This window comes from Acinonyx jubatus, chromosome A2 (genome assembly GCF_027475565.1).
Source record: "Acinonyx jubatus isolate Ajub_Pintada_27869175 chromosome A2, VMU_Ajub_asm_v1.0, whole genome shotgun sequence".
NCBI lineage: Eukaryota > Metazoa > Chordata > Mammalia > Carnivora > Felidae > Acinonyx > Acinonyx jubatus.
The window spans coordinates 99,308,481-99,380,569 of NC_069383.1; positions in this window are offsets into that span (position 1 = coordinate 99,308,481).

Below are 72,089 nucleotides of genomic sequence, written 5' to 3' on the forward strand. Positions count from 1 at the left end.
GAAAATTTTCCTGTTTCTTGCCATTTGCTATGTTAGCTGCAGGATTTTTACAAATGTTCTTTTTAAAGTTTGAAATAATTCCTCTCTACTTCTAATTGGCTCCTCATCCATTTTGAGGATGGTGTAAGAAAGTGGTCTTTGTGAATGGTGTAAGAAAGTGGTCTAGTTTCATTGTTCTGCATGTTGCTGTCCAGTTCTCCCAGCATCATTTGTTAAAGAAACTTTTTTTTTTCCATTGGATATTTTTTCCTGCTTTGTCAAAGATTAGTTGGCCATACATTTGCGGGTCCAATTCTAGAGTCTCTATTGTATTCCACTGGTCTATGTGTCGGTTTTTGTGCCAATACCATGCTGTCTTGATGGTTACAGCTTTGTAGTAGAGGCTAAAGTCTGGGATTATGATGCCTCCTGCTTTGATTTTCTTCTTCAATATTACTTTGGCTATTTGGGGTCTTTTGTGGTTCCACACAAATTTTAGGATGGCTTGTTTTAGCTTTGAGAAGAATGCTGGTGCAAGTTTGATTGGGAATGCATTGAATGTGCCGATAGCTTTGGGTAGTATTGACATTTTAACAATATTTATTCTTCCAATCCATGAGCACGAAATGTTTTTCCATTTCTTTGTATCTTCTTCAATTTCGTTCATAAGCTTTCTATAGTTTTCAGCATACAAATCTTTTACATCTTTAGTTAGGTTTATTCCTAGATATTTTATGATTCTTGGTGCAATTGTGAATGGGATAAGTTTCTTTATTTGTCTTTCTGTTGCTTCATTATTAGTGTATAAGAATGCAACTGATTTCTGTAAATTAATTGTGTATCCTGCGGCTTTACTGAATTCATGTATCAGTTCTAGCAGATTTTTGGTGGAGTCTATCGGGTTTTCCATGTATAGTATCATGGCATCTGCAAAAAGCGAAAGCTTGACTTCATCTTTGCTAATTTTGATGCCTTTGATTTCTTTTTGTTGTCTGATTGCTGATGCTAGAACTTCCAACAATATGTTAAACAACAGTGGTGAGAGTGGACATCCCTGTGGTTTTCCTGATCTCAGGGGGAAAGCTCTCAGTTTCTCCCCATTGAGGATGATATTAGCTATGGGCTTTTCATAAATGGCTTTTATGATGTTTAAGTATGTTCCTTTTATCCCGACTTTCTCGAGGGTTTTTACTAAGAAAGGATGCTGAATGTGACACAGGAAACCATCAAAACCCTAGAGGAGAAAGCAGGAAAAAACCTCTCTGACCTCAGCTGCAGCAATTTCTTACTTGACACATTTCCAAAGGCAAGGGAATTAAAAGCAAAAGTGAACTATTGGGACCTCATCAAGATAAAAACTTCTGCACTGCAAAGGAAACAATCAACAAAGCTAAAAGGCAACCAATGGAATGGGAAAAGATATTTGCAAATGACATATCGGACAAAGGGCTAGTATCCAAAATCTATAAAGAACTCACCAAACTCCACACCTGAAAAACAAATAATCCAGTGAAGAAATGGGCAGAAAACATGAATAGACACTTCTCTAAAGAAGACATCCGGATGGCCAACAGGCACATGAAAAGATGCTCAATGTCGCTCCTCATCAGGGAAATACAAATCAAAACCACACTCAGATACCACCTCACGCCAGTCAGAGTGGCCAAAATGAACAAATCAGGAGACTATAGATGCTGGAGAGGATGTGGAGAAACGGGAACCCTCTTGCACTATTGGAGGGAATGCAAACTGGTGCAGCCACTCTGGAAAACAATGTGGAGGTTCCTCAAAAAATTAAAAATAAAGCTACCCTATGACCCAGCAATAGCACTGCTAGGAATTTACCCAAGGGATACAGGAGTGCTGATGCAGAGGGGCACTTGTACCCCAATGTTTATAGCAGCATTTTCAACAATAGACAAATTATGGAAAGAGCCTAAATGTCCATCAACTGATAATGGATAAAGAAATTGTGGTTTATATACACAATGGAATACTATGTGGCAATGAGGAAGAATGGAATATGGCCTTTTGTAGCCCCATGGATGGAACTGGAAAGTATTATGTTAAGTGAAATAAGTCAGGAAGAGAAAGACAAATACCATATGTTTTTACTCATACGTGGATCCTGAGAAACTCAACAGAAGACCAGGAGGTAGGGGAAGGGAAGAATAAAAAAAGTTACAGAGAGGGAAAGTGGCAATAAATTTCATAAAAAAAGAAGGCAATGTGTATAAAACTTGTTTATACATTTGTACTTCTTATAACAAGTTTCATAAAACCTCTTAGTTAAAAAAATAAAAGTAAAAAAAAAGAAGTGTAATTGGTTGATCATGTGGAAATTCTGTTTAACTTTTGGGGAACCGCTAAAACGTTTTCCACATTGGCTGTACTACTTTATGTTTCTATCAGCAGTGTGTGTGGATTCTAATTTCTCCACATCCTTACCAACATATGCCATTTTCCTTCTTCTTCTGTTTCTCATGTATAGTCACACTGGTAGATATAAAGTGGTATCTCCTTGTGGTTGAATCCATTTTCATTTAATGTAATGACAGAGGAGGCTTTATATCTGTTATCTGCAGTTTATTTTTGTTATGTCCTGTCTTTATTTTTATACTTCTGTCTTTCTCCTACTCCCTGCGCTTGTTAAATATTTTTTGGTGTGCGTTTTGATTCCCTTTTTGTTTCTTTTACTCTATTTTCTTTTACATAATATTTTAGCGGCTGCCATAGGGATTATAATTAACATCTTGAACTAAAACAGTAAAATTCAGATTAATACAAGCTTAACTTCAAAATTATATAAAAATCTTTCTCCAATATAATAGCTTTCTCCCCACCTCTTTTATTTGCGACATAATTTTCATGCATGTCATGGCTTTAAATATAATAAGCTCACAAACATAGTGTCTTTATTGCATTATGCAGTTTTTAAAATTTTGATAGAGGAAAACAATCACAAACACACTGTCGTTTGTATTTAGCTATATAGTTATGCTTAACAGTGTTTTTTATTTTTTCTATGTAGATTTAAGTTTTTGTACAGAATAGATTGAATACGGTGTACTTTCATTAAAAAATAAAAGACTCTTGGGGTGCCTGGGTGGCTCAGTTGGTTAAGCATCTGGTTCTTGATTTCAAGTCATGATCTCACAGTTCATGACTTTGAGCCTCACATCAGGTTCAGCACTGATAGTGTGGGGTTCGCTTGGAATTCTCTCTCTCCCTCTCTCTCTGCCCCTCCTCTGCTCTCTCTCTCTCTCTCACACACACAAAATAAATAAATAAACTTTAAAAAAATACATAAACAAATAAAAATGATGGACTCCTGAGGTGTTTTGGTGGCTCAGTCAGTTAAACATCCAACTCTTGATTTTGGCTCAGGTCATAATCTCACGGTGCATGGGTGAGCCCCGTGTCAGGCTCTGCACTGACAACAGGGAATCTTCTGGGGATTCTCTCTCTCCCTCTGTCTCTCTGCCCCTCCCCTTCTCTCTCCTTCTCTCTCAAAATAAGTAAATAAACTTTATGAAAAATGAAGGACTCTTTTCCTAATTTCTCATAAGGCGTATCTTCTAGCAATTGATTTTCTCACTTAATGTCTTAATTTACCTTAATTTTTTGAAGGATAGTTCTACTGGATATACAATTCCTTGATAGTCTTTAATTTTACAGTTTGACTATGTCTCCCCACTAATTTCTGTCCTTTATATTTATGGATTAGATAACTATTATTACAGAGTACCCCTTGTATTTAACTGGGTAATATGCTCTTTTTGATTAAAAGTTCTTTGTCTTTGTGTTCAGTTTTAATTATGATGTTTCTAAGCATGGATCTCTGAGCTTTCACTATTTGGAGTATGTTGAGTTTCAGGGATAGGTAGTTCACTGGTTTTCATTAATTTGGAAAAATTACTTAATTAAATATTCTTTCTGTCCTCTTTCTTTATCCTGTTTGGGACACCCATTTGTAAGTTATTATGACTTAAAGCTTCTCATGAGCCTCTGAGTCTCTGTTAATGTTTCTTGATTTCTTTTCTCATTTTCATGTTAGATAATCTCAATTCATTAATCTTCAAGTTTGCTAATTCTTTCTTCTCCCATCTCAAATATCTTTCTGATCTCATAGTGTTTTGTGTTTTTTGTTTTTTGTTTTTTGTTTTTTTGTTTTTTTTTTTTTTTTGTTCCATTTAGATATTGTACTTTTCAACTCAGGAATTTTCTTTTATTATTTTTATAATTTTTATATCATTATCCATACTCTATTTAGATATTTCATTTTCAAATTTTCCTTTAGATCTTCACACTTGGTTTCCTTTAGTTCTGAACATATTTATTATAATATATGACTATATATATGATTAAAAGCCTTTGTTTAGAATTGTGATCTCTGGGCTTCCTCAGGAACTGTTTTCATTAACTGTTTTCCCCCTCCTTATGGGTCATAATTTTCCTGTTTCTTCACATGTTCTCACAATTTTGTTGTTCATATGTTGAAAACTGGGTATTAAAACAGTACAATATGGCAATTCTGGGAATAGACGCCCCCACACACTCTCCCAATCCTTGCAATGTTCATCGTTGTTGTTCTTCTTTCTCTTGATGCTGCTGCTTTGGGGTTTTGTGTTGTTGTTGTTTTTATTTTCTAATGAGTTTCTTGATCTAACTGTAAATTTTGTATTCTTTTTTTTTTTTCTATATTTCCACTGCAATCTCTTCTTGCTTAGCATACTGGTCAGCTAATGATTGGATAGAGTTTTCCTAAATGCCTGAAACCACTAAGTCTCCCAGTCTGTACCAAGGGGGCGGTGCATATTTGGGGCAAACCTTTAATGCTTCTGCAGGCATTTCTAAGTCTACGTGAGCTTCTACTTCCATTTATGCTGAACCCTAAGATGAGTCAGATGTGAGCCCTTAAGTCTTCCCCAGGTCTTTCTTGCTTACGCACACAGCTCTGCACATGTTAGAGGTCTTCTACAGTCAAAGCAATATTTCAGAGCTTTTCAAAACTTCCTATGGGCCTTTAATTAAACGTCCTAGTTTTAGCTTTTATTTTATTTTATTTTTTAATCAGTCTCTTGTTTACCTCAAGTCCTATCACCTCCTGGGGCCGCTCTCATGTTGGACGATTGTACCTGAGTTATTGAACAAACACCCCAAGCAAATGATTCACTTTGAAGGAGCTCTGGGTCAAGTTGAATAAAAGCAATCTCTGAAGCAGGAGTTTCTAGGCAGCTGGCAGTCAGGTGAAATGTTAAAAATTATCTGCAGATGGACTTTTCAGGGTCTCCAAGCCCAGTTCATCCCTCCAATGGTTGCTAAGTGGTTTGTTTTCTTTGCTACTATGACTGATTCTCCTGGTTACCACACAACTGGGAAAGATGAGAGGAAATAAGGCAAATTAACATCACAAAACTCACTTTTCTTGCCAAGAGTGCCATTTTTTCTTGAATTATGCTTATAAGATTGGGAAACACTTTTGGCAAATTTTGAGAGTTTTAAAATTTTGATTTTGACAGTGTTTGTGTTTTCATTGCTTTTATGGAGGAGTGAATTTCTAAAGTCTTTATTCTGTCTCTCTAGAAATAGCATCTGCTAGGATAGTTTTTTGCAGTCCCCTTGCTTATGTTAACTGCACTTTATTTTCTTAAATATATTGAAATATATTTTGTCTGATATCAAATTGGTAGAGTATGATTTCACTCATTCCATTACTTTATTTTTTGTTATATACAGTACATATTATTTTTTACTTTGTTGACATTCCCTTTATTTAAATTGTTTCCAGGTATGATATATATTTTATTTTTACTGCCTTTGAGAAGTAATTTTTTTTTCATTTAAGGGCATATGTTCTGCTTAAGGTCACTTTGTTTTTCTTTTCAAATAGCATATTGTATGTAAATACTATATCATGCATTGTTTTGTTCTAATATCTACTCAGATCTAATAATGAAATAGTATATATAGATTCTCTTACTTTAGGTTAACCACTTTAATATTTTCTTTTACTATCGTCTAATAAGTTAGTATTGTTGCTTCTGCATCTATATATACCTCAATTTTTTTGTACTCACTCACAGAAAAAGCCACTGAGATGAGACTAAGATTATTGGCTGACAATTTAATTCATTTTTATAAACTCAGCTGACAACTTGTAGTCTAACATATAACTGATTTTGTTTTTAGTATAGTCAGTTTGAAATGTTATGAGATGTAATAGAAATAATAACTGCCATCATTTGCTGAGTCCTGACTATACATACACTAAATAGTATGCCGTTATTTATTTATATACCTCAGTCCTTAACATGTTCAGTAGAGGTAAGACTCATCCCAAAGGAGATGAGAAAATGAAGGCTGGCAAGAGCTTACAAACTTTTGTGACTTAGCGTAGGTAGAAAGTGTGGAAGTTAGGGTTTACCCTTCATCTTTTCTGACATCTTTTCTATGTGTTAATAGGTTCCCCTTCCTGCTCTTTCAGGGATTAATGACTTGTACCTTCCAAAAAGAAAAGCTTGTAGCATGAAAGAATATTGATTTTTGCTCTTTGGATTTAGTTTACTTAAATCTATACTTATGTGATAGCATGACACAGTCTAAAGAAATTTCAAGAAGAATAGGGAAACTTCGAGTTCAATTTCACAACAACATTGAACCATAGGAGTGAGATGGTGAACAATGGAATAACTAAAATAAACTGCAATTTTAGTTAGGTCAGAAAAATCATTTCCTCCTGAACATGTATCAGGGAAGGCCAGTGTTCAAATTATCCTGCATTACCACATTTTTAAGAAGCTTGCAAGTTCATTTTTTTCTTTTCTTTTTATCCAAAGGGCCATATTACTGGATGAAATTTATAAAGAAATCAGCACGCATCAGTGGGGATTTTGCTGATTAATTTTAGATAAGCTGCAGTAACTTTACTGACTAATTAAGGGTTAGACTCCACATGAAGCATTTTAAAGATTTCTTAACCCTGTTGGTGTCTTATAAATCCCAGGAGTGATAATATGCATCTATCTTTGTCTCTTTCTCTATCTGTATATAACTGTATTATGAAATTCAGTTTTTACAATCTCCAAAATTTTTTTTACTAAACCCAAATATAAATATGTCATTTTGTATTTCAAATTAATAAACATATTTCAGTGACCATCTTGGTATTATATTTAAAGCATGGTATGAAATATGTTTTCTCTGTAAGTTTTTGAAAATGGTTGATCTTATCTGTTTATAACATGTATGTTTATACATGTATAAACAGTTTATAACATGTATGATTTAAATCACAAACATTTAGATCATATTTCCATGGTTCCTGTGCATATCTGTGGGGAAAGGGAAGAGAAAATCTACTAAACTATGAACTAGCTGTGTAATTTACAGCATCCCCTTCAATCTCATCATTATCATCTACGGTATTCAAATAATAACATTCCAATATTTTATTATGCTACTTGCATTTAAATCATAATTTATACTTTGTAAACACATTTTGAACAGTAACCTCATAAGCATAGAAAAAGTGTAAGACAGATGCAACTATGCCCATCTCAAAGACTAAGAAACCAAATCACAGAAATTAATATATGCAAATGGGTGTCAATTTTAGTACTAGCACCTAGGTCATAAGTTTTCCTTCATATAATCTTTATATAAAAAGATAACATATATGCACACATACGCATTCAAACATATGATTATTATATACTTAATATAATAAAAATGTATACTCACCTATATGATTAATATACACTACCATTTGTATTTTACTATTATTATTATTTAATAGATAACATAATATTTAAATTAAGAATGCTACTTAGGATAGATAGGATTAGGACATGAGAGCCAAGGATGAAAGAAGTGAATGTCAGAATAGATGTAGGTATGTTTGCAACAATGTCTATATTATGTTTTAGAAGCTGTAAGTTTATACATTGAATTTTTAAATCTATATTGGGAAGAAGGACATTTGATATATTCAGAGATTTCAAAGAATCAAATCAGAATCTTCAAATAGGTTCTGCTACTTTAAAACAGGTAATTGTCATAAGAACTACTGAGTCTATATAGGCCTTTGATTTGGGGAAACTTTCACGACCCTATAAATATGGCTATGTAACACCTACAGGCAAACTATTGTATCACGTATGTCCTAGTAATGAAGAAGTTTTTGTTTATTTGTTTGATTAACTGGAACACCTGTCTGATGGAAAAATCACTAAAGGAATAACATCCACTAGGCTGAACACTGTGTAGTCAACTAAAAATGGTGTAATTTTGAATTGTGTTCATAATATACTATAATTTATTATTTTTGGCTGTTATTCAAACAAAACTAAATCACATTAGAATAGATTCTAAAACTAGCAATCTTTCTGAAACTATGTAATGAAGGATAAGTTAACGTATAATACACACACACACACACACACACACACACAAGACTTACAATTCCAGTCTCGATGCAAAATATTCCTGTAGAGAGAGGGTGAATGGACTACTATCCAGGCCATCTGTTCCATGAAAGGGACACAATGAACACCATTCAATATTTGGGGCTATCTTGGTTTCAACTATCTTGGTTTTGAAACTGTTTTCAAACCACATTTTCCTGGTGGTGAATGATTTTATAACCAGCTCTCCTTACAGAAAATAACACAAACATAACACCGACTTCACATATATAGATTCTTAAGACACTTTTTGATTGTGGCAAATCAACATGTCGGTCATTACTGATGTGAACTCCAGCCTCAGAGGCACTTTAATGATTCAAGATAACAGCTTTGAGGACTCTAATAATCTAGCAGAAGCAAGAGCATATGTTTGGATCTTCAAAGCTGCTATCCACAGTCTGTACTCCCATTGAGGACGCCACCATCATTTCCATATTTCTCCCTGTACAATTCCAAAGTATTGCTTTTATCCTTTTTTATTAAAGAAGCAACAACAACAAAATTCTTACATGTGATATAATACATTACTTATTACTTACAGGAGATAGAATAGGATGATGGTAAACGTTCACATTCTAAAACTTAGCATAAAACTTGTTTGGTTTCACTGAAATACACAACCTGGGCCTTATTTTGTTATATATGACTGGTGACAAACTTATCACTGAATTATATCCTATAAAAGTTTGCCATGAGTATTTCTTTTGGAGCATGGCTACAGAAAAAGCAAAATAAGTAATTATAGAAATAAGCCAGGCCATGCAGCCAATAAAGTAGCAAAATGGGAAAGGCAAAGATTTTATAATATCAGAGTATGTAAAATAAAGATAAAACTCTGGCATAGGCTTTGAAACTAAAGTCAGAGGTCTTGTCACTGTTCTTAACAGCATTAAGGACCGCTAGCACTTTTTTTTTTTTTAGAAGCCAAATTCGAAGATAATGGGCTTACATTTGTATATGTAATAATTTAATCTCTGGCTCTGGCTCATTGTATATTTTTTAATGGAAAAAATAAAATTCATGGATAGAAAAAAATCATCAGTAGCAAAAACCAATAATAGTCTCTCTAGAAAATAGAGAAAATAAAATTCATGGATAGAAAAAAATCATCAGTAGCAAAAACCAATAATAGTCTATCTAGAAAATAGAGGCAAGCCCAGGAGATAACCAGATGGAAGTTCTAGAAGGCCCCCGCTGAAACTCAGTAACTGAGGTATATAATGAAGACTTAGGATCTGGGAGGAGGCCCATCAAGTGGGTCTGTCTTGGAACCATAAATCTGTAGCTTCTGGAGCTTTCCATGGTAAGAAGAGTCTTTGGGGTGTCTCCATGATATAGATTCTAATTTCGGAAGCAAATGATTGTTCATGGAGAGGCCTCCAAGATGAATCCCAGACAATCAACTCAGAGAATCCCATTACCAATGGGAGAATATTCTTTTAAATATGAATTTGTTAATTTACATTACCAAAAATACATGAACAGGGACATTTCCCCTAATGTGATCACTATGAGATTATTCAGTGACCATGAATCCTGTAAGACTGCTCAGTCTCAGAATTTCCCTGAGGATATGGGAGAAACAACAAATAAGGGAATTATTATTTAAGAGGTAATGTAATATGTATCTCTAAGAGAACATGTAATTATTCTGTAAGTTTGCTACTGGTTACTGAATGACTTAAATAGCAGAGGTTTGTTTTCCCAGGGAGGCTACAGTCTCGAGATAATTCTCTGCTAGGTCTTCCATCGTCAACTTGCAGATAACCAACTTCATGCTGTGTCCTCACATGGCCTTTGCTCTGTGTGGTAACATCGCTGGGGTCTCTCTTCTTATAAGGACACTGGTTAGATTGAATTTGGGTCTCATCCTAACCACCTCATTTTAACGTAATGACCTCTTTAAAGGCCTTATCTCTAAATAGAGTCACATTCTAAGGTACCAAGGTTGCAGATTTCAACATCGGAGTTTCATGGGGATATAATTCAGCTCATATCAATGATGTTAGGAAAATAAGAATGACCAATAGCCCTAAGAGACATTTTTAAAGTTTCTACAAATTCATCTCACAATTTCATTAGAATTTGAAGATACATATAATTTAATAATTAATAATTTAATAACTTCATAAAAATTAATTTAAATTAAATAATTAAAAATATTGAAGCTGAAAAATTCAAAAGTACTGAAATAAATTTAGTAAAATAAGCTTGCTCTGATTCTTAAACTAGACAGTAATACATTAAAACCGAAACAACAGATCCAGCCATCCTTTTTCAAAACTTCTCATTTAAAAACAAACAACAACTTAATTGAGTCAGGGTTCTTATCAAAATAATAACACATTTTTATTTTGTGAATTTGTCTACTACTATCTTCTGATAACCCTTAAGGAAATTAATTTTAAAGGCAATAAAAGATATAAAAGGCTTTTATGATTTAGGACTAAGTGAAAAATTAATATATGAAAGAAAATAGCTTTCCTATAACTAGAAAGATTAGGTAGAAAATATAAGAGAAAAAATACCTTTTTTTCACAGAGAGGAAAAAATTGTCAGAGAAATTTGACAAGAAATATGAAAGCCTTCTAAATATAAACCTTTTTTGAGAGACATAAAGAGCATCGATATCATAATTTTGCTTGTCAATTCTATCTCAAAGCTAAAATTTAAAAAAAAAAGTAAAATAAAATGTGAAAAAAGATCAAGTTTCCAACATTAACTTATTAATGGTTAATAATTTACTTCCCAAACCCATACATATTTTGGGGGCATATGATTATAAACTTTCTTCAGAACAAACCACCAACCTGCGATGACAACTAGAAAGTTGTATAAGAGAGAAATAGTTTGAGAGAGAAACAGAGAAGGAGAAATTGAGATTTAGAACCATGACAAGGCTTTCATGTTAACTACACCTACCAACTGTGTGTGTGTTTGAGTGTCTATAAAATTATACTGAGGAATTTTATTTATAGTAAGAATCTCTTTTGACTCAGCTATTGTTACTATTATCTTGAATATCCAAAAAGTCTTTAATTTTAACTGGGTGTTTTGCTTGATAATGCTATTCTGATAATACACCTCTTTATCTGTGTGTGTGTGTGTGTGTGTGTGTGTGTGTGTATATATACACGTATATATATATATATACGTATATATATATATATACGTGTATATATATATATATACGTATATATATATATATATATATATATATATGCTTTTTCATTTTTTTTTTCTTGCTCTCCCTGTGTACATGGAGGTATAAAAACCATCTCTTTGTTGGGGTCTGAATTCAAACAAAAAAATTGAAGGTCTTTGTTTTACTAAATTCTCAACCTTTTTCTCTTTCTTTACACTGACAGTTACATGTCCTTTCTCTTTTTGATAATGCTGTTCCCTTACAGGGAATAAGAAGGAACAACAGTGTTCTGCAGAGGAGACTATCACTCCCTTCCCTTAATAATGATAATGTTAACCACTTTAATCTTTATGACAACAATATAATTTTTTTTCTTTTTTAATGTTTATTTGTTTTTGAGAGAGAGCATGTGAGCAGGAGAGGGGCAGAGAGAGAGGGACACGGTATCTGAAGGAGGCTCCAGGCTCTGAGCTGTCAGCACAGAGCCTGAAGCGGGGCTTGAGCTCTTCAGATCATGACCTGAGCTGAAGTCGGACGCATAACCAACTGAGCCACTCAGGCACCCCTATGACAACAATATAAAGCAGACACTGTTAAGTGCCCTAAGTTTAAACATGATGTTGCTAGATGTTCTGCTTTTACCCAATTGTCCACTCTAGAGAAGCAAATATGAACGTTACTTGTGAATGTTCCCAATGTGACATTTTATGTCATTCTACATTTATTGAATAAGTATTGTATACCATTATGGCATTAACATTCAATACAATACGCTCTGCATTAATTTCATCCCAAAGAATAATACCTTCTCTCCATTGGTGCAAGGAAAGTCAGGATATTTCTTCTCCTTCCTCCTCCTCCTCCTCCTCCTTCTTCTTCTTCTTCTTCTTCTTCTTCTTCTTCTTCTTCTTTTTCTTCTTCTTCTTCTCCCTGTGATTCCAATTAGTAACAGCCCTTTGTTTTGGATTCTGACTGGCGGCACAGAAGGGCAAAGGCTGGTAGAGCTCAAATGATATAATTAGGGGAATAAAAAGGACAAAAGAGATTTCTAAATAAATAGTATATGGGATATGAAATGTTCTTTACGCATGCCGCTAATGTTCCGAGGCTGCAGCAAAGCTAATCTCATTGTTTTCCCCCTCTCTCTATCTAACAGACCTGAATTTATAAAAATATACTTTTCGCTCTGACCAATTGAGTACCATGGTAAGCGTGAGCTATGAGTTTGGTGGCAAAAGAGGGATAGAAATGTTGCCCTCATTTCACTTAATAAGATATACAATTTATGTCAACTTCTTATATACAAAGAGGGTTTTGTTCAAGTTTCCAAGGAGACCACTTTATTTTCCGTCAAAGTCTCAAAATACAAAGAGTATCTATTTTGTGGCCTTGTCATCTACGTTCACTATATCTTAGGGAAGATTCAGGGAATAACAGCAGAGAGGTGGCTGATGATTAAAACAAACATTCAGGATCCATAGACACAGCAAAATATTTTTCTGTATATATTTACACAAGCATTTATACAATTCTGTATCTTTATAAGTCATCTTTAAGACTCATCTCTATGGCTGTCCTTTGTTATATTTACTTAAGTATTTTATATTCTACAAATAATTTTAATCATTGAAGTTTTCTTTTTTCTTTCTTTGTTTCTTTCTTTGTTTCTTTCTTTCTTTCTTTCTTCTTTCTTTTTTATTTTAGAGAGATAGTGTGAGTGGGAGAGGATAGCAGAGGGAGAGAGAGAGAATCTTAAGCAGGTTCCTCACTCAGTGTGGAGCCTGATACGGGGTTCGATCCCATGACTTGGGATCATGACCTGAGCCAAAATCAACAGTTGGACGCTCAACTGACTGAGCCACCCAGGCGCCCCTCAAGTTTTCTTTGTAATTAAAATTTATATTTGGTCAACTTGTTATTTGTTGGTTCATTTACATAAACTGCCAATATGCAGAAATCTATAATTAATACTATAATATAAATAAATCTATAATTAACATAGATACATAAATATAAAATTATAAATCATATGTGTTGTACATTATATTTACATATATAAATATACAATTAATATGTGTTCACAGTTCTTTTGTATTTTTCAATAAGAATTTTAACATGAGAAAATAATAATAATGTTGCAATATCTGATTTTATATCTTACCATTTTTTTCAACTTACTGTATTGTAAGAGTAGCAGAATAAAGTTAATCAGTGTAGTAATAGCTGGCAGACATACCTGGATTTTAATGAAAATATATCAAATTTCTATCAATTAATATATTGTTTATCCAAATGTTTGTGAATTTATCAAATACCCATTATGTGCCAAACATTATATTATACACTGAGGATCCTTAATTTCGATCTTTGTTAGAAATTGGTATCCTTAGAGGCGCCTGGGTGGCTCGGTGGGTTAAGCGTCTGACTTCAGCTCAGGTCATGATCTCATGGTCTGTGCGTTTGAGCCCCACATCAGGCTCTGTGCTGACAGCTCAGAGCCTGGAGCCTGCTTCCAATTCTGTGTCTCCCTCTCTCCCTGCTCCTCCACTGCTCACACTCTGTCTCTCTCAAAATAAATTAAAAAGAAAGAAGAGAGAAAGAAAGAAAGAAAGAAAGAAAGAAAGAAAGAAAGAGAAAGAGAAAGAAACTCGTATTCTTTATGGAACTGATGAAGGGTGTTTCTATTTCAGGGCTACCATGGATTTTTTTTTTTTATTAGAAATAGATGAATCAATCAAGATGATTCCTGATAAATAACGTTCCTTTAACCTGATTATGTAATTTATTTATATTAAGTGTTGAAATATCCTTGTGCTATTATAACAAAAATTGATCATAAGATTATTTATCCTATTACTGGAATTTCTCTGTTAGATTTAGAATTTAAATGACATATAGATATGTGAGGCTGCTTAGTTGTCACATATTTGCATATAAAATTATATTAAATATAGTGTGATATAAATATTGTATAAATAACAATTGTAATAACAAATAATTATTAAATAAATAATAAATAATACATAATGCATAAATAATTCATAAATAAGTGATAATGAATAAATAAATAATAAATTTATTATTAAAGATAATTAACATTAAATAAATGCTATATATCTACATATACATATTTAATGCAATTCCAATCAAAGTTCATTACTGGGTGGATATAGACAAACTTATTTTAAAATTTACATGGCAGGACAAAACACCCAGAAGAGCCAACATAATGTTGGATAAAAATAGTTGAAAAACTGATACTACATGATTATAAGACTTATTTGAGACAGTAATCCAAACAGTGTGGTATTGGTGAAAGAATGACAAATAGATCAATGGAACATGATAAAGTGTCTAAAACTAGACCCACACAAATAGTCAAGTGATCACTGGTTAAGAAACAAAGATGATTCCATGGACAAAGGGTAGTATTTTCAACAAATGGTGCTGGAACATCTGGGTATCCACATGTAAATAAATGAATTTCCATAAAGACCTTATGACCTTCACCAAAATTAACTCAAATGTAATTCAAAACACAGTCATAAATGTAAAAGTAAAACAATGAAAATTCAAAATGATAACATAAGAGAAAATCTAAATGACCTTAGGTTTTCTGCTAACTTTTTAGAAAAAACACCAAAAGCATAATTTATAAAATAAATAATCGTTGTTTCACTCCATTTAAATTAACAACCTCTGTTCTGAAAAAGATACTTTCAAAAGCACTGATAATCTTAGAGAAATGAAACTATTTTGAATATTATAATGAAGGAAACATGTCATTATACATTTGTCATAACCCATAAACTATACAACACCAAGATTAAATCCTAGCGTACATTATGAATTTTGGGTGAAAATTACGTGTTAATTATGGTTCATCAATTTCAAAAAAAAATGCCATGATAGCGGGGACAGCGTACAGGCATGGAGGCATTAATGTACTCTGTAACTCTAGTTTCTGGCTGAATTTTACTGTGAACCTAAAACTGTTCTTAAAATTAAAGTCTATATTAAAATAATTATTAAAAACTCTACAGTATCCTGATTATATAAAAATTTTCAGAAACATTCATATTATTTGAACATGACAATTTGATTCCAGTGAATGAAATTGTGAAGGGTTATCATCACAGCTTTATTTATGATAAGGAAAACTAAAAAGTATGTGAGGACATAAACTAGGAGATTGGTGATTTCAATTACAATTATACACATATGACAAAACAATGTTAATGTTACAATTTAAAAATAGTTATCGGAGCGCCTGGGTGGCTCAGTCGGTTAAGCGTCCGACTTCCTCTCAGGTCATGATCACAGGGTTCATGAGTTCGAGCCCTGCGTGGGGCTTTGTACGGACAGCTCAGAGCCTGCTTGGGATTCTGTGTCTCCCTCTCTCTCTGCCCCTCCCCCACACACGCTCTGTCTCTCTCTCTGTCTCTCAAAAATAAGTAAATTAAAAAAAAAATTAAAAATAATAAAAATAGTTACATTAGAAAATATTTGTTAATTAATTTTAATTTGAAAAAGTAATATACATTATTATGATTTATAAATTTGTGGTTCTTATATATGCAACTTATTACTTTTTCATTAATGGCAGGTGTAAGAATTTTTCTTTTACCTTTCTATATTTCTTGAGTTACTTATAATTAATACATGCAATTTTTCTAATTAAAGCAGTGGTTTGTATAATTTCATTCTTCTGAGTTTTAGCTCAATCCAGAATTACCAGTCTTCTTTTTCCTTTTCTGCTCGTCTTATGCACACTTTGAAGTCCTCATGGGTTTGCTATCTGTCTTCCCACTTTATACGTGATCAAATAAGATGGTGAGAGAATATGTGGGAGCAGGCTGTAAACTAAGGGCTGTCATCATCTTAGCAGACTGACCTTTCAGTTCTGAGTCATCCAAACGCTCTTTATGAAGTGAAATTGATTGTGTTCAATGTCGTGCTTTCCTTCTGCTCTGGAATGATTCTCGTTTGATGTCATAACTCTATTCTTACAATTATCATTATTACTATTAAGAATGAAATAATTCTGTGCAGACATACTTGGTAACACAGTGTGTAGTCACGGAATCGTATCCAGAAATCATAGAATTCTGGAGCTGAATGGATCCTACGTATCCTAATGACTAAACTGCTGATCTAAAGAAAAATACCATTTTTTCAGGCTGGTACAGTATAAGAATTGTAATCTGGCATTCATAGTTCTCTTATTTTTTTTTTAGCTTTTTAATATCACATGATTCAAAAGCATAAAAAGTAGAAAGACAACACATTTGTCATTCATCATTTCCTTTTGCACAACCACTGTTACAATTTATTTACATTTCCAGATATATATCATGCATGTAAGAGCAAATTCAAAAAGGTAGCATTTTTTTTCTCTTTCCTACAAGTGATGGTATATGTGTCACACAATATTGTGTACTTTGCTTTTTTCCTCATTGATTAATATTTTGATTATTATACCAGTATGTAATAAGATTCCTTATTTTGACCTACACATAAAATACCATATACCCTAATATTATTGATCACCTGCTTAAGAACATTTAAGTTGACACTATACTTTCGTTGTTATAAACAATACTATAGGGAATTACAATTAACATAGTTCATTTTACAAATATGTATATGTATTCCTGAAATAGATTCTAGAAATTTAATTACTGGATTTTATTTTTTGGTACATTTTAACAAACAACTCTCAACAGAAGTTGTACCAAAGTATATTCCTAGCAAGAGAAAACATCCCACAGCTTTTTACCTACACATCTCAATATAGTTTTTTGCCAAGCTTTAGGGTCTCTGTCAACCTAACTAAAGAAAAATATTGTATCACGATAACTTATTTTCCTATTCATATCTTTATCCATTTTCAGATGGCCATTTTTCAAAATAATTTGCAGAAAAAACCAAAATAATTTGCAGAAGCACATTGTGTGTTGGAGAAGTTATTTCCCTTTGTCTATATTAAGCATTTTCTCTTTTTTTCTGAATTAATTGTTTTTGTTTTTCTGCTTGCCTTATGATACTTTTCTTCATGCAGATTTATTATTATAATGGATATCAATAAATATTATATTCACAGGTTATTGATTTGGGCCATAACTCTCAACTATTACTGAATCTGAAGTTAAAAAATGATTATTGTTTTTTGGGTTTATTTTTATTTTAAAATAATCACTTTTTAAAATTATTTTTTCAATCAAGATAGGAGATTTGCATCAATTTCCTGTCTTTCAAGTGAAATGATCCTCAATTATTCAGATATATTTGTATTAAAGTAAGGGTAGTAATAACTTTGTTATACTCTAAGCACTCGTAGTTACTTTTGCTTACTTGTGATCTTTTTATTTGTTGTGCATCTGTGTCTGTGTACAACAATGGACTTCTTTAGAATCCTCCTGAACATGTTAAACTTTGCATAGCTCATTAAGTTTATATGTTGACATTTTATAATTCTTTTTAGTAATTATAAAAGGATATTTATTTTATTAAATATTTCAATTATGTGTTTGTTGTAAATATGAATGGTATTAATTTCTGTCTACTAATTTTTTGAACTGTTACCTCATTGATTTATTGTTCGAAATAGTTTTTCAGGTTTTTTCTCTTAGGTTTCCCAGTAAACCATTATGTCATGTATAAATAATCACACATTAACTTCTTCTTTTCCTCTGTATAAATTAATATTACTGTTAACTTGTTTGGGTAATACCTCTAGGACAGTGCTTGATAATAAAGAGGATGAAAGTGATTTAGTACTTTTGACTATTGTGTAAAAACTTCAAATATTATCTCGTTGCACTTAATAGTGGAGTTTTGGCTGAGTATTAAATTTTATCATGTTAAGATAACAAATAATTAGAATTAATTTGTTTGATGTAGGGAAAGATTTCTTGTGCGTACAAACACAGTCATGTTAAAGTAAAATATAGACCAAAAAGAACTACATAGAAATTAAGATCTTCTGTACATTAAGAACAGCATGCAGAAAAACAAAACAAAACAAAACAAAACAACAACAGCAAAAACAACAACAACAAAAAGAAGTCACAGAATGTAAGGAAGACAAAAGAATCCCCTCTAGAATATATTATAACTTTTACATGTCAGTAAGAAAGAGACATCTCAATAGAAAAAAAAAAAAAATGAGCCCGACACTTGATTTAGCACTACAGGAAAGAGCACACCCAAATGACCAGAAAACCAAATGAAAGGGTGACTAATCTCAGTCATCAGGAAAATACAAGATTATTAAGAATGGTTGAAATTTGAGAATACCAAGTATTGGCACAGTTCTGGAATAAATGGAACTCTCATATTATGCTGGAGGGAGTGTGATTTCAAATACTTTGGAAAAACAGGTGAATATAAAATGCTGGGTCTATCATTGAATATACACATATCACATACTCAGCAACTGCAGTTTTGGTTAAAACTTGAGAGAAATGGTGTGTATTTGTGTAACAAGGGATAAGGCACAGAAATGTTCAGATCTGCTACATTTATAATAGCATGTACGTCATGAGCACTAACCAAATAGTGTCAACAATAAAGAATGGATAAATAAATTATTGCATAGCTCTTGATAGGGATAATGTACAGCAATTAAAATTAATTTAAACACCTTATAATAACCAGTAAGAAAATCACTGACATTTTATTGACATGAGGATGCCAGACTCACCATGATACATACATGCTCCAGGAGTCCATTTATACAATCTTTAAAAGTAGGCAGAGCTACTGCCGCTGTAGGTATTACAGTTAAGGAAGTGTTACATTGGAGAGACAGAAAGGAGTTCAGGATTGGGAAGGGATTGTAGATGCCGGCTGTGTCTTGTTTCTTAATCAGGTGATTATTCTGGAAGCGCCCACTCTGATAATTCATGAATCTGCACATTCATGTCTTAGAAAATTTTCTGTATATGTTGTTATATACTTCAATTTTAAGTAAGGATCTCAATGTTGGCTAATCTGGGACATTTTTTTCGAACATATGATGTATATTTCAATATGTAAATTTCTGTCGTCAGCAAACGGTGCTGGGAGAACTAGACAGTGATATACAGAAGAATAAAACTAGACCACTTTCTCAACCGTACAAAAAAATACATTCAAAATGGATGGAAGACCTAAATGTAAGACAGAAAACCATCAAAATCCAACAGGAGAACACAGGCAGCAACCTCTTTGGCCTGGGCCACAGAAACTTCTTACTTGACATGTCTCCAGAGTCAAAAGAAACAAAAGCAAAAATGAACTATTGGGACCTCATCAAGATAAAAACTTCTGCAAAGTAAAGGAAGCGATCAGCAAAACTAAAAGGCAACTTATGGAATGGGAGAAGATAGTTACAAATGACATATCAGATAAAGGGTACTAATCCTAAAGGATTATATCTATATCTATATTATATTATATTATATTATATTATATTATATTATATCTAGATATATTATTATCTAGATATATTATATTATATCTAATATCTATAAAGAATTTACCAAATTCAACACCCCCAAAACAAATAATCCAGTGAAGAAGTGGGCAGAAGACATGAATAGACACTTTTCCAAAGAAGACCTCCAGATGGCTAACAGACACATAAAAAGATGCTCACCATCACTTATCAGGGAAATGCAAATCAAAACTACAATGAGATACCACCTCACACCTGTGAAAATGGTTAAAATGAACAACTTAGGCAAGAACAGATGTTGGCAAGCATGTGGAGATAGGAGAACCCTTTTGCAGGGCCGATGGCAATGCAAACTGGGCCAACCACTCTGGAGAACAGTATGGAGGTTCTTCAGAAAACTAAAAACAAAACTACCCTATGATGCAACAATTGCATGACTAGGTACTTATCCAAAGGATTCAAAAAAGCTGATTCCAAGGAGCACATGCACCCCAGTGTTTATAGCAGCACTATCAACAATAGCCAAACTATGGAAAGAGCCCAAATATCCATCAAGAAGATGTAATCCATATAAATAAATATATGTATGTATGTGTGTGTGTGTGTGTGTGTGTGTGTGTGTGATGGAATAGTACTCAGCTATTAAAAATAATGAAATCTTGTCATTTGCAACAATGTGCATGGAAAGAGAGTGTATTATGTTAAGGGAACTAAGTCAGTCCAAGACAGATATCATATGATTTCACTTATATGTGAAATTTGGGAAACAGAACAGATGGACATAGGGGAAGGGAAGGAAAATTAAGACAAAAAGAGAGAGTGAGGCAAACCATAAGAGACTCTAAAATACAGAGAACAAACTGAGGGTTCCTATAGGGGAGTTTGGTGTGGGGGGGACGGGTTAAATGGGTAATGGGCACTTTTTCACATGACCACTGGGTGTCATATGTAAAAGATGAATCACAGGGTTCTATTCCTGAAGCCACTGTATGTTAACTAACTTGAATTTGAATAAATTAAAAAAAATAATATAGGGGCACCTGGGTGGCTCGGTTGGTTGAGTCTGACTTCGGCTCAAACCATGATCCCATGGTTACTGGGTTCCAGCCCTGCATCCAGCTCTACACTGACAATGAGGAGCTTGCTTAGAATTCTCTCTCTCTGTCCCTCTTTCCCTCTGCCTCTCTCCCTCTCTCTCTTTCTAAAAATAAATAAATAAAAAATCATATATTATCCAAAAATTTGGTCCATTTTTAATTTTTATTAGAAATTACAAACTCTTATGTTGTTTCTAATTTACTTGTCTATCCTTTTTTTTTAAACCACCATTTTACATTCCTAGTTTAAAAAAAAAAATCTTTTTGAAAACCAGAGTGGGAGGCATTACAATCCTGGACTTTAGCCTCTACTAAAAAGCTGTAATCATCAAGGCAGTATGGTACTGGCACAAAAACAGACACATAGACCAATGGGATTGAACAAAGAACCCAGAATTGGACCCAAAAATGTATGGCCAACTAATCTTTGACAAAGAGGGAAAGAATATCCAATGGAAAAAAAGTCTCTTTAGCAAATGGTGCTGGGAGAAGTGGACAGCAACATGCAGAAGAATCAAACTGGACCACTTTCTTACACCATAAACAAAAATAAACTCAAAATGGATAAAAGACTTAAATGTGAGAAACGAAACCATCAAAACCCTAGAGGAGAAAGCAGGCAACAACCTCTTTGACCTCAACCACAGCCAATTTCATACTCAACACATCTCTGAAGGCAAGGGAAATAAAAGCAAAATGAATGATTGGGACCTCATCAATATAAAAAGCTTTAGCACTGCAAAGGAAACAGTCAACAAAACTAAAAGGCAACCGACAGAATGGGAGAAGATATTTGCAAATGACATATCAGATAAAGGGTTAGTATCCAAAACCTACAAAGAACTCACCAAACTCCACACCCAAAAAAACAAATAATCCAGTGAAGAAATGGGCCGAAGACAAGAATAGACACTTTTTCAAAGAAGACATCCAGATGGCTAGTGCACACATGAAAAGATGTTCAACATCACTCATCATTAGGGAAGGATGTGGAGAAACAGGAACCCTCTTGCACTGTTGGTGGGAATGCAAACTAGTGCAGCCACTTTGGAAAACAGTGCAGAGGTTCCTCAAAAAATTAAAAATAGAATTACTCTATGACCCAGCAATAGCACTACAAGAAATTTATCCAAAGGATACAGGAGTGCTGATGCATAGGGGCACTTGTACCCCAATGTTTATAGCAGCACTTTTAACAATAGCCAAATTATGGAAAGAACCTAAATGGCCATCAGCTGACAAATGGACAAAGAAGATGTGGTTTATATATACAATGGAATACTACTTGGCAATGAGAAATAATGGAATCCTGGCATTTGCAGCAACGTGGTTGGAACTGGAAGGTATTATGCTAAGTGAAATAAGTCAGTCAGAGAAAGACAGATATCACATGTTTTCACTCATATGTGGAACTTGAAAAACTTAACAGAAGATCATGGAGAAAAGGAAAGGGATAAAATAGTTTCAAACAGAGAGGGAAGCAAACCATAAGAGACTCTTAAATATAGAGAAAAAACTGAGGGTTGATAGGGGGACCAAGGAAGAGGGGGAAATGGGTGATATGGGCATTGAGGAGGGCACTTGATGAGATGAGCACTGGGTGTTGTATGTAAGCAATGAATCACAGGAATCTACCCCCAAAGTCAAGACCACACTGTATGCACTGTATGTTAGCTAACTTGACAATAAATTATATTTTAAAAAAACGTCTCTAAAAATATCTTTTTCACATTCATTCCTTACAATCTTTATTAAGTATTTTAAAATGGTTATTTTCTTGAATATTTTAATGTTTGTTTGTTTATTTATGTGTTTAGAGAGAACGAGTTGGGAAAGGACATAGAGAGAGAATGAAGGAGAATCCCAAGCTATCAGCACACAGCCCGACACAGGGCTCAAACCCACAAACCCTGAGATCATGACCTGAGCCAGAGCCAAGCCTCGGACGCTTAACCAACTGAGTCGCCCAGGCACCCCCCACATGTTCTCTGATTTTCTTTAAGTGATCAGTTTCCCCATTCTTTTCTCAGTTCTATAAGCTTCTACTGATATATATATATATATATATATATATATATATATATATATATATATATATACATACACACACATATACATACAGGTAAATTTTGCAATTGTTTTTCTCATGGCTTGTGTATCTTCTTTGTTTCTTATTGTTACAAAAACCATTGTTATAGTTGAGACTATTTTAAACTTTTATTCATTGCAACTGTTTTTCTTGAATATATTATGTTGGTATGTTGACTATATTATGTTTCTCTGCCATCACTTTTTTTTTGTGGTATTGCTATATGGATGCCCTCTTAGCAATTTCTTAAAATAATACATTCTTTTCAAAGCACACGGATTTTTTCTGGGGCAACTTTTTGGAAGATGTCTATAGAGGATGAAGACAAGTTCAGTCTGGTCCTGTAGCTGTCCATTTTCACAGAGCAGAGTCTCTCATTCCTTATTTTTTCTTTCTGAAAATGTCACTTGGCTCTCCTCAACTGGGAAAAATAAATAAATAAATACTGGTGCTAGCCTGCTACCAGGCTGTGGACTTTTAGTATTTATTTATATATTTGTCTATGCATTTCTGAGCATCCTATTACAAGCAGGTGCTTCATTTCATCTGGTCTTTTGCCATTGGAGGCTATGTTTCTGCTACCTCTGTCTCCTCTTGATATTCTCACCATCTATTTCTCTCTTTGACATGTATGTTCTCGCATCCTCAGGCACAAGGTCCTCACCTGTACCCAGCTATGCCTTTCTCTGATGTGTAAGGAGTTCCAATTGTTCTAATTGTCTAAAAATAGGGCTGTGTTTCTTTTCTGCTGTGTTCTCGAACGAATATCAGGAGTTGAAAGGGTGCCATGTCTCACACATAGGTCTTCCATCCGTTTGGAGTTTATTTTTGTATCTGGTGTTAGAAAGTGGTCCAGGTTCATTCTTCTGCAGGTCCGCTACCCAGTTCTCCCAGCACCATTTGCTGAAGGAAGTGTCTTTTTTCATTGGATATTCTTTCCTGCTTTGCCAAAGATGAGTTGACCATATAGTTTTGGGTCCCTTTCTAGGTTATCTATCGTGTTCCATCGATCTATGTGTCTGTTTTTGTGCCAGTACCATACTGTCTTGACAACTGCAGCTTTGTAATATAACTTGAACTCTGGAATCATGATACCTCCAATTTTGCTTCACTTGTTTTCAGGATTGTTTTGGCTATTCAGGGCCTTTGGTGGTTCCATACACATTTTAGGATTGTTTGTTCTAGCTCTGGGAAAAATGCTGGTGGTATTTTGACAGGGATTGCATTAAATGTATAGATTGCTTTGGGTAGTATAGACATTTTGACAATGTTTGTTCTTCCAATCTATGAGCATTGGATGTCTTTCCATTTCTTTGTGCTTTCTTCAATTTCTTTCATAAGTGTTCTATAGTTTTCAGAGTACAGATATTTTACTTCTTTGGTTAAGTTTATTCCTAGGTATTTTGTTGTTTTTGGTGCAATTGTAAATGGGATTGATTCCTTGATTTTTTTTTCTGCTGCTTCATTATTGCATTATAGAAATGCAACAGATTTCTGTATATTGATTTTATATCCTGCAACTTTGCTGAATTCAGGTATCAGTGCTAGTAATTTTTGGTCGACTCCTTTGGATTTCCTACATAGAATATCATATTGTCTGCAAAATCCTAGACAAAAACACAGGCAGCAACCTCTCTGGCCCTGGCTGTCACAACTTTACAGGACACGTCTTTGGAGGCAAGGAAAACAAAAGAAAAATGAATTATTAGGACCTCCTCAAGATAAAAAGCTTCTGCACAGCAAAAGAAACAATCAATAAAACTAAAAGGCAACCTACTAAATGAGGGAATATATTTGCAAATGACATATTCAATAAAAGGCTAGTGTGCAAAATATATAAAGAACTTATCAAACTCAATACCTAAAAAACAAATAATCCAGTGAAGAAATGGGAAGAAGACATAGAGACATTTTTCCAAAGAAGACATCCAGATGGCCAACAGACACACGAAAAGATGAGATATCACTTGTGCGATGGCTACAATTAACAACATAGAAAATAACAGACGTGAGGGGGAGTGGAAAAAGGAGAACCCTCTTACAGTGTTGGTGGGACTGCAAACTGGTGTACCCACTCTAGAAAATAGTATGGAGTTTTCTCAAAAAGTTAGAAATAGAACTACCCAATGACCTGGCAATTGCACTATTAGGCAGTTACTCAAAGGATACAAAAATACCGCTTCAAAGGGGCACATGCACCCCAGTATGCATAGGAGTAGTATCAACAATAACCAAACTATGGAAAGAATCCAAATTGCCGTGAACTCATGAGTGGATAAAGAAGATGTATCTTTACCATATATATATGCAGTGGAATATTACTCAACCATCAAAAAGAATGAAACCGTGCCATTTGCAACAATGTGGATGGAGCTAGAGTGTATTACACTTAGTGAAGTCAGTCAGTCAGACAAAGACAAATACCATGTGATTCACTCACAGGTGGGATTTAAGAAACAAAACAGATGAACATAGTAATAAATCACTAAATTCTATACTTGAAAAATACAAAAAAAAAAAAAACAAACGAAAGGAGTTGAAAGGGTAAATGCTAAATTTAAGACACTATGTTCAAACCATAAATCTAAAGTATATTAGATAGAAGTTGCTTGTGATTTATTAGAAGAAAATAATAACTATCATAAAGGCTTACTTCAATTGTTTATCTCATATAAATGACATTACAATCATTAGATATATGAGTACAGATATGTTGATGTCTACTTCTATATCTGTATCTGTGCCTGTATCTATCTGTATGTACATCTACATCTATGTTTACATGCTATGACATGTGTAAAAGATATCTCAGTGTAAACCAGTGTAAACCATTCATATACTCATGTGTTTGATGGAAAATTCTATTTCTCTCAAGAGGAGGACTAAAGAAGGGAGTGTATATCTTTAATTGATATTATTACATAGCATTTATATTACATAATTGTTATGGGACTGTCCAGCTGATATAATGTGCCTTGAACCAATGCAATAGAAGACTGGGATTATCCAATTCTTTAAAGCATCACCCAGAGGACTCAGGCATCTTTGAATATTAGTGATATGCATTAATCTTATGAAAAAAAAAAGAAGTAGATATAGTATGTGATTCTATCTATAATGAGTTTTCTCTATTGTTTCAGACTATTTGTGGATAGTCTGAAATCCACAAATTGATTTTCTTTAAAAATCAAGGATTGAAATATGAAAATACATTGGATTAAGGTTATTAAGATAATGCCTTAGAGAAAAGAAGAAAAGCTTCTTTAGTCTCCAGTGTGCACATGCTAACTTTTGCAGATGCCTTTGTCTGCACTATTTTGTGCAAAGATCCGATTTAATTAAGAGTGGTGTGTGTGTGTATGAGTGTGTGTGTGTGTGTGTGTGTGTGTGTGTGTGTGTGTGTGTGAATGTTGTAAACAGCATTTTTGACTATAGCCCTTAGGTCTTCTTACTTCTAATATTGCTCCTATTGGATGTAAAGATCATGTTAGATGCTATTTATCGTTTTCTTGCTTATCTCAAATACTCTGTTGATCTTGAGATTTTCTTAAGACAAAACATCATTTTCCTTTTGGTTACTTCATGCTTATTAATTATGATTATTAAAAGACTGTTTTGTGCTATGGGTTGAACTGCACCCCTGCCTCATTCTTATTTTGAAGTTCTAACCTTAGGATCTCAGAATGAGGCTGTATTTCAAGGTAAGGTCTTGAAAGAAGGATCTAAAATGAGGCCTCTAGGGTGGTCCCTAATCTGACTGGCGGCCTTAGAGGAAGAAAAATTGGAACACAGATGGAAGACCACATGAAGACCCTGCGGGAGAGAAGATGGCCAGAAAGGGGCCTCAGAAGAGTTGAACCTTGTCTACACCTTACCTGCAACCTTCCGGTCTGGAACTATGAGAAAATAAATTCTGTGGTTTCGTCATTCAGACTGCTAATCTGTCCTGGCAGTCTTAGCAAATCAGTACAGTTTGTGGGGCATTAGGGATATTAGTACAGATCAAGAAAACCAAAGAATATATAAGCAGGTAGAGGACAACAAACAAATAAATAAGTCTCTCCAGGAATCTTAGTAGAAAGAGATAATGTACCATCTTTCTTAGATGTGACAGCGAATCTGACATAATCTTTCACCTACTGTGACCCACATTCAACGTCCCAGGCCAGCCTCTGGGTGTCTCCAGATCTGTTTATGCCATCTGGAAGAGACATCTGAAGTATCAGTTTTATCCAAAGGGTCTCACTATGAAGGTATCTATCAATGAGGGTGTGTGCATTTAAATGTGTTGTTTTGTTTTGTTTTTTTACATTTATTTATTTTTGAGAGAGAGAGACAGAACACAAGTGGGGGACAGGCAGACAGAGAGGAGACACAGAATCTGAAGCAGGCTCCAGGCTCCAAGCTGTCAGCACAGAGCCCGAAGCGGGGCTCGAACCCACAAACTGTGAGATCAGGACCTGAGCTGAAGTCAGAAGCTTAACCGACGGAGCCACCCAGGCGCCCCCATTTAAACGTGGTTTTAGTTGGCTTGATCCAGCTGTGGCCTTGGAGGAGTGGTTGTAAGCCTACCAACTACCCAAATCTCACCAACTCTGAGAAAGTTTATAACCATTTATTTAAAAAAATAAATAAATAAAATAATAATAATAATGAAAGGAATGGCTATGGACTCACTCTCCCTAATGTATTTAAGGGATTACTACTCCTTCTATATCTTCCTATTTTTAGTTTTAATGATGTTTATACAACTTTACTTCTTCACTTCATTTAATAAAACATATGTTTTCTGCATTTTTTTAATTTTTTTTCAACTTTTTTTTTATTTTTTTTATTTTTGGGACAGAGAGAGACAAAGCATGAACGGGGGAGGGGCAGAGAGAGAGGGACACACAGAATCGGAAACAGGCTCCAGGCTCCGAGCCATCATCCCAGAGCCTGACACGGGGCTCGAACTCAGGGACCGCGAGATCGTGACCTGGCTGAAGTCGGACGCTTAACCGACTGCGCCACCCAGGCGCCCCGGTTTTCTGCATTTTTAAGTTATTTCTTGTCGACTCTGTTTGAAATTAGAATATCATCTCACCTAATACACAGGCTACGACATTAAACCACTCCTGTATATTTGGACAGTTTTAAAGAATTTTCTATTCCAGTTATTGTTGCAATGAACAATGAACAGATGGAGGGTCCTTTTATTGTTTTCAGGATGTGCCTGTTAATAATCCATAAGACTCGCCACCCTGTGAGGCTGAATGCATTTCTCCTGCCTGTTTAACCATGATGCTATCAGCATGGTCACGCAACAGGAAATAGGTCTTGATAAACCCTTCACCATATGTCCACTGGAGAGTGATCTCTAATCTTGTAGAATTAATTTCAAATGTTATGTGATATAACATCTTTCTGTGCTTATCAGAAGAATATGCATAAAAAAGTAATTTCTACTCTTTAAAACAATAGCAAATACTTGTTATGTAAAATCTGTTAGGCAACATATGACATATACTTCTACCTCTATCAGGAGACTAAGAACAGAGAAGTGATTTTTGCTTGCAAAAGTAAAATAAATATAAATTAGTATTTTGAGTGGCTTCTTAGATCCTATAAGAAAATACATAATAGATGTAAGAAAGACAAACAAAATATTATTTTTAAAATAAGAACAAAAGATGTCTTGAGTGGATATAAACTCAGACTTACTTTCTTGCTTCCAGTTCTGAATAAACTCTCCATCACTACACTTGCATTTTAATAAATCTAAATCTCATCTTTACCTTTCTTGTTAGATACCATATATCAGGTCTTCTTGCTTATTTGGGCAAAATATGTCCATTACAATTAATAAGTTAAATACTCCTTATTAAACATTTCTCAATATATGCATAAAGCATCTTTTAAAAAACTTGATTCAAAAATGTAAGTATAGAAAGAACTTACCTTCATATAATGAACGCCTTGTCTGAAAAGCCTACAGAGAACATCATAATCAGTGGAGAAAAGTTAAGAGGTTTTCCTTTAACATCCAGGACAAGGCAAGGACCCCTACTCTCACCAATTCTATTCACATAATACTAAGGATACTAGCAAAAGTAATCAGTCAACTAAAAGAAATAAAAGTGCTTTCTCCAAATAGGAAAGGATGAAGTAAAATCTCTGTTTGCAGACGGCATGATTCTACGTGTAGAAAAACTTAAATAGTCCACAAAAAAATTTTAGAATTAATAAATCAGTAACACTGTAGGATACAAAGTCAAAATTCAACATACAAAAATCAGTAGCATTTCTTTACACAAGCAATAATTTATCTGAAAAGGAAATCAAGAAAATGATACCATTTCAAATAGTATTCAGTAAAATAAAATAGTTAGAATAAAGTTAGCCAAGGAGTCGAAACATCTGCGCTGAAATGCATTGCACTGAAAACTATAAAACATTGATGGAAGAAACTGAATAAGACAAAAAATTTTTTTAAAAAAGGAAGGGGGGGCGCCTGGGTGGCGCAGTCGGTTAAGCGTCCGACTTCAGCCAGGTCACGATCTCGCGGTCTGTGAGTTCGAGCCCCACGTCAGGCTCTGGGCTGATGGCTCGGAGCCTGGAGCCTGTTTCCGATTCTGTGTCTCCCTCTCTCTCTGCCCCTCCCCCGTTCATGCTCTGTCTCTCTCTGTCCCAAAAATAAATAAAAAACGTTGAAAAAAAATTAAAAAAAAAAAAGGAAGGGAAAGAAGTAAGTACACATATACTAAAAATGTTGCAGATTTTCTTGAACAAATGATGAACATTAACCCCAATTATGCATCTAATTTCTATAGTAAATGATTATAGTCTACCCATTTCTTGAGTTCTGATTTTATGATAACTACTGGTTAGGTTTTGAAATATAGAAATATCATAATCAATATTCTCTAAGTGAAATACAGTAGAAGCCAAAAGTTTTAGATAAACTAATAGTATATAATTTTAATAATTGAATTATGTCCCAGATGATTCATTTTTCAGCATTCACATTTATAGATGGAATGATTCATATAACTTATTTAGTTCCAGAAACATATCCAGTCTCTGGAAAAGTGATCTTCTCCAAGATGCATTTTTGTCTTAAGAATGTTTACTTTATGGGGCGCCTGGGTGGCTCAGTCTGTTGGGCATCCAACTTCAGCTCAGGTCATGATCTCAAGGTTTGTGGGTTCGAGCGCCGCATCGGGCTCTGTGCTGACAGCTCAGAGCCTGTAGCCTGCTTCAGATTCTGTGTCTCCTTCCCTCTCTGCCCCTCCCTCCCTTGTGCTCTGTCTCTCTCTGTCTCTCAAAAATAAATAAATGTAAAAATTTTTTTAAAGAATGTTTACTTTACCATCTTAAATGGGCAAGTAAAAAATTTTTTTCAATAGTTAACAAACTTCTCTTGACCATTTTATTCTATTCTCTTGTGACTAAAATTTAAGTCCTTTTTTTCTTTCAGGAAATGTTTTAAATTATTATGTTTTGAATTATATTTAATTATATTTGAAGGTTATATATATATATATATATAGACTCAATTATGAACTATAAGTTAAAGAAGAAGTATAGAAAATAAAAAGTTACGAAAGCTCCATTTAATCCAATTAAAATGTGAAGTGGGAACAGTTTCCTTCACCCCTATAGTAGGCAGTATGTATTATAGTTTTAGTTGCAGACAGAAAAGTAGAGAAAATGCAGATAATAAAATATGCTTAATTTTTTCCAAAAGACTTCTTGTGTTTTATCTGGAGTACTGTATTATTGCTTCCCCTTTCATTGTCCAAATGGTGTTATTTGCACTTCCTAAATAATCTTTTTGCAATTCATCTTTACTTCACAGTCTACTGGTAGGAGATTCCAGAATGATAGAGATTACATTTTAAGGTAAGAGTGCAATCCTTAACCCAGGAAACTGTATCTCAGGATCTGTGTGATGAATAAACACAGAAGTATCCTTAGGAAAGAGGTCTCTGAATAAGAATTGGATGATTCATGGGCCAGACCCTTAATTGTATAAACTACCATATTACCATTCTTTTTGTAGTAATAGAAGCAAATTTTGAAATATGCGTTCTTTTGAAATTATCATGGCACTAATGTTTCCATACAAGTGTGTTTGAGTTCATTATGTTATAGAAACACGAATATTTTTCATAATTGTAAAAATGTGTTCATTTCCCAAAATTTCCATTAGAAGACTACTGTTTTTCTTTCTTTCTTTTTTTTTCCCTAATGTTTTTATTTATTCTTGAGACAGACAGAGACAGAGCATGAGCAGGGGAGGGGCAGAGAGACGGGGAGACACGGAATCTGAAACAGGCTCCGGGCTCTGAGCTGTCAGCACAGAGCCCAACGCAGGGCTCGAACTCACGGAGTGTGAGATCATGACCTGAGCTGAAGTCGGACGCTTAACCGACTGAGCCACCCAGGTGCCCCAAGATTACTGTTTTTCATTGCTAGTGTCATTTAATGATTCTGTATTCCATTTTCTAAAAGTAAGTTAAAAAAATATTCTTATCTGTGTTACACAGCTATTTTAAAACAAACAAAAGAGGAAACAGCATCAGCTTCCATTCTGGTATCTTGCTTTGATGATCAGCTAATGCTTTTTGTTTATTTCACCACATTTTAAAATCACAATCATTACAAAGTATACATGAAATTCACAGGTGAACATTACTTATTTGAACAATTGCTCAAGGGAAGAGAGTTTCCCTATAATGTCTCTTACAATTGGTACAGCCATGTTGCCTCTGTTCAAATGCCTTTGGAGATGGACAGTTTACCAATTTTTCTTTATTGTTTGGCGTTGGTAATTCTTAGATGAAGTTTCTTTAAATAAAACTAAGTCTGACTAAGCTAAGGTAAATACTTGCTTATATGGTGTGAAACATGTTCCAGAACGTTTCAATTCCTACCTCTGTCAATGCTTCATATTGGCTGACGTTATCTGTAGACGCTTTCCAGATGTTGGCTATAAGCTGTTAAACAGTTTCAAATACTATGAAAATAAAGTGATAAAATTAGAGCATTGTGCCTTGATAGCCAAAACAGTGTCAAAGGAAAAGCTTTTGGCAAACACAAGCCAATGGAACCCTCAAGATGTTTTCCATGTAGACAGGGAGCTTATGAGATATTAAGTTACTGAGTATCTCTGATCAGATCAATGCCAAAACCAAGAGTCATGAGAATTGTCCAGAGATGTTATCTCTGCAGTATGTTCCTTAACCTGTCCCATTCCTTTCTATCAGTCATATAAACTTAACCTATAAACCTTAAACATATAAACCTGTCCCATTCCTTTCTATCAGTCATATAAAGTTTGGATTTTTGAGATAGATTGAATATATAATTTTATGCATACTATGGAAAAATGCCAGTGACACTATCTTATCGTTGCATCCCTCAGCAGAACCACTCTGACAGTTTTAGGACATCAGAGCTATAAATTCTATCCCATGGAGATAAGAGAACGTCCTCATCTTCCCAGCTGCCTTTAAGATAATCAGCACTGTGTTGAATCATTTATAAAGGGCATGTAGACATATTAGATCAATGACATTTTTTAGGCAGAATAATTTATGTGTGTATATACAGAGGTTTATGTTTTTAATTAATACATTTTAAAGCAAGGATATTGAGCAAAAAAAAAAAAAAGATCTCCATATATACAGTATTTGTTATTATTGCTTTCCCCAAATTAGGAAGCCAATCGCCATTCTGGTGACATGTTATGACACATTTAACTTCAGTTCCTGGTCGATTATCATTTGTCATTTCTGCTTTTTCATTAAAATAAATGGGAAGCAATAAGAATGAGTTGCCAGACAGATTACCATGATACCCGGCAACGTTTGTGATTGAGGTTAATATATATTCTGAAGAAAGTTCACATAGCCAAATCACTTTGACATGACAAGTTTATAATATGAGAACAGAATGCCTAAACAATATATTTTTATAAATTCTCAAGAAATAAAACATAGCAAGAAAAAGAGTATGAGCTTGTGGCATTCAGTGTAGGTGTATGCATCCCACTTACTGATTTTCTTCCAGTGGTAATAGTCACACTGGAACATTCGCTGTCCCATAAAAGCAAAGTACTTTCTCCTTAAGGCAAACTAAACATGAATGGAGCTTACAGATAATAAGTTGTGGTATCCTTTCAAGACAATATATCATCTCCAATTCACTTTCTTTCAGCTAAAACAAGAGTAGGTAATCTAGTTATTATGAATTATTAATCATGTGCACAGTCATTTAAATGTTAAAGGAGGTTATGTAGCAATGGCATGCCAATATTTGAGCAAAGACAGGCATTAAAATCCAAGCATTCTTCATTTTGAGAAGTTACTAGGCCTCTAAAGCATTCGATATATTGTTTAGATGGAGAGGAAGTATATAGAGAAAAGAAGTCTAAGAAAAGTCCTTCCAACTCCTCCAATGAAAGCTTTTATTCCTTACTGAGAGTTCTGTGGAGAATAGCGACCCATTTTCTGTACTACAAGTATACACTCATTTTTTTCTTAGAGGTAGTTAGATATGTTAAAAGAAACCATTCATTTTAGGACCATATCCCCAAGTATCTACCTCTTGCCTTGTGGAATCATCTCTTCTGTACAATAAGTGGGGATGGTCTTTTGAGACTCTTCACTCTTACCTCTTAGATTCTTCCTTCTGAATCTCATTGCTTATGTGTTACAACTCACTTCTTATAAATATACTCGTGTATGTATTGCATTATAGCTAACCAGAATCCATTTTATTTTGTGCTAAAACATGAATGCAAATAGAGCTGAGAACAATGCGGTAGATACATATAATTGAGAATTAAATTATTTTCTCACCAGCCAATACTGACAATTTATTTCAGTCTTAGCCCCTCCTATTTATTCTGTCTGTGAAAATCATTTTCCTTTTGCTTTATTGAGATAATAGATCTATACAGCTTTTTGGATGCATCTATAAATCTTTAGTTCAAAGATCTTTACATTGCTTATCAGAATTTGGAAATGATGAAGGAAGGAGTCTCAAATGATTTACTGTGGGCATCATGTAGCTATATAGTCAAGTAGCAGAAGCTTTGTTGGGGGTAAAATGCCTCCTTTCATATTTCTTATTCTTTCCCCAAATAATGTCTTGATGGCTTTTTAAAAAATGCTCACTAATAAATAACAAAAAAAGAAATGGATAAATGATTCCTATCCTTCTTTCTTGTTACCAATTTCTCTACCCCAAGGCAAGAAAAATAATGTTCAATTCCACCTTTCAATAAAGAATCCACCAGTCAAACAAATCAATCTCATAAAGTCATTTCATCTGATGTAAAGATTTGGGTTAAGCATTCTTGATTTTCATAACACCACACTCTCTGATTCTCTCCCTACCTCTCTGGATATTGTCTCCTGCTTCTATTCTGTCCTTAACTTTTAGCATGTCTTAGGACCCAATTCTAGATCCACTTCACTCATTCTTTCTTCATGATTTGTCAACTTCAGAGATTTTCATTGTCATGTATATGCTGATGAGTCTCCCATATCTCCCTGGTGCTGGCTTATCTCCTGAGATTTACCAAGGTGTATGCAACTGCCTTCTGAGGTAGTTACATGGGTGCTCAGCAGGTGATCCAAACTCTGCCTTTCCAACTTGAATTCATATTCTGTTTTCCCAGATTTCTTCTGCAGGAGGAGAAATCCCTTTAGTACTTTAGTACTTAGTACTCATTCCCTTTAGTACTTAGGTTGGAAAAGTGAGACTTGTTTCTCCCCTTTCCTTCTGTATCTTTAATTGGATTCAACATGGCAAGTTACTAATTTTATTGTTACCTACCTTTCTGATACAATCTCCTCTTTTGGAATCAGAGACAGCACATCAACATCACCTCTCACCAGAAGTGCAACAGACTAATGAGCCTCAAAGTCTTTCTCCTTTCCACTCCAGTTTCCCTTTGAGAACTAGAAGAGTTTCCAGAAATCAGATTGATGATCAGGGGCAGATTGACACTGAAAATCCTTCAGTGATATCCTATTTTCTGAGTTACATTCCCCAGTTCCTCTAATGTCTCTGTAAGGTTCTCCATGGTGTTTTGCTTTCTTAACTATCCGAGCTACATCTAACAACTCTGACCTCCAAAGTGTATTTTTAATTAGGTATTGGTTTTCATTTCCTCTTTGGCCCCATGCTTTATTTTGCATGGAAACTTTATATATGGTGATTCATTTACTGGAACACTCCTATTTTACCTTATTCTTTCTCAGTCTCCATTACACCTTAACCTTGGCTTACTTACCACTTCTCATGGAAGGCTTTCGCTGCCCTCTTGATGAGCTCAACTTCCCCTAGTGCATCTTTTCATAGTTTTCCTCTTTATTCCATCTACTTTCATTGCTTCTCTTCTCAAGGACCTGATTAATTTTTGTTATTTTCTCATTAGATGTTAGCCTCATGATGTTAGCGAAAGCTCTGTCCATCATGCTCACCATAGATGTCAGAGCCCAGAGCAGTTAATAGCAAACGGCTATTGTATGATAATACATTATACAATATATATATAGTATATATATTATATATATATACTATATATAATATATATAGATATATTTATATATATAGATATATATTATATATATATCTATATTATATATAGATATATCTATAGATATAGATATAGATATAGATATAGATATAGATAGATATATATATGTCCTGAGTTTTTTGGAGGGAGCTTCTACACCCTTTCATTTCCCAAGTTGTAGGAGTGTCTTTGTTATTTATGGTAGATCCTTGGAAAACACCTGAATTTATGCTCAGGAGATGACACAGGATGGGGGCTGGTCATGCCACAAAGACTAATTATATGAATAGACGAGTGAGGCTCTGGGCCACATGATATGGCCCCAACTGCCTGGGAAGGAAGGAGCTTACCAATTGAGTTCATTTATGGGGCTAGCGGTTCAATCTATCATGCCTGCAAAATGAAATCTGAATTTATTTACATATTTTTAAAATATATTTATTTTGAGAGAGAGTGAGAGCGAGGGGAGCAGACAGCGAGGGAGAGAGAGAATCCCAAGCAGGTTCTGCACCATCAGCAGTGTGGAACCTGGCACAGGGCTCAAATTCATGAACGGCAAGACCACGACCTGAGCCAAATCAAGAGTTGGACATGTAACAGACTGAGCCACCCAGACACCCCTGAGACCTGAATTTAAAACATTGAGCTTTGGGGCACCTGGGTGGCTCACTTGAGCATCCGACTTCAGCTCAGGTCGTGATATCACAGTTCATGAGGTCAAGCCCTGCATTGGGCTCTCTGCTCTCAGCGCAGAGCCGCCTTCAAATCCTTTGTTCCCCCTCTCTCTGCCCTTCCTGCACTTGCTCTCTCTCTCACAAAAGCAAAACCAAACACATTGAGCCTTGTGTGAGCTTTCTGGTTGATGAACACATCCACGTGCTGGGAGGATGACATGCCTTGACCCCCTGGGGGCAGGCCTCAAAAGCGCTGAGGCGACACCCTCCCAGACCTTGCCCTATGTGTCACATTTATTTGGTCCCGATTATGTATCTTTTACAATGATACCGTAATAATAAATTTAGTGCTTTCTTGAGTTCTGTCCGTCATTCTAACAGATTTTCAAACTTAGTGTCGTCAGGCAACTTCCAGAATTTGTAACCAGCTGGCCACGAGCGTGGCCTAAAGATCCCCCAAAATGTGGCTAGTATCTATGGTGGGTGCAACCTTGTTGACTACTGTGCCTTTAACCTGTGGCATCTGTGCTAACTCCGGGTAGTTAGTGCCAGATGGCACTGTAGTATTGCAGAGGTATTTTTAAGTTTTTACTGAAGGAATGGATAAATGTATTCATGAATTAAAAAATGAAGTCTCTTTCTGAGGCAATGAAAATCTTTTTTTTTTTTTATTTTTTTTCAACGTTTTTTATTTATTTTTGGGACAGAGAGAGACAGAGCATGAACGGGGGAGGGGCAGAGAGAGAGGGAGACACAGAATCGGAAACAGGCTCCAGGCTCCGAGCCATCAGCCCAGAGCCTGACGCGGGGCTCGAACTCACGGACCGCGAGATCGTGACCTGGCTGAAGTCGGACGCTCAACCGACTGCGCCACCCAGGCGCCCGGAAAAATCTTTAAGCAATCTCCCTCCGTCTTTAAACTTGCAGATTATTTTATTTTATTTTTGTTTTGTATATATATTTAGTTTTATTTATTAAAAAAATTTAATGTATAGTTTTGAGAGAGAGAGACAGAGTGTGAGCGGGGGAGGGGCAGAGAGAGAGGGAGACACAGAATCGGAAACAGGCTCCAGGCTCCGAGCCATCAGCCCAGAGCCTGACGCGGGGCTCGAACTCACGGACCGCGAGATCGTGACCTGGCTGAAGTCGGACGCTCAACCGACTGCGCCACCCAGGCGCCCGGAAAAATCTTTAAGCAATCTCCCTCCGTCTTTAAACTTGCAGATTATTTTATTTTATTTTTGTTTTGTATATATATTTAGTTTTATTTATTAAAAAAATTTAATGTATAGTTTTGAGAGAGAGAGACAGAGTGTGAGCGGGGGAGGGGCAGAGAGAGAGGGAGACACAGAATCTGAAGCAGGTTCTAGGCTCCGAGCCGTCAGCACAGAGCCCAACACGGGGCTTGAACTCACGAGCGGTGAGATCATGACTAGAGCTGAAGTTGGATGCTTAACCAACTCAGCCACCCAGCTGCCCCTAATTTTAATATACATTTGTATTTTTAACTATTTTTATTTGTTTTCTTTTTATTTATTTTTAATATTAATATCATATCTATATTATATTATATTATATTATATTATCAATTTATTATATTATATTATATATATTTTTTTCTTGTGGTGGATATATTTCCAAGGTGACCACCAAGATTTCAGTCTACTAGTGTATGAGTCATCTGCTTTGTGTGTGGCAAGACTGAATGTATGACAGGATAGCTCCCTTGATGAGGCTACACTATAAGAAAAAAGGGATGGGATAGCGACTCCCATCACACGGCATAAGATTCCATTTAGCAGACTAGAGTAAGACTCTCCCGCTGACTTTCTGGAAGTAAGCTGCCACATGAGAGAAAGCCATTTGCCTAGAACCTGAGGGAATTGCCTAACAGGTAAGAGAGCCAGCAAGAAACCAAGGCTCTCGTTTCTACAACTGCAAGGAACTGAATTCTTCCCACAACCTGACAGAACCAAGGAGAGGACATTGTGCCCCCGATGAGAACATGTCCCAAGGACCTTTTGGTTTCAAACTTTTCAAATCTGGAGGACAGACCAAGCACACTGTGCCTGGCTTCTGACCCACAGAAGCTAGCAGATAATGAGTGGGTGTTGTACTTCCCTGGCTTTGCAGTTATTTGTTATACCACAATAGAAAACTAGCGTACCTCTCCTTCTACATTTACCCTGAAAGAAAAAAAAAAGGTGTTAGAAACTTTGATGTTCCCCTTTCTAGTAAAGACTTAGAAAGCAGTTAATTGCATCACCAATTAAAGGGAATTCTGTATTTTGATATCTAGCCAGGCACTGGAAAAGGTAGGTAAATTCATAGAAAAATAAAATAAACATTTAATTTTCATTGTGGCTTCTTCAAATAGGCTGATCAAATTCGAACATTTGTATATAGAGTACTTTCCACACCAAGAGGAATGTGTAATAAAATAAGGACACTATAGGCAGCCTTTATATCAAGTGTCACATGTTTCTAGTTAGAAGAATGAAATGGCCATTTGGAGCCACGTGGATGGAACTGGAGAGTGTTATGCTAAGTGAAATAAGTCCTACAGAGAAAGACAGATACCATATGTTTTCACTCTTAGGTGGATCCTGAGAAACTTAACAGAAGACCATGGGGGAGGGGAAGAAGGGGAAAAAAAAAAAAAAGAGAGGGAGAGAGCCAAAACATAAGAGACTCTTGAAAACTGAAAATAAACTGAGGGGAGGGTGGGTGATGGGTATGGAGGAGGGCGCCTGCTGGGATGAGCACTGGGTGTTGTATGGAAACCAATTTGACAATAAATTATATTAAAAAAAAAAAAAGAAATGCTTGTTTATCAAACAACCAAAGCTAACAAAAGTACAATTGCCACGTTTTTAAAAATCATCCTCTCAGGGCCCCAAATTAGAAGATTCATCATGTCAATAACATAAACAATGCAAACATAGAAACAAACATTTCCTGCCAATAAGGAGTTGGAGGTGTAGCAATAAGAACGAACGAGAAAATTTTAATAATGATGAAACTCACATGTGTTTGTGTGACTATGGCATTAAATATATGCCTTCAATGGCATAAATTGTCATCTACCTTTTTCACCTAGAATCCTTGTAAATAAATAATCACTTTTTTTCTTAAGGCTGCAGTGCAATTAATGTAATGTAAAACCAAGGAGTTATCGGAGTGAACAAGTGCCCACGTGGTTTTTGTCGCACTAGATCTTATCACACAGCTCTATTTTCTGCCTGTAAAACTTGGAGGATATTTAGAGTTGCATAGTGCTGTTTGAGAGAGGAAGGAGTTTTCTACTAAAAATTAAGAGCTTATGCATTTAAATAATACCATCGCGAGGCACCTGGGTGGCTCAGTCGTTAAGTGTCCGACTTTGGCTCAGGTCACGATCTCACGGTTCCTGAGTTTCAGACCCGCAGCGGGCTCCCTGACGATAGCTCAGAGCCTGGGGCCTGCTTCAGATTCTGTGTCTCCCTCTCTCTCTGACCCTCCCATGCTCCCACTCTGTCTCTCTCTCTCTCTTTCTCTCAAAAATAAATAAACGTCTAAAAAAAATGTAAATAATATCATTGCACACTGCTTACGTATGTTAAGCTGTACATCTCCAGATGGGGCTCCTATATAATTGGATAAACACGTCATCTATGCCGTCTATGATTTGATAAAAATGGTGAACAGAATAAAGCTAAACATGTTAACATAAATCATTCCACAGAGAATCCCATTAGTTGGATGTTGTACTTTGTGACTGATCACTGTGATTGCTCAACCGGTTCTTTATTACCATCGCTACCAGTATGACCACAAATAAATCCCAGGGGATCTTGAAAATGTATCTTGTTAAAATTCACATAAACTACAAATCACAATGGTTTGTGGATGAAATTGTACATTTATGCAAATTTCTTGGACTAGACATACGAGAACCTCACCACATAGTTACGGCTGCAGCTTTCTCTTGTAAGATTTAGATCAGGACTGTGCAGTCAGCCAATTCCATGGTCCAGCTATGTGAACTTTTCCCAGTTTTCTTACTCTGCAGCTGTATGTATTTTTCCCTTCTCCTCTGGTCCCTGGACACCAAGAACAAAAAAAAAAAATTATCATACCAACATCTCATTTAAAAAGTTTGCCTATTTAGCGCCGCCTGGGTGGCTCAGTCTGTTTGGGCAGCTAACTTTGGCTCAGGTCATGATCTCACAGCTTGTGAGTTCGAGCCCCACATCGGGCCCTGTGCTGACGGCTCGGAACCTGGAGCCTGCTTCGGATTCTGTGTCTCCCTCTCTCTCTGCCCCTCCCCCACTCGCTCTATCTCTCTCTCTCTCTCTCTCTCAAAAATAAACATTAATTTTTTTAAAGTTTGCCTATTTTCCGTCCAGTTTCATTTTGTCACATTAATTAGTTACTGTGTGTATTCTATATTTCGCGAACACTTTAAATATAACTTTTGCAGCTGATGTTATAACAAAATCTGGACTGACTTAGTTTCCCCTGCTAAAATTGGGTAAGCTTCTATTTCTATATAGCTTCAGAGTTTCACGTATTTTAAAGTGGTGAAAGGAAGCCTCTAGGACAGTGGTGTTATTTATTACGGTACGTTATCCCATTGCACTGCACCTGTCCGGATCATAGGTTTGCAATAATGCAATGAAAATGATTTGAATGGGTCAGAGGTCTAATGTGTTAAGCACATAAACAAAGACTGCCCAGGGAGAGTGTTAATCCATGCTCATTAATTTTTGAATTCACATTCTGCAAGTTCATCCAAAAATTTATGAACCACATCAGAGTTTGGCTTCAACAGCAATAGAGACATACTGAAACATATGGCTGGGGGGCAAGTGGAGTCCTTGGATGTGCTCCTGCAGAGATCCAGGTGAAGTGAAACACATCAGGGTCTCCAGCATGGCCATGAGAGTTACGGCCCGCAGAAGAGGAACGCTTCGCCACGTCTCCAATGCTGTGAAAGGCAAAGCAGGTTCATTTTCAATTACTCCCAAAGAGAAGATCACTGCTCTAGTTTAGTGGGTTCTGTTCCTTAGATTATATCTGTGTGCATGATAAGTTATGTAAACTCTAGTGACCTTTTCTTTCTATGTTCCGTGTCCCATTTACACATCTGCATAAATAGATATATGTGTGTATGGGCATGTATATATGAACCACTGCTCCAAAACAGGATGTAAGTTGTTTCGAAACGTGCAGCATCTATTTCCAGAAACAAAAAGTATTTTCTCAACTGATTTTATTTTTAAATTTAGTAATGGTGTCAACACTTTGGCACCTAGGTATTATTTTAATTATCTTATTTTTAATGGAAAAAGAAAAGGATTGAATAGGGCAATTTTTAAAAAGCTTGTTTTGAGGATGCCTGGGTGGTTCCGGTTAAGCAACTGACTCTTGATTTAGGGTCAGGTCAGGATCTCAAGGTCATGAGATTAAGCCCTTCATGGGGCTCCGTGCTGGCCATGGAGACTGCTCAAGAGCCTCTCTCTCTCTCTCCCTCTGCCTCTCCCTCACTTGTGCTCTCTCTTTGTCTCTCACTCTCAAAAAAAAAAAAAAAACTTGGTTTAACATGTAGTGATATATATGAGTCTGATTATTTTAATGCGATTTTTTTTTCTCAAGGACTATCTTACCTGCAATGATAATTCGCAAAGGTATGAGAATCCAAACGGAACACTGTATTATGGTACTTAGTTTTCTCTCACCTACATGATTATAAAATATTCCACTGAAATTTAGAAGTAAATATCCATGGTCCATAGTGCATTTTTTTTTAAATATTGGAGCTACTTTAACAGATTAGAAATGTAGAAAAGTTTGTCTCCTCTATTTAAATGTTAAGATACAAATCTTTTCATAGACAACCCATTATATAACCGTCCACTAACATCCTGTGACTCACCTCTGTGGTGGACACCAGCTGTGTGTCTACACTATGCAACCACAATTCTCTTTTCTCCTGTCACACTAGACAGGTTTCAGGTCTTAAGTATGCCATGCTCCCATGCTACTTCTTCCCTTAACTACCTGCACAGTTAAAGATAAAATATTTAAGTGTAATTTACACACAATGTTATATTCATTTCGAGTGTACAAGAAATCCATCTGACAAGTTTATACATGATGATCCCCATGCTTTATTCATTCCATAGCTAGAAGCCTGTATCTCCCACCCTCCTTCACCCATTTTGCCCATCCCCCTACTCCCCACTCCTCTGACAACCATCAGCTTGTTCTCTCGGTTTACAGGTCTGATTTTGGTTTTGTTTGTTTATTCATTTGTTTCTTAGATTCTTCAGATGAGTGAAAACATGGTATTTGTCAGTCTGACTTATTTCACTTAGTGCCATACATTCTAGATCCATCCATGATGTTGCAAAAGGCAGGGTCTCATCCTTTCTTATGGCTGAGTAATATTCCCGTGTAATCCCTTCTTTCTTATCCACGCATCTATCTAATGGATATTTAGGTCGCTTCCATATCTTGGCTATTGTAAATAATGCTGCAATAAACATGGACGCATATACCTTTTCAAATTAATATTTTCATTTTCCTTAGGTAAATAGCCAGCAGTGAAATTATTAAATCACAGGGCATTTCCATATTTAATTTTTTGAAGAACGCCCATACTGTTTTCCACAGGGGCCATACCAATTTACGTTCCTACCAACAGTTGTAGGAGGGTTCTTTTTTCTCCACATTTTTGCCAACACTTGTTACTTCTTGTCTTTTTGATTCTATACATTCTCACTGTGGTATTGATTTTGCATTTCCCAGATGATGAGTGATGTTGAGCATTTTTTCATGTGTCTATTGGCCTTCTGTATGTCTTCTTTGGAATACATCTATTTCGATCCTCTGTCCATTTTCATTGGATTTTTTTTTTTGGTGTTCAGTTGTGTATATTTTGGATATTAACCCCTTATCAGATATATCACTTATAAATATCTTCTCCCATTCAATAGGTAACCCCCCCTTTTTTTGCTAGTGATTGCCTTCACTGTGCAAAAGGTTTTTATTTTGTTGTAGTCCCAATAGTTTATTTTTGCCTTTGTTTTCTTTGCCATAAGTTGTATACCTTGAAAAATATTGCTATAGCCAATATCAGACAAATTACTGCCTGTGTACCTTTCTAGAATTTTTGTGGTTTCAGGCCTCACATTTAGGTGTTTCATCCATTTTTGGTTTATATTTATTTATGGTGTTAGAATGTGGTCCAATGTCATTCTTTTACATGTAGCTGTTCAGTTTTTTCAGCACCATTTATTGGAGAGACTGTCTTTTCCCCATTGTATATGCTTGCCTCTTGTCATAAAATAAGGAACCATCTAACTGTGGATTTATTTATCAGCTCTCTATTTTGTCCCATTGATCTATATGTCTGTTTTTGTGCCCCTACCATACTGTTTTGATTACTACATCTTAGTAGTATATCTTGAAATCTTGAATTATGATACCTCCAACTTTGTTATCTTTCTCAAGATTGCTTTGACTATTTGGGATCTTTTATGGTTCCATACAAATTTTAATGTTATTTGTTCTAGTTTTATAACAAATACTGCTGGTATTTTGATATGAATTGCATTGAATCTGTAGATTTGTTTGGGTACATTTTAATGATAATATTAATTCTTAATAATCCACAGGCATGAGATATCTTTCTATTTGTGTCATCTCTAATTTACTTCATTAATGTTTTATAGTTTTCAGAGTACTGGCCTTTCACTTCTTTTACCTCTTTTGTTAAGTTTATTCCTAGGTATTATTATTATTATTATTATTATTATTATCATTATTATTATTTACTATTATTAGTGCAGTTATAAATGGAATTGTTTTATTTTTTAAGTTTATTTATTTATTCTGAGAGAGAAAGAGAGAGAAAGAGAGAGAGAGAACATGAAAGCAGAGGGAGAAAGGGAGAATCCTAAGCAGGCTCCACACTGTCATTGCAGAGACTGATGCAGGGCTTGAACTCACAAACCATGCGATCATGATCTGAGCTGAAATCAAGAGTTGAATGCTTAACCGACTGAGCCACCCAAGCACCCTGGAATTGTTTTCTTAATTTCTATTTATGCTACTTTGCTATTAGTGAGAAACACTATCAATTTCTGGGTATTGTTTTTTATCCTGCAACCTTACTGAATTCATTTATTACTTCTAGTAGTTTTTTGTTAGAGTCTTTAGGATTCTTTATATACAATATCATGTTATTGAAAGTAGTGACAGATTAACTTTTTCTTTACCAATTTGGATCCATCGAATTATTTTTCTTGGCTGATGGCTATTTCTGGGACATTTAGTACTATGTTGAATAAAAGTGGTGAGAGTGGATATTCTTGTCTTGTTTCTGATCTCAGAGGAAAAATTCTGTTTTTCACCATTGAGTAAGATGTTTGTTGTGTATTGTTTATATATGGCCTTTATTATGTTGTGGTATATTCTCTCTGAACTCATTTTGTTGAGTGTTGAGGATTTTTTTATTATGAATCGATGTTGAATTGTATCAGTTTTTTCTGCATCAATAGATGACCATGTAACTTTCATTCTTGTTTTCTTGATGTCATGTATCACGCTGATTGGTTTGCAAATATTGTACCATCCTTGCATTCCCAGCATAAACCTGACTTGATCAGAGTGAATGATCCTTTTTAATATGTTGTTGAATGCAGTTCGCAAATATTTTGTTGAGGATTTTTACATCTATGTTCATCTGAGACACTGGCCTGTGGTTTCCTTTTTTTGTAGCGTTTTTGTCTGGTTTGGGTGTCATGGTAATGCTGGCTTTGTAGAATAAATTTAAAGCTTTCTTTTATCTTCTATATTTTTGGAATAGTTTAAGAAGAATAGGTATTCGGTCTTCTTTAAATGTTTGGTAGAATTCACCTGTGAGGACATCCAGTCCTGGGCTATTGTCTGCTGATAGTTTTTTGATAACTGATTCCATTAATTCAATTTTATTACTAGTAATCAAGCTGTTCAGATTACCTATTTCTTCCTGATTTAATTTTAGAAGAATGTATGTTTTAAGAAATTTACCCATTATTTTCTAGGTTGTCCAATTTCTTGACATATAATTTTTTTTTGGTAGTCTCTCATAATCTTTCGTATTTCTCTGGTGTCAATTGTTACGTCTCTTTCATTTCTGATATTATTTATTTGGGTCCTGTATTTTGTTCTTTTCTTCTTGAGGAGTGTGACTAAAGGTTTAGCAAAATTTTTTTTCTTTTTGAACGAAAAAAAAACAGCAATTAATAGCATTGCTCTTTTATATATATTTTAGTCTCCATTTCATTTATTTCAGATATCATATTTATTATATCCTTTCTTCCGTTCACCTTGGACTTTGGTCTTCTTTTCCAGCTCCGTTAGGTGTAAGGTTAGATTATTTGAGCTTTTTCTTGCTTCTTGAGGTAGACCTGTATCAGTATATATTCCCTCTTAGAACTGTTTTTCCTCCATCTCAAAGATTTTGAACCATTGTCTTTTTCATATTCATTTTCTCCATATGTTTTGATTTCTTCTTTGATTGCTTCATTTGCTTGTTGGGATTTGTGTTTTTTCCAGTTCTTTTTTTTCCTTGTGATTTATTTCTAGTTTGATACCATTTGGGGCAGGAAAGATACATAGTATAATTTCGATCTTAAATTTATTGAAGCTTGTTTCCTAACCTAACCTGTGATCTACTCTGGAGAATGTTCCATGGCATTTAAAAATAATGTGTATTCTGTTGTTTTTGGATGCAATATTTTGTATATATCTGTTATGTCCATCTGGCTTAATGTGTCATTCAAAGACTGTTTCCTTGTTGATTTTCTGCCTGAATGATCTACACATTGATGTAAGTGAGGTCTTAAAGCCCCCTACTATTATTGTATTACCATCAGTTTCTCAGTTTATGTTCATTGATATTTGCTTTATGTATATAGGTACTCCACTATTGGTCATGTAGATGTTTACAATTTATATCCTTTTGTTGGGTTGATCATGTTACATTATGTAATTCTCTTCCTGGTCTCTTGTTGTAGTCTCTGTTTTATTGTCTATTTTTCTCAAACCAAGAATCAGACTCTTAACTGTAGAGAACAAACTGGTGGTACCAGAAGAGGTGTGTGTGCAGGGATGTGTGAAATATGTGAAGGGTCATCATGATGACCATTGGGTAACGTATGAAATTGTTGAATCACTATACTGTATATTTGAAACAATATAATACCATATGCTAACTATACAATTAAAATAAAATTTAATAAAAACATAAAGACTGGGGCACCCGGGTGGCTCAGTCTGTTAAGCGTCAAACTTTGGCTCAGGTCATGATCTCACAGTTCTTGAGTTCAAGCCCCGTGTTGGGCTTTGTGCTGACAGTTCAGAGCCTGGAGCCTGCCTCAGATTCTGTGTCTCCCTCTCTTTCTGCCCTTTACCCTGCTTGCACTCTGTCTTTCTTTCTTTTTTTTTTTAATTTTTTTTTAACGTTTATTTATTTTTGAGACAGAAAGAGACAGAGCATGAACGGGGGAGGGTCAGAGAGAGAGAGGGAGACACAGAATTGGAAGCAGGCTCCAGGCTCTGAGCCATCAGCCCAGAGCCCGACGCGGGGCTCGAACTCACGGACCGTGAGATCGTGACCTGAGCTGTAGTCGGAGGCTTAACCGACTGAGCCACCCAGGCGCCCCAACACTCTGTCTTTCTCCCTCTCTCTCTCTCAAAAATAAATAAGCATTAAAATTTTTTTTAAAAATAAAATAAATAAATAAATAAATAAATAAATAATTAAAAACATAAAAAATATTTTATCTGATGAAAGTATTGCTACCTGTTTTTATTTTCTTTTTTCCTTTTTTTGTTTTCACTTTCATTTGCATGGTAAATGTTTTTTCCATCTGTTCACTTTTAGTCTGTATGTTTCTTCCGGTCTATGATGAGTCATTTGTATGCAGCATGTAGATAGGTTTTGTTTTGTTTTGTTTTCAATCCATTCCAGTATGGAGCATTTAGGCCATTTACATTTAAAGTAATTATTGATAGGTAATTAGATATAGATATAGATATAGATATAGATATAGATATAGATTATAGATATAGATATAGATTATATACATATAGATAGACATAGATATATACATACTTATCGCCATTTTGTTATTTGTTTTCTGTTTGCTTTTGTAGTTCTTTTCTGTTCCTTTCTTGCTCTCTTTCTCTCTCTCTCTTTTTCTTATTATTGATGAGTCTGTATTGTTATGCTGGCTTTTTTTTTTCTTTATTTTGTGTATCTATTGTAGGTTTTGGATTTATGCCTACCATGAAGTTCTTGTATAATATCCTAAGTATATGTAGCAGCCTATATTAATTTGATGGCCATTTAAGTTCAAACACATTCTAAAAAACAAAACAAAACAAAGAAACCTTTTTTTTACTCCCTCCTCCATGTTTTATGTATATGCTCTCATATTTTACAGCATTTTATTCATAATTTTCTTACATCTAATTATGACCATTTTTTTTCTACATAAGTAAATATTTTAACATTTTTTGTAACAAAGGTTTAGTGATGATAAACTCCTTTATCTTTTGTTTGTCTGGGAAAATCTTTATCTCTCTTTCAAATCTGAATTGCAACCTTGCCAACCTTGGATGTAGTGTTTTTGTTTTTGTTTTTAATTTTTTTTCAGTACTTTGAATAGATTACACCAGTTCCTTTTGTTTTACAAAGTTTCTGCTGAAATATCAGCTGATAGCCTTAGAGGTCTCCCCTTGTAGACAATTCTTTGCTTCTCACTTGCTGCTTTTAAAATTCCCTCATTATCTTTAATTGTTGATATTTTCTTTCCTTTTCTTTTTTTTATTTTTTTTAACATTTATTTATTTTTGAGACAGAGAGAGACAGAGCATGAACGGGGAAGGGGCAGAGAGAGAGGGAGACACAGAATCGGAAGCAGGCTCCAGGCTCTGAGCCATCAGCCCAGAGCCCGACAAGGGGCTCGAACTCACGGACCGCGAGATTGTGACCTGAGCTGAAGTCGGACGCTTAACCCACTGAGCCACCCAGGCGCCCCAATTGTTGATATTTTAATTGTACCCTCCTGGGGCTGGAAATCTGTGTTCTTGAACCTATATGTCTATTTCCTTCCTTAGGTTAGGCAAGGTTTTAGCTATTCTCTCTTCACATAAGTTTTTGAACTTCCCTCTTTTTTTTCTTCTTCTGAGACTCCTATGATGCAAATGTTTTTTCACCTGACATTGTTCAAGAGATCCTTTAACCTATCCTCAGTTTTAAAATTCTTTTCTCTTTTTGCTATTACTTCGTCTTCCAGATTGTTGATATATTCTGCATCCACTAGTCTACTGTCGATTTCCTCTAGTATGTGTTTTATTTCAGTTACTGTAATTTTCAGCTCTGATTGGTTCTTTTTAACATTTTCTATCTCTTTATTGAAAGTCTCACTGACCTATTCGACTCTTCTCTCCAGCTTGCTGAGCATCTTTATAATCGTTCCTTTAAATTCTTTTTCAGACATATTGCTGATTTCCATTTTGTTTAGTCATTTTTTCTGAGGTTTTTGTCTTATTCGTTCTTTTGAAGCATGTTTCTCTGTCTCTTCATTTTGCTTGACTTCCTATGTTTGTTTCTGTGAATTTGACAGAACAGCTACATCTAAATTTGAAGGAATGATCGACCTGCACAAATTTTATTTGATTTCTTTATTATTATTTTCATTTTGCCACTTTACCTGCCCTCCCTTCAGAGAAGCCCTCCCTGAACACATAGTCCTGGGAAGATCTCTCTGACTCCCTCCAAGCTCCACCATAATCTATGTTGTGGTGATTGTGCATTTGTGCCCTTACACTGTAAGTGGAACGAGGCCGCTGTCTGCCTTATTTACCAATTCCCCCCACCCCCACCTCCTAGCCAATGATTTTTATTTAGTAGTTATGGGGTTGAATAAATTGATAATGAGACAATCTAAAGCCAAGAAAATCTTTTTAAGGAGAAATAAGTTTTATATTTGTGCAACTGTACCCTAGAAGACTTTAAGCCTGAGGGTGGGTGATGGTCTGGTGAGGCCAAAGAAAAGACTCAAAGGCAATGATCAAGATCTAGGTTTATTAGGGGAACTTATATACAGAAAGTGCAGGAGTAGTCGACCAAACAAAGCATCCACTGCTGGAATCTATGTGCAGCAAGTTTTTATATATCATAGCAAGTATCAGTGGCCCTTCCCCTCCATGCATGGCCAGCCTTTCCAAGGAGATCAAGGTCAGCCATTTGGACTCTCTTTCTTACAAAGGAGGTGATGCGCTGGGTTTGTTACCTTCAGAGCCCCTGACCTTGAACAAGGAACAACACATTTTGCTTCAAATCCTGCTTGATGGGAATATAGAAGGAGGACAGGATCTCTTCATTTTTAAGATAATGGCTAAAAGGGACATTTGGGACATCCTTGAACAAACTAGCTATCCAGTGTGTACCATGGGACGTTAAGGAAGGAAACTGAAGCATTCATTCACAAGATGGTCAAGTGAGAAAGAATTGTGCAAATACAATAATGTCTAAAAAACAGTCCTCAGCCAGAGTGAAATGGAAATAATTGTTTATATTCTTGACTGAACTCCTTGTATTCAATGAATTAAGGAAATAAGACTCTGATTTTTAGGTTTCCTTCAGTCAATCCAGCACTCAAGGATGATTGAGATGCTTCCAGTGATAAAAGCTTACTTCACATAGATTCTTAAATGTATGATTGAGCTGACAATAAATTAAAAAGAAACAACTGTTTGGAAATCAGAAGCACATTCAGAGCATACATTCCTAAAGAGAAATTTGTAACAAAGCCATTGTTTGTCTTAGTAGCCCTCTTCTGATGCCTGAGTTGTAAGGTATAGAATTTATCTGGACTGGGTCTTGACGGGAGACAGAGTTTGCATCTGGAGGAAGGAGAGGGTTTTATCTAAGACCCACATAAAACCAAGAACTATGTATAATGTCACTGGGAAAAATAACTAAAAAGCTTCTGACATATCACAGTTCTCAAAACCCTCCAGTGCCTTATCATTTTATCACCTTATTATCCAGATGAAAATTCGAGCCCAAAGAAATCTATTCTTCTCATCTGGGCAATAGCAGAGTCCTACTTCATGGTCTCCACACTTCCCCTCACCCTCCTGTCTCTGCACACAGAGGTTTTGCTTCCACTAAATATTTCCGGTTTATTCTCACCTCAGGGCTCATGCAATTCTGTGTTTTCTGCAGGAATAATCTTTCTCAGAACCATTCCAACATTTTTTTCCACCATTTTATCCTAGTATCTCTTCAGTGATCTGCCCCGATGGAGAATATTCATGAACACCAGTCCAAAGTAAAATACCTAACCAAGCCCTTGCATCTAAACGTCCTTCATTTTTGTTCATGATACACAGCATTATCTCTTTGTCATAGCTTACCATTGTATTGTCATACAATCTCTTTGTCATAGTTTACCATTGTATTGTCATACAATCTCTTTGTCATTGCTTACCATTGTATTGTATATATTGCATGTCTTTGTTTCAATGTTTATTTAAAAGTTTCTTAATGTTAACTAAAGTTTTCTTAATTTCACGTGATTGGGTCGTCTTAATACTTTTACCTTCAGTCTTTTTCTGAGCCTGCCTGGCTTCGAAAGTACAGTGTTCAAGGTCCTTTCTGAATTCTGCTGCAGTTAAATTACAATCTTTAGGACAAGAGATGCTTACATTCCTTTCGTAAGTTCCCTTGAGTTGCCAGAACAAAGTCCTGGGTGGATTAAAACAGCAGCAAATAATTGACTCATGGCTCTGGAGACTATAAATAAGTCCAAGTGTGAACAGGCCCAGGCTGTCTTGTCTCTGGGCAAGAATTGCATTCAGGACTTCCTCTTAGCTTCTGGTGTTAATTCTTAGTATTTTTTCACTTGCGGCTGCATAACTCCTCTCCCTGACTCTGTCAGCACACAGCATTCCCCTTTCTTCCTGTGTCATCACAGAACGTCTTCTTAGAAGGCCCCCAGTCATGGGGGATCAGGGGCCCACACTACTCTAGTTATTAATTACACCCACGATGGTCTTCATTCCCAATAAAAGCCCATGTTGAGATACAGGAAGTAGTATTTAAACATATCTTTTTTAGAGGACACAATCCAAGCCGTAACAGTCAACTCTTTGCCCCCTCCCCCAAATGCCCCCTTCACGTGCACAGTGGAGTCACCTCACCTCTACGTCCCAGATCCGAAACCCTCTTACCCTCAACTCGACATCCAAGACCTCATGTCAATATAATCACTTCAAAAAGTCCCACATTTTGCTTTCTGAATCATTTAAATCAGATATGGACGAGACCGCGTATGGTTCGCCCCGAGGAACAACTCCTTTCCATTTCTAAGTGTGTGAGACTTAGAAAACAAGTTATCTGTTTCCAAGAGAAAATGGTAGGGCGTGTGTGAGGTAGACATTCCCATTCGAAACAGGACGATTCGAAATGACAGAACATGGTCACTTGTCTAACGCAAGTTCATGACTCAGCAGAGCAAATCCTGTATGTTCCAAGGCCTGAAAATAATTCTCTGTAGCTTGATGCTCTGTCTCTGTCCTGAAGGGGCAGCCCTGCCCGCTCAGCCCTGGGCAGTGGTCAGGCCCTGTGGAATCAAGCAGACGACCACAAGGTCTGAAGCCAAAAATGTCCTGTCAGTTCAGATCTTGGCATCTGTGGCTCTCTGCCCAGAGAATCTTCCTTCTTCATTAAGACTCATCTCAGTTCTTCATGCCCAGGCTGGCAAAATTTCTGCTGGTATAAATTGCTTAAATACCTAGTTGGTTTTCTGTGGATGTCAAGGGAATCTATATCATTAGATAAAGGGTTTTCCATGGATCTTTCCTGGAAAACCACATGTCTATTTTTGGATTATTTCTGCTGAGATGGCTGCATGGATCCCTAAATTGCATAACTAATCTCTTTAACAAGTGAAATGTTTCTCCAGCCACACCTTGACCCTGTTTCCAGAGGAAGCATTCTGGATGGCTGAGAACTTTCCAAATCATTAAGTGCTACTTTCTTTTTACTCAGTGGCTTCTTCTTCAATCGACCTTTATCTTCTCACAGTTTACTACAAGCAGAAAGAAGAAACCAGGCCACATATTCCACAATTTTCATGAGAATTTCCTCAGCTAAATATCCCTATTGATCACTTAAAAGTTCCCCTTTCCACCACTAAGGAGCAGAACATAATTTAGCCACGTTATTCATCACTTTATAATAAGCATCATCTTTAATTCAGGTTCCAAGAACATATTCCTTGTTTCTGTCTGAGGCCTCACCAGAAGCAGCTTTAACATTCTAGCAACATTCTGTTTGTGATGCTATATGTATTTTCTGTGAAAAGGTAAGTTTTCTGTTCAGCTCTCCTCTCTTCCTCTTGACTCTTCTCCAGGATTGCCTCCAATATCCATATTTCTACCAACATTCTTTTCAGTGCAGTGTAGCCTTTTTTCCTATCAAGCACCTCAAAATTCTCCTAACCTCTATCCATTGTGCAACTCTAAAAGCCACCTCCACATTTGCAGCTATTTGTTACAGGGAAGGTGGCCTTCCCTGTACCCCAATTTCTATGTGTTTCTTGGGGCTGTGTAACAAAGGCCCACAAACTAGGTGGCTGAAAACAATAACAGTTAGAGTTTCATATTTCTGGAGGCTTAGAAGTTCAAAATCAAGGTGGTGGCAGGTCTGTGATTTCTTCAAAGCTTCAAGGGGGAATCCGTTCCATGCTTTTCCTTCAGCTTCTGACGTCACCAATGGTACTTGATGTTCCTTGGCTAACAGCTGCTTAACCTCTCCTCTCTGCTTCCTCTTCACATGGCATCCCCCCCAGTGTCTGTGTCCTCACACGGCCTCCCTATGACTTCATCTTAATTTAACTAATTACCTTTGCCACAACCTTATTTATAAATAAGCTCACATTCTGAGATAAGTGGGTGAGGATTTCAACTTCTCTTTTTAGGGGGACACAGTACAACCCATATTACATCTCTAGCAGGAGAGTGAAGGAGCAATTTTGGGTCTTAACAGAAAAAAAAATCCCTATGAGGCCTCCATACATTGTACAATTTATAAGACTGTCTTAAGCAGGTTGAAGGTTAGAAATTCCATGTCTCATCTACTTTATGGACTGGCCAATATGACTAGGAAAAGACAAAAAATATTAAATAAATCACCCCTAATCACTCCTACGCAATATCCTTCTATGATTTTTCCTAATTCTCCTGGAATCTAACAGTGTTTCATTTTGTTGTGTGATGGAGTAGTGGAGTCCTATAGTTTTTTGCCACGTGGCATAGACATTTTAAAAAAATTTTTTTTAACGTTTGTTTATTTTTGAGACAGAGAGAGACAGAGCATGAACAGGGGAGGGGCAGAGAGAGAGGGAGACACAGAATCTGAAACGGGCTACAGGCTCTGAGCTGTCAGCACAGAGCCGGATGCGGGGCTCGAACTCACGGACCGCGAGATCATGACCTGAGCCGAAGTAGGACGCTTAACAGACTGAGCCACCCAGGCGCCCCAGCATAGCCATTTTTTAAGCGTTTGACAAAATGTGTCTCTACTCGTCCAAATAGCATGACCATCCTGGGCATTTGCTGCACACAGACTGTTGCAATGGTATTTAAGTATGTTTTCTTATTAGCTATTAAAATAACATTCTCTTTTCCTAAATAGGTTGTTAATATGGAGGGACAATATCAAGAAATAACTTTAATGTAGAGCTGGAAGGCTGCTGTGACCTGGCTAGTAGATAAGTGCCTGGAAATCCTTTGTTCTAACTTCCCTCATCCTGTCTTTATAGCTTTCCGTGATGAGAGCTTTTCTTCTTATACTCAATTGGGAGCCACGTTCTATGCGTCCTACTCATAAAAACATAATCTCTTGGGGCATGTGTTCATTAAGTTTTCTTGCTGCCATTTCAACCTGATCGTCTTCCCTCTTTTATCTTTCAGTCATGTCTCTGCGTACAATCATGTTTTTCAATCACATTTAATTTTACACTGAAGCCAGAACACAGATTCCTCAATGAAGTTCAATTTCTCCCCCCGTCATTTGTGAGTTATCTACGGGAGTCTTTTTTTTTTTTTTTTTTTTTTTTTGCTGAAGTTTCTCATCCATCATGCCATACATATTTGGACAGTATGTCATTCTTAAAGGAAGTTTAAATATGTCTGTCCAAGGACCTAAAGGAAAAAAGGAACAGAGTCTGGACTCTCTGCTGTCTTAGCAGAGAGTGGCTCTAATTCCCAAGGCAAAAAGTTACCTCTAAATGCGTCCCAGTTCTCTCATGCAACAACCTCTGTTGGAATTTACTGTCATGGTAAAAGCTCATCCTACTTTTCTAACTTCCTCACTTCAAAGATGCATATAGTGCTCATGTTGTACTTTACATATTCAACTCTCTCTTTTTTTTTTTTCAACTCTCTTTTTATGCGACTTAAACATGACTGCGTCAGCAATGACAAGACAATTAGACATTTCTTCATGGCTGCGTTTTGAAAATCTTCCAAGTACCACATGAGTGTTGTCAAAGTTGTTCCGTGTAGTTCAGCTTTCTTGGAACCAGTGTGATTTTGCATGTGTGGGATGTTTTGATCCCAATCTCAAACCCAGCATGTGGAATATTGGGCTTTTTATTTACATTTCTAAAAATTCTGAGTATGACTCCATAGTTGACTCCATAGTTGACTACTTGAAAGTAAGAGCATTGTATTTAAATATTACTCCTTGAAATTTTCTTCTGAGGGAAAATCGAAAAATTGCTTTCAATTTTTGGAATACTTCTCCAGAACACACTATGTTTTAAAAATAAGACTACAGGGTTACCCGGGTGGTTCAGAGGTTGGGCGTCCAACTCTTGGTTTTGGCTCAGGTCACTATCTCATGGTTCATGGGTTTGAGCCCCACATCGGACTCTGTTCTGACAGTGCAGAGCCTGCTTGGGATTCTCTCCCTCTCTCTCTGACCCTCCCACATGCTTGCTCCTTCTCTCTCTCTCTCTCAAAACAAAGAAATAAACTTAAAAAAATAAAACAACACACACAGAAAAGGAAAAAGCAAGAACTAAATTATTATCAGTTACATTTGAAAGAAACATTTTTTATTCACAAGAAGGCAAGTTTCACATTTACTCAATAGCCTGTTAGGATTCTGGATTCTCTCACAACCGTATTGTATTAATTGTCTCTTGCTACAGAACAAATTTCCGCAATCTTGGTGACTTAAAACAACACACAGTTTTCATCTCACAGCACTGCGCTGGGCATCCCATCATAGCTTGGCTGGATCTTCCCTGTAGGGTTACAAAGCAGCCACCAAGGCGTCAGGCTGTACCTCATCTGGAGGCTCCACTGGGGAAAACACCTTTCCACACTCTCTAAGGTTGTGGCTGGACTTCCTTTCCTGGCAGTGATAGGACACTGAAAGCATCAGTTTCCTGCTGGTTGTTGTCACTAGCTGGACCCCAAGGCCTGAGCTTTACTAATAATAGTCTTATTATTTTACCTCTCATATTTCAGCTTTTGATAAATGACAAGTTAATTTTTGTGTATGGTATGACAAAGGGGTCCACATTTTTCTTCTGCATGTGTCAATCCACTTGGCCCAGTACAATATGTTGAAAAGACTACCGTTGGCCCATTCAAAGATCCTGGCAACCTTGTCAAACATAAGTTAACTGTAGCTGCCCCATTTTATCGCTGGACCTTCCGTTCAATTACCTTAATATATAGGTCTAGCCCAGAACCTGCACCACTCTGCCTTGATTACCATTGCTTGTTTTCAAATCAAGAAGTTCGAGTCTTCCTTTTTGTCTTTCTTTTCCAGGGTTGTTGTGGCTCTTCTGGGTGCCCTGCAATTCCATATGAACTTTTATATTGTTTGGCAATTTCTGCAAAAATCAGCTGGCGTTCTAACAGAGATTGAGTTAAATTTGTAGGTCAGTTGGAGGAGTATTGCTGTCTTAATATTAATTCTTCTGATGCATAGTATTTTTTTTCCATTTATTTAGACCATCTTGACTTTCAACAGCATTTCATAGTTTCTAAAATACATGCTTTGAACTTTTTTGCTACATTTTTCTAAGTACTTTATTCTTAACGAAGTTATTGTGAATATAATTGTTTTTTAATTCCATTTCGTATTGTTCATTGCGGGTATGTATAAACACCATTGATTTTTTTGATATTGACCTTGTATCCTGCAATGTTGATGGACATGTTTATTAGTTGTAACAGCTTTTTAGTTGATTCCTTAAGGTTTTCTACATACAACACCATGCCATCTATAAACTGAGATTCTTTTACTTTCTTTTCCTAAACTGAAGGATTTTTATTTCTTTTTCTTGCCTAAAACTTTGTCTAGAACTTCCAGTCCAAAGGGGAATAAAAGTGACATGAGCAATATTTTTGTCTTGTTCTTGATTGTAGGGGGGAAAGCATTCAATCTTTTACCATTACACGTGATGTTATTTTCTTCATATAATCCCTTTATTAGGTTAAATTTCCTCCTATTTCTAGTGTGTAGTATATATTATGCTTTTATCATGAATGGACGTTGCATATTTCTAAAGCTCTTTCTATGTTTCTGCTCCTTCTGTGTTAGATGATAGATTTTGTTGTTGTTGTTGTTTTTATTCTAACAATATGGTATGTTACATTAATTTATTTTTGAGCATTAAGCCAACCTTCTACCCTGAGATAAATCCCACTTAGCCAAGGTACATAGTTATTTTTACATGTTGCCTAACTGGGTTTGCCAAGTATTTTGTCGAACATCTTTGCATCCAAATTTGTAAGACATGGGTCCGCAGTATGATTTTCTTATGATGCATTTGGGGTTGGTATATGGTTAATACTGATCTCTTAGAATGAGTCTCATAATTACTTTTGGTTGTTTTGAGGCAAGAACATTTTTAATTTTTTTTTAACATTTATTTATTTTTGAGACAGAGAGAGACAGAGCATGAACTGGGGAGGGTCAGAGAGAGGGAGACACAGAATCTGAAACAGGCTCCAGGCTCTGAGCAGTCAGCACAGAGCCCGACGTGGGGCTTGAACTCACAGACCGCGAGATCATGACCTGAGCCGAAGTCGGACGCTCAACCGACTGAGCCACCCAGGCGCCCCAGAGGCAAGAACATTTTTGAGAAAAATCTAAAGATTAAATCCATTACATTGTCAGTTTTTTTTTCCTATCAAGTAATTTTCAAGCTTAGTACCTAACCTCCATGCCTGAGCTTTTGTCCATCTCTGAATCTTAATTTAACGCATGGTGATGGCGATAGTCAGGGTTCTCGAGAGAAATAAGTATAAGAGATATTGATATATACATCCATGTCTCTGAGTCTACCTTTACCTATTTGTATATCGACATCTATCCACCCAGCCATATCTATCTATTATCTATCTATCATCGATCTATAAATATCCATCTATTGAAAGATTTATTTTTAAGGAATTGTATCATGGAATTCTGCAGCATCTGGCAAGTCTGAAAATCACAGGGCAAGCTGGCAGGTTGGAACTTCAAAAGAGTTCACGGTGAAGTCTTGAATCCGGATTCCACAGAACTCATAAGATGTCTATGCTGCAGTTCTTGTTCTTTAGAAATGTCTTGTTCTTTGGAAAACCTCAGTTTTTGCTTTTAAGACCTTCAACTGATTAGATGCGGCCCACCCTTATTATTCAGGATAATCTGCTTCCCTCAAAGTCTACCGATGTAAATGTTAATCATATCGAAACAGACCTTCATGGCAATACCCAGTCTAGTGTTTGACCAACAATTGGGCACCACAGTCTAGCCAATTTGACACATAATGTTAACTATCACAGCAATGTTTCTTGTTTCTGAACACCTATAGCACTCATTGTATTGTCAACAATTGCTAATTACATTGACGCTCTGTGTGATTGTGTCTTGTGTGATTGAACTAATTTATGAACACACTCCTATGAGAAAAGATAGCATAGAACTATGTGTTTGTATTCCTAGTTTTAAGGATCCCTGACCAGATGCATCTTTAGTATATACTATGACCCTAATCACAAACGTTCAAAAGATCCTTATTGCCTAATTAATCTGTTTTCTTTTTTGTTTCGATACATCAGGATTATCCAACTCTGACTCATAGGTCAAATCCATATCACCATCTGTTTTTGTAAATAAAATTTTATTGGAACACAGAACTCCTATTAATTTCATACTGCCAATGGTAACATTCATGCTGTAACTACAGAATTGAATCATTGGAACAGAGAAAGCATTATGGCTTACAAAGCCAAAAATATTTACTACCTGGGCTTTAACAGAGAAAGTTTGCCAACTCCTATTAAGCATTATAGCACTGATCCATTATTTAATAATTCTAGTGCCCACTTTTGCTCTGACTGTAGTTTATCACATGTATGCCTTTCACCCACAATTTCCTCTGCAGGGATGTTCAGCCTCTGCCTCATTTCTTGTAGACTAAAATTACACTTTTCAGCAAGTTTGTGTCACATAATATCTCAATCCCAGGTGTCTTTTCTTAATATAGATACATTAGATATAGATATAAATATAGATAATCTAGATATAGATTAGTCTTTTTTTTCCCGTTGTCTTTTCACCAATGGCTACTTATGTACGTCTATTTTTATGAATCATGTTGTGCCTTTTATTTTATTATTATCACTTTATTTGTCATATTTATCTTCTCTACATGTTATGCTCTCTGAACGTAGTCACCTCATTTTGCTATTTACTGCCGTTTCTTGTTTTCCAGGTGTCTTGCAAATAGTAACTGAAATCAATATGCTACATCGAATTAAATTATATTAAACTGTATTGGATTAAACTGTATATGTTAGCCATTTTCCTAGAACTTTTAGATGAAACCTTTTATTGAGGTAAGAGGAAAGAATTTTCCCCAGTTGAAGCAGAGATGAGAAAACTTTTTCTGTATCTAGCCAAATACTAAGTATTTGACTTTTGAGCCATAAATGTCTCATGTACTGCTTTTTTTTTTGTTGTTTCTTTCATTTAAAATTATAAAAAGGCATCTGGGTGGCTCAGTCGGTTAAGCGTCTGGCTTTGGCTCAGGTCATGATCTTGAGGGTTCAGTGAGTTCCGTCCCCCACATTGGGCTCTGTGCTGACAGCTCAGAGCCTGGAGCCTGCTTCAGATTCTGTGTCTCCCTCTCTCTCTGCCTCTCCCCTGCTTGCACTCTGTGTCTCTCTCTCTCTCTCTCTTTCAAAAATAAACAGACATTATTTTTTTTTACTTATAAAAACAAAACAAAAACAAAAAGCATTCTCTGCTCGTGAGCAATAAAAAAAAACAAAAAACAAAAAACAAAAACAAAAACAAAAAAACAGTTCCTGGAAGGGTTTGACCTGTTGGAAGAAGATCTTTTTGTCCTTGTGCTTATGGATCTAAGAATCACTACTAAAGTGAGGTTGCCCCAAGGTCAATGAACACAATGAAGTAGCTCAAAGACGGTATACACATACACACACACACACACACACACACACACACACACACGGTACCATATACCATAAAGATTGTACTTTAGACTGTGTAATGTAGACTTCCAGGCACTTACATCCACCTTTCTTTATAGTATCATATATAAAAATATTTGTAAGGCATAAGTAGGGCATAAGCACACACACACACATTATTTACATACCTATAATGTACATTTGCACCTTTTAAAGCATTGTTTTCTGGGCATTTCTACCAGGACTCTAAGTAATAGACTGCATTTTGAAAGTAGAGCATAATTTCAACATAAGGAATAGGTTCCTACTAATACTTACCTGGTTTGTATAAAGGGGGATAATGTTTTTGGAATATAACAATAGATTGATTTCTACTTAAAGGCAGCTCATTTGTCCCTAAAATGTAAAATGTTTCTCCAAAATTTACAGCTGTGGCAATTTTTGATTTGTTTATTATGCTGTCTTCAGGAAAGGCACAATTTGGTACACTTTACTGGAGACTTTCTGAGAACTATTTGGGAAGGAGTGATTAAAACCTTTCTTGTGTTTTTCTCCCAGGTGTTAACCAGGGTGATTAAATTACTTGTGAATGTTTGTTTCATGGTCAGACAGGTTGATTTGTTTTACTAAGCATCGAGCATTCATTATCAGATTATCAGCACACAAATAATCTCTTAGAAAAAAATGGCCACATCAAAGGACATTTTAAAAAGATGTAGAAGTGACAGAAATAAATCTGACAAAACATAAAACTGAGAAAACAGGTTGCGTGACAAAATTACATTTTTCAGTTATAAAGATTCCACGTCTTTATTCTTTCTTCAAGATGCTCACTGTATCTTTATCATGAATAATTATTTGGCTGATAAGGAATTCGTTACTTAGCAAACATCAAATTTTGAGCTATACGAGGTAGTCATCATTGTGAGTTTTGCTTTTTCCCATAGCCAATAATTTTGAGAAAATACATTGTGACGATGTTATGTAATGAAGACACAGAAACAGTTGTGAAACGATACTATTCAGAGTTACACAATGAGTCATAAACATGCAGAGATATATGGCATAACATTCAATATTATCTTAATTTTAAAAAAAGATTACTATGTCCAGAACAATAGAATAAACATTATATTCACTCTACAGCGTGTATAAAATTGAATCCGTTCATATGCTAATACCATGGTAAGTTGAATAACCTAATTAAAGTGTTATTGTATCTATTGGAAAAAAAAATTGAGAGACACATTTAGCAAAGGAAATAAGTTGAGAAGAAGTGAAGCAATTAAAACACAAAAGAAAACACAATGAAAACTTCAAATTCTTATATAGCCCAAACCAAGAAGTAATGGTGAAATAGAAGCGAAAAAAAGATGCGAAAACAAAATAAGATTCACAAACCCACCTACACTTTACCAAAGTCTTCATCAACAGCTTTGATTATTATTAGAATGTTATATTAATTTGGGGCCAATTTTAGGCAGGACAGTCCTTGATAAAGGCAATCTTATGCTTTCTTAAAAGCCCTGTGCAGTGAATAGCTTATTCACAGGAACATGGGCTCTGTTCAGGAAGGGAGGGTTTTATTTTGTTTTATTAATTATTGTATCTCCAGAATCAACAAATGTGTGTCTTCGATAGAAGATTCTCAATTAATACTGATAAGATGGTATCCTTTTCTCTAAATTCCTAGCATTCTTAATACTTATTCAAGTTAATTGGTACACACACACACGTTTTCATATATGTGGTAGATAAATATTTACATATGCATATAAACATACCCGTATATTTTTTATATTAAATAAATACACACACACACACACACACACACACACACATTTTACTTCTGGACAAATCAGGGGCAATCAGGGCCCACCAATTGCGTCTTGCTTTCCTATTTCCCAGCATCCTTTGCAAAACTTTGCGCAGACGTGCAGAGTATAATTTTTTTAAGCCACGGGTGCTGAGAAGCTGTGTATCTCCTCCCTTTTTCTTACCCCCTAATGCAGTAATTTCTTAGTTATGATGACAGAGAGGAATTTTTCAGGCTTTATTTGCCTTTTATATTAAATACTTGAGAGTCTGAATTGACATGTTAGATCAACAAAGACTAGCCCATCATGACTCATGCAGTTGCTTGGTATTACTAGCTAGTTAATCTCTTGAGATATTAATGAACCTTCTAGATGATAAGCTCTGATAAAACCATCGTCTGTGGGAAGCATTAGTTTATGTAACCAATGCTTCTTCACAAGATCTATATACTAAATAGATATTTATGGCATATTATTTGAACAGATTAATGCTTAATTCTGTCTCTCTAAATGTCTGCTTGTTCTCCCTTCCCAGTTGATAATCTATTTAGGTTTGGAACTCCAAGTCTGTAATCTCAACTAATTTTTTTTTTCACTTTCTTGGAGACTCATCTTCATCATTCAATGAACAACCCATCTTCAAGGTTTATTACCTGTAACTTACCTTCCTGTAAAAAGAGATTTAAAAAGCTTTAAAAAAATCTCCTGTAATTTATTTTCATCCTTCTAGAATTCTACATATGCATTCCTCTGTTATTTGGAAGCAGTGATTTATATTTGTTACATTTCCAGACTCAGTAGCCATCCATTCAATTACCGCTGAAGTTTGGCCTTCCTACTATTCACCATCCTCCTGCATATGTTTCTCTTAATGTTTCTGATTTCTAAGTCTATCTCTGTTTTCTCCACTCACCTATGACTTGAAATCTTGGCAGAACTGAAGAAAGGAGATCACATTTTGGAACACTACCCTTGATTTGAATTTTAAAACACCAATTAAAGTATGATGATTTTTCTTAGGAGCACAAAACTTTGTCTAAAGTCTGCATAAACATGAACTATCACAAAGCCAATGGTTTTGCACCAATGATAAATTTTTATTATTTTTCCCTTTCTTTATTTCTATTTACCCAACAGAAGAGTAGAAGAATGTGAAAAGTACACATGCTCTTTGTTGAACAGACTCTTAATTACAAAGAACAAATTGATGGTTACTGAAGGTTGGGGGGCTGGGGAGTGGGAGATGGGAGAAATAGGAGAAAAGGATTAATGAGTATCCTCATTGTGATGAGCTCCAGGTGATATATGGAATTATTGAATCACTATATTGTACACCAGAAACTAACAAAACACTGTGTTAAAAACAAACAAACAAGCAAGCAAGCAAATGAACAAATCCTTGGGCTGTTTCAGAGGTGAAGTGAGGCTATTCTCCTTCAAAGCATGGCTTCCCATTTTCCTGGCCTTCTTGTTCATTTCTTCTCTAAACTTCCTGATTTAGTCATTTCATTCATTCCTATGCTTAATTACGCTTTTCATGTAAATGATTTCTACAGCAATCTATCCAACCATATAATCTCTCTAAAAATCCTGTTCTGGAATTATAAATATTTTTGGATAGTTCAGGCATTTTATTTTTAAGAGAGAAGTTAATATAAAGCTACAGCCTGTTATACAGGTCAGATGTAGTTAATTTGCAGTATGGTAAACTGTTGCCAATAGTAATAGCCTGTAGGTTTCCTAGATGAATTTTCTTATAAGTTCTGGTAGTCTATTAGGAATATAAAAGTCCGCATCAGATAATGGCCATTTCGTTAGTGATAAAAGTAATATTTTAAGTTTAGGAGAAAGGCTGATGATATGAAATGACCTCAGGAACTCACAAAGAATGACCTTAGAGGAAAAAAATTTAAATGTAGGTATCTGTTTATTAAATGTAGGTTATTTGGGATACAACTTCAGTAATGACTAGTCTTCCAATTCCATGCACACTCATGTGGATATCTCATTGTTGAGAATGGTGTTAAAATAATAGACACTGCTGTCTGTCTAAGCCTCACATGTTAACCAATCTATTTTGTAAACTCAAACTTATAAACTGCATGGTGTTCAGTCTTATACAATCGCATGGAAGCATTTAGGATATCTTCCACAACGAATTCATTCTCCTGCATATCCTTTCATGAAAAGACAAGCATATGAGTGAGTCATGAACTTACTAGTTGACTGAAACATGGCATCCTCAAATTATATACCAGACTGCCGATACCATCACTTAAGTGACGTCTATTTGATCATGCATTAATTCATTCATTTAACAGATATTCAGCTGATGGTTTCCATGTGACAGTCCTTGCCTGTAGCCCTGGAAATCCATGAAAATGGGAAATATTCCTGACAATATGCACTCTAAATGATATACCTAAATTGTAAAGCCAAGAACATTTAGGCAGATAGCATATCAGGGTCTAAATCTATAACATGAGAGATACCTCAATTTATGAAGGAACAAGAAAAGGAAACCACATCCTGACCAACTGGGAGAGTCTTGGTGTAAAAGCAGAAAAAGCAGAACCCTAAAGGGTCTTATAGAGAGTAGGAAAATATGCAAGGACTTTTCAGAATAAGTTTTTTAAGGGATTGGAATAGGACTTTGCTAATAGAATACTTTGGCTCCTAGGGAAAAATAGATTGCAGGCAGAGTGGTAACACAGTGAGCAGTTAGTATATCTTCTGACAACAGATGAGAAGCATGCATCTTTCTATTTTTTTAATGTTTATTTATTTCTAGAGAGAGTGAGAGAGTGGGTGAGAGGCAGAGAGAGAGGAGAGGGAGAATGCCAAGCAAGCTCTGTGCTGTCAGTGCAGAGTCCAGACATGGGGCCCAATCCCATGAGCTATGAGATCATGACTTAACCCAGAATCAAGAGTCAGATGCTTAACCGACTGAGCCACCCAGGCACCCTGTATCTCTATGAGTACTTGATTTGGGGTTTATATCACAACGTGGATCTCTTACTGAGATATGTTTTTATAAAGTCCTTTATCCCAGTTTAGAAGCATAGAATGAGATATAGAATAAAATTTGGCTGAGTAGCCCCCTTCCTACTCTAATGGTGAAAAGTCAAAGAGATTAAACAAGACAAATATTCCAAAGAAGAGAAGGTACATTTGCAATCATATCTCAATTCCTTTCATTAAGGTTTTACCTGTTGTAGCAATGCGATACAATTTTATTCTCAAGGTACTAAGTCTTGCTTCTAAGGTATGGTGGGAAAACTTTTAGAGAAAATTGTCTGAGGTCCCCAAAAGGTCAAGAATACTTTTTTAAACTGGTGGTTCTTAAACTCGTGCATGTATTGGTATCACCTGCAGGGCTTTACATATCTTATCGGAGGCATGATTCAAGAGGCATGTAATAGGGCCCAATGATGACATTTCTAACAAGTCCTCAGGTGAGGCTGATATCACTGGCAGGAGGCCACTGTTTAAGACACTGTTTTAAAATTATAATAATATCTCTGGCATTTTAGTCAGAGAAGTGTCATTTGGTTCTGTTGTTATTATTGAATGAATATCCAAAGACAATGGTGTCTTTGGATCCGGAAATCATGGTTGGCCATCATTCTAGGTTGACCTGCTTCTGCTGTTCTTCTAATTATTGATAAAAGAAAAGGGTGTTGAAGACATACACATCCACATACTGTTTGAAATCCAGATAGAAAGGTGAGGAAAGGAAGAGAAAAATGAAGAAGGGGTAGAAAAACAAGAGGGGGATGGAGAAGGTGGAAGGGACAAGATGGCACATACACTAGGTTTTACTAATTGGTTGGAGGAAGATGAATAGTTTAAAAGATTTTTTTTCAACCAGGTATACGTTCCTGTTGAGGGCTCATGTCTATAAGGTTTTGCACTCATAGTTTAATATAATTTTTTAATGCTTATTTATTTTTGACAGAGAGAGAGAGAGAGAGACAGAGCATGAGTGGGGGAGCAGCAGAGAGAGGGGGAGACACAGAATCCAGAGCAGGCTCCAGGCTCCAAGCTGTCAGCACAGAGCCCGACGCGTGGCTCGAACTCACGAACCCGGAGATCATGACCTGAGCCGAAGTTGGACGCTTAACCGACTGAGCCACCCGGGCACCCCTAATATAATTTTTAGAGGACCTTAATGATGTTGGCGGACTCAACCAACTGCTAGGAAAACAAAAGTTTCAATCTGGTACCTCTTGGTCCTATATCTGTAAGATTTTTTTGCCTCAGTTTTTAACAGAAATTAATTACCTCTTTGAATTCTGAAGTGAGAAGAAGACTAGCTATGACATGAAACATATTTCATACACTCTCTAAACTTCAGCATTGCTTATCCTTTTCATATTCAACATCGTAGGGAACTTTTGAATAAAACAAAGGAAAATAAATACACTCTAACTAGTAACTAGTGTTCACCATAATTCATGCATACCTGGAACCTCAGAATGTGACTTCATTTGCACACAAGATTTGTGTAGATGTAATTAATTAAGGATCTTAAGATGATATGATCTAATTCCAATGACCGGCATCTTTATAAGAAGATGAGAGGACGCAGTGATACACAGAGAAGAAGGCAATGTGAAGTGGAAACGGAGGAATTCACTACAAACCAAGAAACTCCTCGGCCAGCAGAGGCTGAAAGAGGCCAGGAAGATTTCTTCCCTAGAGCCTTCAGGGAGAGAACAGCCCTGCTGACACCTTGATCTCTGGAACTGTCAGAGAGTAAATTTCTGCTGTTTTAGGTCACTAAATGTGTGGTGATTTGTTATGACGGCCCTAAGAAATGAATATATATGCCAACCAACTCTGTTTATACTGAAATTTATATTTTATAGTTTGTTGTATATTCCTCTTGTGTGTTATTTTCTGTGACTCAATTACATTATTTAAGTTCATTTATTTATTTTGAGAGAGAGAGAGAGAGAGAGAGAGAGAGAGCATGAGTGGAGGAGGGGCAGAGAGAGAGAGAGAGAAAGAGAGAGGGAGGGAGAGAGAGAATCCCAAGCAGGCTCTGTGCTGCCAGCACAGAGACCGGTGTGGGGCTCGAGCTCACAAACTAAGAAATCATGACCCGAGCCGAGATTGAGTTGGACACTTAACCAACTGAACCACCCAGGTGCCCTGATTGTATTAGATTTCTGTGGCTACTTTAACAAATTAGCACGAATTGGGTGGCTGCAAACAACACAAATTTATGATTTTACCACTTAGGAGGCCAAAAGTCTGAAATCAGTTTCACTGGACTAAATGCATGATGCCATTAGGGCTTCATTCCTTCTGGAGGCTCTGGGAGATGGTCTGGAACCTGCCTTCTTTCCTGAGCTCACGTCCCTCCTTGGCATCACTGCACCCTCTTGCTTTGCCCACGCATCCTCTACTTCTCTGTCAAATGTCCTTCCTCCCTTCTACAAAGACACTTGTGGCTTTGTCTCAAGGGGATGGTGCATAACAATCTCCCCATCTGAAGATCCCTAATTCATTAATGTCTACAAAGTTCCTTTTGCCATATAAGGTTATATTGACAGGCTTCAGGCTTTGGAAGATGGACACTTTTGAAAGACATTACTCAGTTTATCACAAGAGCTAAACTTAAAAAAAAAACACAACTTGGGATATGGAATCCCAATATCCTAACTTGTTGACCTGCAAAAACTGCTAGAGACTCTATAACAATGAAATAGATAACAATAGAGTTGGCAGACAAGCTATTTATTTTTTTATCTTAATTTTTTTTTTAATGTTTATTCATTTTTGAGACAGAGAGAGACAGAGCATGAATGGGGGAAGGTCAGAGAGAGAGGGAGACACAGAATCTGAAACAGGCTCCAGGCTCTGAGCTGTCAGCACAGAGCCCGACGCGGGGCTCGAACTCACGGGACCATGAGATCGTGACCTGAGCAGAAGTCAGACGCCCAACCGACTGAGCCACCCAGGCGCCCCAAAACAAGCTATTTAAACACCATTTTCATGGTAAACATTAGTAGCAATTTTGTCATAGTGATATTATATATACTATCGGGTAATCCAAGAGCTTTTTTGGAAAATTGTGAGTGCTAATGCAGAAGCCAATGGCAAGTAGCCCCAAGATGGGCCATTTTGGCATGAACGTTATTTTGAGTTAAAAGAAATCAAAACCCAGCATTTTCAGGAAAGGCTCTTTATCTCCCCCTCAAGTACCCATTTATACAAGGAAGGGAGCTATTTTTTTTTTAAGTTTATTTATTTTGGGAGCAGGGGGACTGGCAGAGAGAGAGAGAGAGGGAATCTCAAGCGGGCTCCACACTGTCAGAGCAGAACCTGACATGGGGCTTGATCTTATAAACCCGGAGATCACGACCTGAGTCAAAACCAAGAGTCAGACACTTACCTGACTAAGCCACCCAGACATCCCAAGGAAGAGAGCTATTAACACAAACTCATCTTTACCTAAAAAAAAAAAAAAAAAAAAAAATCTTATTTACATAAATAGGGCAATGGTTGTGTTCCAAACATTTCCTTTCATCTCCCTGCTAATAGTTTTTTTTCCTCTTTTGTGTCTTCAGCCCCTTGCTGCCCTCCTTAGCTTACCTTAGCTTATATAACTATCGCATTGCCCCACTGCCTTTGGAACGTTATGTCTATGTAGATTCCCCATACATTCCCTATTAAACTTGATTTTTGCCTGTTAATCTACCGCATGTCAATTTGATTCTTAGCTCACCTAGAAGGACCTTGAAGGGCAGAGAAAATTCTTTCTCACCAACACTAACATCAAAAAATTCAATTAAATTGATCTGGGAATAAAATGAGAGAGGCGAACTTGAATGTATTTGAAATTAGAAGCCAAAAGTTTAATCAACTATACCAAATTGTTTGAGAAAGTGTAGGTGAAGAGAAGGAAGGTAAGCCTAGAGTTTTGAAATTCAAAGACTCCAGTTGTGTTTGGGGGTTGCAAATGGGAAAAGCAGCCTTGCCGGGCCAGCGAGTTCCAATTTTGTTGATTATGAGTTCCCTTTTGTGGCAATGGACAAAGAGGGTTATCAAAGCCCAATGTCATTGAGCATAAAAATTACATGATAAACTACCCAAGTTTAAATTCGATGCCAGCAAGCTACTCTTTCACAGTGTGACTTCTGTTTACTCTGGGTATTGGAAAGAAAATACTGACCAGTCTGACATAGTTCTAGCGTGTGCACTGCTCATAAAAATTAAATGAGCTGTTTATGTGGAAATGTGTATATGCATGACACCAAAGTGAAAACTTAAAGGAGTTTGTCCCTTTTTTGTTTGCTTTCAGACTTGAATATACTATATGAACAACGTGCAATATTTATATAATCGAATAATTATAAATAATTCTGTACTTCATGTAGAAAAAAAGGAAGAGAAAACAATACATCCGGAGTGAGGAACAACATGTGTTTTCCAATAATGGCATTGGTATTATAATACACAAAAGGCACAGTTTTGGTTTTGATGCACTTTTTGTTTTTTTTCTTAGATTGCTTCTCCTTATATGTCTGTGTCAGGGTTTTTCCTGCATGTGCTAAAGTCTTGCGTATTTGTATATCTAGAAAAAGAAGCAAACGCACTTCTTAAATTCAAGGTTATTGTAAAGTTACGGAGATATCTCCTTTAGGAACCGGCCATTCTTGTAGTGTCAGTGATTTATTATCATGATTCCCTAAAGTGCACAACAGCAATAATGTAAATATTTTAGTGATAGGATTTTTGGAAGACCATTTCCATGGTTAATAACTGAATAATAATTGCTTGTTCAAGTGATAATGGAGAAAAACAGGCCCCCGGCCTAAAGGAAGAGAATGGAATGTTTTAGAACATCAGGTCTATCTTACTAAGATGTCCAGGGAGTTCACTGGGGTCTTAGTCACTAGAGAACTTATTGATCACTGCTGTCTGGTCAACAGAGATGCTGATATGAACCTGGACCACGTTATCCATGTGTAGAAGCTAAGAACAGAGATAAATCATGAAGAAAGTGGGAGGAAACAGGATTTTACTTATTCTATTATCAATGGGATCTCCAGTGACCCAGGCTAGAATGCTTCATCTTTAACACATGGGTAAGAAATGTGCTTCCAATGTAAAAGTAGAAAGTGACGTCTTATGATCGCCTATAAAGCACAGGCTTTTGTTGTGATGCTTCATAATCAAAAATGTTCCATAGAGTTTTAGACACAGTTTTAGGTTAGTCATATAAAAATAGGGAGAAAAATATTACGGAATATACCCCAAATTGTGTCAACCATGCCTTTCGTTGGTATAAATACGTAGTATTTTGCGTCTCTCTGTTTCTTCATTTTCTAAAATCTTAACTAAATAAAATATGTGTGGAGTTATCTTTTTTTAATTTTATTTAAATCCAAATAAGTTAACTTATAATGTAATATTGGCTTCAGGAGATTCATCACTTATATATAACACCCAGTGCTCACCCCAACAAGTGCCCTCATGAATGCCCATCACCAATGTAGTTCATCCCCCCTACCCAACACCCCTCCAGCAACCTTCAATTTCTTCTCTGTATTTTAGCGTCTCTTATGGTTTGCTCTCTCCTTGTTTTTATCTAATATTTTGTGTGGAGTTGTCTTAATGAGAGAAAATATCAGATGGATTGAAAACCATGGAGTATTTTAACATTGACAGTGCTTACAAAATAAATGTAATATTCACCTTACAAGAGTCAATCTTGACTCTAAAAGGACTGTCAAATATTTGACTTGCCTCTTGATGAATTTACATTTTTTCAAGTATTTGATGAGCCATTAAGACAGAGTTGCTGGAACTATGTGATTAGATGGTGTGCCCCAGACTTCATATACTAAACGTCAACTCTTGACCCCTAAGAATTCTCCATAACCAGTCACACCATCTCATTAAAGGTCACCACATTTATGGACGCATTTGAAGTCTCTCTCTCTTTCTGTTTCTCTCTCTCGTTCACTTTTCCCCCCATAGGTCAGCTCTTGAATCAATTCTATTTATAAAACACATCAAGTGTTACATTTTCTCCCCAGCTACATTCCCACTTGGATAGCACAGACACAGTCTCACTCCTATTACCATTCCTTTGCTCCTCTCCACACAGGCACAGAATAATCTGCAAAAGTAAACGTGTCAAGTCACATCCATTTAAGATATTTCAGTGACTGTTTTCCTCTGCACCAGAATGGAATCGCAGCACCTTAAGAAAAGCTTAGAAGCCCTGCCTACTGGCAACCCTTACCTTTCCAATCTCATTGGATATCGGCGCCTTCTTTGCCCATGTCCCTCCACCCGTGGGAGAGGTTAAGGAAAAATAATACAAGTTACATCAAAAGGAGGAGCATGTGTCATAGAGATGACAACCTGAAGTTGACTGAACACAGGTACATTCAGAGATGCATTTCCTTTAGCAGGCAGCTAGTGATTCTTGGGGGTAGTTCCGTCCACAACACGCAAACAGGGTCATCTGTGTGCACACGGTGTGACAGTTAGCAGTCTAACCCAATGTGCCTAAACCCAGTTGTTGAGCTAGCAGAGACCAAAGTTTGTCATCTCTGGCTGTACCTACAGAGAGATAGCGCCAGTCATGGGGCCAAAGTGCTACCGTGAAATTGCTGGCACTTGGAGTCAGACCAACTAGAAGTGTCAGGTACAACCCCCTCTGTCTGCCTCCTCCCTGGTCAGATATACGGAGATAGTGACATATACTCATGCCACAGTATTAAAACATAAATCTCAGGGGCACCTGGGGGGCTCAGTTGGTTAAGCGTCCGATTTCAGCCCAGGTCATGATCTCAATACTCGTGAGTTCGAAGCCGCTCTGTGCTGACAGCTCAGAGCCTTGGAGGCTGCTTCGTATTCTGTGTCTCTCTCTCTCTCCACCCCTCCCTTGCTTGTGTTCTCTCTCTCTAAAAAATAAATAAACTTGGGGCGCCTAGGCAGCCCAGTTGGTTGAGAGTCTGACTTCGGCTCAGGTCATGGTCTCACGGTCTGTGAGTTTGAGCCCCACATCAGGCTCTGTGCTGACAGCTCGGACCCTGGGGCCTGCTTCGGATTCTGGGTCTCCTTCTCTCTCTGTCCCTCCCCTGCTCACGCTCTGTGTCTCTCAATAATAAATATACATTAAAAAAATTCAAAATACATAAACAAACAAACTTAAAAAAAGATCTCAGATTTTTCTTTCCTGTATAAAAAAAAGCCCAGTTCTTCCCTACTATGTGTCCCTTCCCCGT